A 72,089-nucleotide genomic window follows, 5' to 3' on the forward strand; every position below is an offset into this window, starting at 1 on the left:
GTCTGGGAATAAGTGCTGCTATACATGTTGACTCACAAAAATAAAACATGACACTGCGAGCTGGGCCACCAGACACCCAGGTGGAGCCCTGAGGACATAGTCGGCTCTGAAGGCAGCGTGTCCCTGAGCAGGAGATCTGAAATGGCCAGGATGGGTATGAAAGCATTCGCAGACCTGGGCTTCCTCTGAGGCAACCGGAAGCCAAATCTGAAAAAGCCCTTGGAAAGCTTCCCCAGGCAAGGAAGATCAGGAATAGGCTGCGCAGAATGGGCAGTGCCTCTGAAGTTGTCTGCGGGTAGATGCTGGGGGCTACCGCTTCTGCTCTAGCAGCCCAGCTCCACCTTCCTGACCCTCACGGAGTCTAAAGGGAAAGCACTGTCTCTCTTCTACCCTCTCCCATCCACTAAAGCAACGCTGTTAGTGTTCATCTGTTTGCCACACATTCTTGAGCTGTGTTCTACTTCCCTCCAGAGAATTTGCCAGTCTGGCCTGGCATCCCGAGCAGCTTTACGAGAGGTATATATAGCCTTTTAGGATGCAAACAAGTGCAAGAGGGAAAAACACAGATTGCTTTATGGAGTGATTGGCCAAGTGGATATAGTCAGCAGCTATCAAGCCCTTGAAATATGAGAATTAATTAAAGTCAGCTTGATGACTGAGAATGATCACTTCAACAGGCTAATGCGATAAATAACCCCTTACATAAGGAAAACAAACATTTCAGTGCTGCGGGTGCCATATTTTGAGAATTGCTGAAATGCACAAAAATCCAAGTTTTGAAGTGAGTGGCACTGATGAGAATGAAGTGAGCCCTGAAGGTCCCACCAGCAGTGGGAGTACTCTGATCCCCAGAGGTATGTAGTTCTCCCAGTATTCATTTCCTCTTGCTGCTGAAACAAATTACCATGAACCTAGTGGCTTCAAGTGATACACATCTTTGTTGTCTTTCAGGTCTGTAGATCAGGAGTCCGATATGGGTCTCATTGGGCTAAAATCAATGTGTTGACAGGGCGGTGTTCCTTTTGGAGATTCGAGCAGAGAATCCATTTCCTTGCCTTTTCCAGCTTCTAGAAGCCACCTACATTCCGTGGTGAATGGCCCCCTCCTCCATCTTCAGAGCCAGCATCGGAATAGCTTCAAATCTCTCTCTCCCTCTGACCCTTGCTTTCAGTTTAGCACACATGCATTTCTCTTACATACATTTGTCAAAACCCATAGAACGGGGCTTCCCTGGTGGCACAGTGGTTGAGAGTCCGCCTGCCAATGCAGGGGACACGGGTTCGTGCCCTGGTCTGGGAAGATCCCACATGCCGCGGAGCGGCTGGGCCCGTGAGCCATGGCCGCTGAGCCTGCACGTCCGGAGCCTGTGCTCTGCAACAGGAGAGGCCACAACAGAGAGAGGCCCGCGTACCGCAAAAAAACAAAAACAAAAACAAAAACAAAAAACCACCATAGAACGTGCAGCACCAAGATTGAACCCTCAGGTGAACGATGGACTTGGGATGGTAATGATGTGTTGATGTAGATTCATCGATTGTAACAAGTGTACCATCTGGTGGGAGGTGTTGATGGTGGGAAGGCCGTGGATATCTGGGGAAAGGGAGTATATAGGATATTTCTGTACTTTCTGCTCAGTATTGCTATGAACCCCACAGCAGCCAAAACAAAAATAAAATCTTGGGCATTCCCTGGTGGTCCAGTGGTTAGGACTCCGAGCCTTCCACTGCAGGGTGCATGGCCTCAATCCCTGATCAGGGAACTAAGATCCCGCAAGCCATGCGGCACGGCTAAATATACGCCTGTGTGTGTGTGTATATATATATATATATATATATATATATATATATATATATATATATAATTTTTTTAAAGTCTTTTAAGGGAAGAATGAGCTGTGAAATGTTTGTGAAAAGGTTAGGAACTACTGCATTAAACCTACCTTATTTCAACCTTACATCCTGAGAGCTGCCCCTGGTGGAAGGAGACCAGGGTGCGGTGACGTTTCATGCAGCTCAGGGTCACCTTCAGCATCAGCGTAGAACAGAAGTGGGCAACCAGAAACCAGCACTGTTTAGCCCTGTGCCAATTACTTCTGCACTGTGCCACTTCAAGCTCACAGTAACCCTACAAGAGAAATATTAACATTTCCATTTTTAAAGTGAGAAAAGTGGGACTCAGAAACGTTAAGTAATTTGCCAAGCTACAGGTTGAAGGGCCTGGATTCAAAACTAGGTTTGTGTGGGCTCAAAGCTCATGCCAGGCTTCCTCCTCAAGTCACAAGAGAGGAAAAGGTGGTTCTTTGTGTGTGTTCTGAGCTCTGGGTGTGGAAAACAGGCAGAAAAATGGACCTGCAAACCAGGAGTGGTCCCAAGAGCTGGTTCACTGGTGAAGGCAGCCTCTCATATTCATATAAAAGCCTGGTTGCCACTGGAGGAATTCCCAACCCTTGGAAGATGCCACTGGTCCCCGTGGGCTCTCACAGGAAAGAGGAACTTGGTCTAAGGCCACCAAACCTGACCAAGCCATGCTGGAGCGGAGAGGGGCCGGCAGAGGGCGCTGTGCAGACATGGTGGGCTCATGTCTTACCATAGGACTCTGCCTGGCGAAGACCGAGCAAGTGCCGAGGGTCAGGGATGGAGAGGTCATTTTGAACTAAATTTGTTTCTTTCCCTTGAGACAAAGTAACACAGCATACTTTTCAGAAAGCTCTGGAGAGTGAACTTTGCCTCTTGCAAAATCACTCATTGCTGTGGGTTTCTTTCTCTTACATAAGACTTCCTTTTGCCGCAATGGATGTCGAGGAGACACTGTAGAAAAGCGGGTAGAGCAAAGTGGGCATGTCCCATCCCAGATCTGCCTCTTGTTAGAGGTGTGGGTTTTCTCTGAAACTCGTTTGTCTTTTTGGATGCTGGAGATCAAAGGCTTTATCTTACAGGTCTGTTCTGAAGACTAAAAAAAAGGCACAGAAAGGGTAAGTACACAGTCTCACTCAGCTTGCAATCATTTTGGTCTTATGATCTCTTTACAGTCTTAAAAATTATTGAAGACTCAAAGAGCTTTTTTTTTTTTTTTTTTTTTTTTTTGCCCATGCAGCTTGCAGGGATCGTAGTTCCCTGACCAGGGGTTGAACTCAGGCCCACAGCAGTGAAAGTGCCGAGTCCTAACCACTGGACCACCAGGGAATTCCCTCAAAGAGCTTTTGTTTAAGTGGGTTCTATCATATTTACTACATTAAAAACTAAGATTTACTTTTCAATTAAATTTCTCATTAAAATATCTATTTCGTTAGGAAAAGAATATTAATTAGCAAGAAAAGTTGTAAAGCAACTATACTGCAATTTTAAAAAGAGTAACCAAAAATATGTATCATTTAGCCCATCACAGGCTAACTTAAAAACATGTCTTTATGAAAAATAACTGTATTTTCAAAATAAAAAAATATTTAGTTAGAAGAGTGACAGTGCTTTGCATTTTTGCAAACCTCTTTAATGTCTGACATTCGTGCATATGTTCTACATGCAGACTGTTGTGATATCACACATCAGTAGCCTCTAGAAAACTCTACTGTACACTCATGGAAGAATGGGAGTGAAAAATGCAAATAACATCCTTGCGTTCTATGGAAATAGTGTTTTTTGTTTTGGTTTGGTTTTGTTTTTTTTTTTTTTGCTGTACCCGGGCCTCTCACTGCTGTGGCCTCTCCCATTGCAGAGCACAGGCTCCGGATGCGCAGGCTCAGTGGCCATGGCTTACGGGCCTAGCCCCTCCGTGGCACGTGGGATCTTCCCGGACCGGGGCACAAACCCATGTCCCCTGCATCGGCAGGTGGACTCTCAACCACTGCGCCACCAGGGAAGCCCTATGGAAATAGTTTTGATCCAGGCATTCAATAAGTGATAGTGATTACACTGTTCCCCAAGAGAGTTCATGCCAGTTTTGGGGTGGCTACTCCAGCCCGTAACATAGGACGCTCTGTGTGCACAGGAGGTAAGCTGGTCCTTGGAGAAACCCATGAGGGTTATGAGAGGTTTTACTCAGCATGCAAAGAGTCCAATGAGAAGTCATTGGCGAGATGACTCAGGCCTTGCACAGTTAGAACAAGCCTGAGCTCATGGTTCTTCCAGTGAGTGCCGAGTTGATATCTATTTTCAACATACAAAATCCAGAAGTCATAAAAAAGAATGAAATTCTGCCATTTGCAGCAATGCGTTTGGACCTAGAGAATATTAAGTTTAGTGAAATAAGTCAGACAGAGAAAGACAAATACTAAAAATAGAACTACCATATGATACAGCAATTCTACTCCTGGGTATATATATGGGAAAGAATGAGAACACTAACTTCAAAAGATACACCTCGGGCCTCCCTGGTGGCGCAGTGGTTGAGAGTCCGCCTGCCGATGCAGGGGATACGGGTTCGTGCCCCGGTCTGGGAGGATCCCATATGCCGCGGAGCGGCTGGGCCCGTGAGCCATGGCCGCTGGGCCTGCGCGTCCGGAGCCTGTGCTCCGCAACGGGAGAGGCCACAACAGTGAGAGGCCCGCATACCGCAAAAAGAAAAAAAAAAAAAAAAAAAAAAAAAAAAAGATACACCTCAATGTTCATAGCAGCACTATTTACAATAACCAAGACATGGAAGCAGCACACGTGCCCATCAACAGACGATTGGATTAAGAAGATGTGTATATATACATATATGATGGAATATTACTCAGCCATTAAAAAAGAATGAAATACTACCATTTGCAGCAATGTGGATGGATCTACAGAATATTATACTTAGTGAAATAAGTCAGACAGTGTTTACTATATGATATCACTTACATGTGGAACCTAAAAAATATTACAAATGAATATATATATGCAAAACAGAAACAGACTCAGATATAGAAAACTAACTAGTGGTTACCAAAGGAGAGAGGAAGAGTGGAAGGGAAAAATTAGGGGTATGGAATTAAGAGATACAAAACTACTATGTATAAAGTAGATAAGCAACAAGGATACATTGTACAGCACAAGGAATTATACCCATTATCGTGTAATGATTTTTAATGGAACATAATCCGTAAAAATACTGAATCGTTATGCTGTATACCTGAAATTAATACAGTATTGTGAATCAACTCCACTTCAACTAAAAAAAAAAAGAAGTCATGGAAGCCACTCCGAGAGCAATTGGTTAACCAAACATTTTATTTCAAATGAACATAATATCTGCCTTTCAATGACTTCCAAAATGTTTCACTTCCTTCCTGCTTTGGATGATGAGATGCATTTACTGTGCTTCTCTCTCCTCCCCAGCAGGCATCTGAGCCTGATGAGTCCTGTGTTAATGAGCCTCTGCCTCCTGCTGAGACTTGTGTGACTTCCTTGGGCCCTAATTGCCCTGCGTCTGCCCAGGTGGGCATGAGCTCTCCCAGGCTGCCTTCAGCAGAGGGAGAACCAGAGCCAGTGCTTCAGCGGCTGTGCGGGTCTCGGTGTCCCTGGGTCTCTGTCAAAGTCCCTGGGTCTCTGTCAAAGTCTCGGTTACCTCAGTCACCAGATTCCTCTTCCTTCCCTCCTCCCCTTTCCCTGTTCCTCCTCACTCCTGTCCATCCCCTTACAAAGCTCCCTCTCCTTGATCCTTTGGACTCTCTTAGTCCTCTCTGCAACCCTCATTTCTGCCCCTAGGTTCCTCTGTCCACCCAGCCTGAATCCTCTACACAGACTCACGGCTCTCTCCCTGTCCTGTCCCACCTCTCCATTTAGGCCCTTCTTCCTCCCTCCTCTCTCTTCCGTGCCTTTGAGTAGAACTCCCTTCAAGTGCCAGGGCCATGCTGGGCTCTTGTACATAATTAAGATGCAATTGGGAATTCCCTGGCAGTCCAGTGGTTAGGACTTGTTTCTTTCACTGCCGTGGGCCTGGGTTCAACCCCTGGTCGGGGAACAAAGATCCCGCAAGCCCTGCGGAGCAGACAAAAAACAAACAAACAAACATGCAGTCTACAAAGTAAGTAGCATTTGTACCCATTTTCCGGACCAGAAAAATAAGGCACAAAGGAATTAAGTAACTTGCCCCTGAGACCAGGCTGTGACCCTTCCTCTCCAGACTCTCCATCTCATCACTGTTGCCTCTTTAAGTAGCTTCTTCATTTGGATACTGTCCATCTTCACTGTCTTTCCCATGTGCTACCTTTGATAGGTCTCACCACACACACACCTACCACGTGCCCTCTAAACGTATCTTCCAAAAGACTGCAAATTGATGGAGTCCCTGTGATGTGCCAGGAACTGCTCTAGGGCCCGGGAGAGAGCAGTGAGCAGGGCTTCTCTCACGGAGCTTCAAGTCTCTTCCTTTTTTGCACTGACATTCAGACTCATTCGGGCCCTTTTGCTTCATCGGCTGTCTTCTGCCTTTTTTCCAGAAACACTTTTATCTTGGGCAGATATGGACTGGACAGTGCTTTGCTTTGCGCTGTGTCTTTAGCAAACCCCTTCCAGCCTCTCCTCTCTCAAGGCTACTCTGCTGGCCATTCCCAGGTTGGTCTCCAACCTTTAAGGTGTCAGCTGGCTCTGAGCCCTCAGCTTTTCCTCATCCATATCCGCACCCCACCCCCATCCGGCCCTACCCTGTACCACTTCATGGGAAAGCCACCATTTCAGGGAAGCTGACCTTTCTGGAACCTCACACACACTCACGGCAGCCCATCCCCCATTGTCTGCTGAAAGCAGGAAGCTGACACGGCTGTAGAAGCTGCAGGGCGATGGCAGGTCAGGGCCTGCCTGAGACGGTAGAGCTTGGTGAGGCCAAGGGCAGGCCAGAGGCCCCCTGAGAGCTAGACCTAAGTGAGGAAGAGCCAGGTTAGAGAAGAGGAAACAGGTTAAGTGCTTCATTCATTCATTCATTCATTCAGAATATGTATTCAGTACCTTCTTTGTTTCAGGGACTATTCTAGGCCTGGGCTACAGCTATGAACAGAACCAACGAATCTGCCCTTGTGAAGTTTGCAATATATTGGGAAAGACAAACCATAAACAAATAAATATATACAATAGTGTCAGATAGTGGTAAATATTATAAGGAGAAATAAAGCAGTATCTGGGGACAGAGCTGATGGAAGTGGGGAAAGGGTGATCTCTTAGATAGTGTCGTCACAGAAGAGCTCTTCTGGGAGGGGTGGCATTTAAGTAAAGTAATAAAATGAAGTAAGAGAATGGTCCAAGTGAATGCCAGATAGAGAGTATTCCGGGCAGAGGAAATAGCTGTCGTAAAATCCCTGAGGTGGGAGTGTGCTTGTTGGCTTTGAGTGGAAGGAAGCAGGAGGACAGCATTGCTGGAGGGAATAAGAGAGAAGGCGGGTCAGGAGTGAGGGTGGGGAGGGGCAGGGGAGCCTGATCCCCAATCACTAGGGGGCTAGTTCCCCGATAGAGTGCTCTTTATACGGCACCATGCTGCCTCTTCAACGAGTTATCCTAAGAGGGAGTCTGGTTTTGAAGATCAGCAAAAATGATGCTTTGGGCTCTCTTGACATTTTCTTTCCTCAGTTCATTTGCAAACCAACCAACAATCAGAGCGAAGGTTATACACGAGATCAAGAATACAAAGAACAAAGCTTCCTAACACCTCCCTTATTCTTCGCAGAGGCGTACCCCAAGTTCTGAGTTCACATAGCCCATGTGGAGAGTGGAATCTGCCATCAAGAGGAGCCCAGAACCGTTGGGCTGAGGAGGGTCATGTTACCTTCGGGGGCTCTGCCGCTAATTTATTGGTGCATTCTCCTATAGACTGAACTGTGTCACCCCCAAAATTCATATGGTCAAGCCCTAACCCCAATGTGACTGTATTTGGAGATAGGACCTTAAGGAGGTAATTAAGATCATAAGGGTGGGGCCCTACTGTGATATGACTGGTGTCCTTATAAGAAGAGGAAGAGATACAAGAGGCTCTCTCTCTCTGTGTGCAAACAGAGAAAAGGCCATGTGAGGACATAGTGAGAAGGTAGTGGTCTACAAGTCAGAAGGTGAGGCCTCACCAGAGTGAAAGATGAAATAAAATGGGGTCGCTCATGTCAAGGGGTTTTCAGTGGAGCTGGGAGGACATATAGGAGGTGGGCCTTATGCACGTCCTCACTTGGGTGGAACTGTGAACTTTTGAACTGGGCCAAGTAGCAAATATTCCAAGAACTCTACAAGAACACCTGCAACTTGCTCCAGTAATGGGCTTCTGCCTAGTGACAGCCTTAACAACCAAAGCATGTGTAGCCAAGGCAAGCTTTCGGCTGTCAACACCAATCAAAATTCTTTGTAAACAGCTTATGCATTTCCTTTTGTCTTTAAAACCTCCTGACTTTCACTCCCTAAAGGGACACTATTTTGGTTGCTACTCAAATCTGTGTACCCTGAATTGCAGTTCTTTGATCCTGAATAAACACTTTGATTGATTGCCTCCTGAGAACTTAAAGTTGACACCGGGAACCAACCCTGATGGCACCTTGATCTTGGATTTCTAGCCTCCCAAACTGTAAGAAAATGTCTGTAATTTAAGCCACCTAGTCTGTGGAATTTTGTTATGGCAGCCTGAGCTCACTAAAACACGTTCCAATGAGTTACTTCTGTATTCTGTTTATTATGCATCACGGGACCTCTGGCAGGCCTGGCAATGGCCTACCTGACCATCAAATCAGAGAGGAAGGCTCCCTCTGACTTCTAGGAAGGGCAGAGTTGCTCACAGGAGGGGTGAGCAAGAGGTAATTTGGAATCTGAGATGCACTTGTTTATCCCTTTATTTCTTCACCTATAAAATGGGGAAGTTAATACCAGTGCTTTGAGGGAAGTTCTAAATATAAAATTCAGTTGAATAAACAGCTGTTGACATCATTTATGCATAAGGCGTTGTACTGGGAAGGATGTAAGGGTAAATATGTATGCTTCCCTTATGGGAAATTTTTCTCAATCATAAGGTATATGTGTTTAATAACTGTGAAAGTATTTTGTGACCTTTTTTTTTTTTTTTTTTTTTCCGGTATGTGGGCCTCTCACTGTTGTGGCCTCTCCCGTTGCGGAGCACAGGCTCCGGACGCACAGGCCAAGCGGCCATGGCTCACAGGCCCAGCCGCTCAGCGGCATGTGGGATCTTCCCAGACCAGGGCACGAACCCATTTCCCCTGCATCATCGGCAGGCGGACTCTCAACCACTGCGCCACCAGGGAAGCCCTATTTTGCGACCTTTTTAAATGAGGAGGGCTTTTTTTCATAATGCTAACAATCTTGTTACTTGTTTCATGTAAACGTACTGATTACGTAATCATTATAATAGTCTAAGTACTGTCTCTTAAGGTGTTAAAACATTTACAAGACTAATATATTTGTGAGTTGAATTTAACATTTAAAAGTATTGGATTATGTTTGCAATGTTTAAATATTTGGGACAATTCACTCTTAAATTTATATATTTTGATTTATTAGTTGTGTAAGTAGTCTGAGAGTATTTAGAGGATTGTTGATTAGTTAATGTTCAAAGAAATGCTAATCATTTAATAAAAGTGTGTGTAAGATTACTACATTATGTATCACCCCTAGGTAACAAAAAGTTGGGGAGAAGTGGAGGGTATTAAGAATGCAGCGTAAGGACTTGTCTGGTGGTCCATTGTTAAGACTCTGTGCTTCTACTGCAGGGGGCACGGGTTCGATCCCTGGTGGGGGAACTAAGGTCCCACATGCCGAGCTGCGCAGCCAAAAAAACCCACAAAAGAATGCATAGGGGGCTGTAGAGGGACTCTAGAGCAGCTGCCTGATGTTTGAGAGATAATGACAGAGAGGAGAGTGGAGGAAAACTGCTATACGCTAAGAAAACAAATCCTCTTGGGCATTTTCTGGAAGGGTTATAATAAAGATTCTAAGAGCTTAATTACTCTTTGGTTGCCAGGCTGTGTTTCTTTAAATACGACCCCATGCTATGATTGGACCAAAAAAAAATACCTGACTTTACACAAGTTACAGGAGTAAATGTGCAAGGTTAATGCACAGAATGATTTAAATGAAGCAGCTTTCTCTGCAGTATCATCCAAATTGACCCAAAGACTTTCCTTCAGGAAAGTACAAATGGACTAAACAAAATTCCTGCAAAATAACTGTGTCCAAGTTGGTGTATAAATAGAGGATGATGTTATTTAGATCAGAGTATCTCAGAAAACCCACAAGGCTGGAACTTACATCCAATGCTTGAAATGTTTCCCTTTTGACCTACAAATGACCTCACAGAGAGACAGGCGTGCGCGCGCGCACACACACACACACACGCACACTGAGCTGGGATTTTTTTTTTTTGGTTCTCTCTTTCATGACTATTTTGCATGACTGTAATAATTCAAATTTTCTGACCCTGTGGTTTGATGGCATTCAGGACACACCATCTCAAAATATGGCCCCTTGACGTATTGAATATTTGGGGCTGAGGGAATTTGAAAGAACAGCAGAAGCAGGAAGGTCACTCTGACCCTTCCCACCACCCCTCTTCCCTGAAGACAGGTCATAAAACCTTCATGTGAGGCGTGCCCTCCCTATACCCAGAGGAAAAGAGTATCCTTATCTCAGAAGACCAAGGGACTCCAAGTAGAATCTGAACAGGCCTTGCCAGGTTTTCCCCAGTTTACTCCACTCACCTTATATCCCTTAAGCTGTCAATTTCTACCTGACTGCCCACACTTCATCAAGCCTAGCATAAAAACACTCAGGTCTAAACTCTTTCTTCCAGGTCTTCATTTCCTTATTAGGGCTCCTGTGTCATGTAAAATTTATATTAAATAAATGTGTATGCACCTTTCTTGTAAATTTGTTCCAGTGTGTGTTTTTCCAACGCCACCAAGCAGTTAACTCAGTTCTGACACTATCTACCTGGAGAGAGCAACAGATTTCACAGGTTAAGTGTCCAGTCCCATAGACTGCCCACCCTTCCTTCATGTTAGATGCCAATTGCAAATCCAGGTTGTTACCTGTGCTTCTGACCAACTGGCTATACATTAGAAGGTGCCCTGACCTCCTCCTTGGGTGTGGTTAATTTGCTAGAGTGGCTCACAGGACTGAGAGAAACATTTACTTACGTTTACCAGTTTATTATAAAGGATATGAGGGAATTCCCTGGCGCTCCAGTGGTTAGGACTCCGTGCTCTCACTTCTGGGGCCCGGGTTTGGTCAGGGAACTAAGATCCCACAAGCCAAAAGGAGCAGACAAAAAAGAAAAAATAAAGGACAGATTTTTGATAATAAAAAAATATATTAAAGGCTATGATGAACAGCCAGATGAAGAGGTACATAAGGGGTCCAGAAGGGTCCCAGGTGCAGAGCTTCTGTCCCCTTGGAACTGTGTGCACTACCATCCCAGCATGTGGCTGCTTCATCAACCCAGAAGCTCAGCAACTCTTTTTTTTTTTTTTTGCTGTACGCGGGCCTTTCACTGTTGTAGCCTCTCCCGTTGCGGAGCACAGGCTCCGGACGCGCAGGCTCAGCGGCCGTGGCTCATGGGCCCACCCGCTCCGCGGCATGTGGGATCTTCCCGGACCGGGGCACAAACTCGTGTCCCCTGCATCGGCAGGCGGACTCTCAACCACTGCGCCACCAGGGAAGCCCGCTCATCAACTCTTGATGTTCAAGGGTTTTTACAGAGCTTCATCTGTAGCCCCCGCCTCCCCTTCCCAGAGTTCAGTGGATGGTGCTGAAAGTTCCAATCCTCTAATCACTTGATCTTTCTAATGACCCACCCCACCCTGAGGCTATTGAGGGGTCCCACCCTAAGGCACCTCATTAGATAAACTCAGTGTTCTTGAAGGGGAAATCTTGTGAGAAACGAGAGAGACATTCCTATCACTTAGGAAATGCCAACGGGTTTAGGAGCTCTAAGCTAGGATCCGGGGACAAAGCCCAAACAGATTTCGTATTTGACTACATCTATATTTGTCAGTTTAATTTTCAGATGCTGCCAGGGACCCTAAAAAAAAAAAAAAATCTCTTTCCTCCCCTACAGGTTCTCCCTACTAAAATAAGCAAGATTTATTGAGTGCCTACTCTGTACCCAGTACTTTCCTGGCTGCTGTTACATACTTTAGCCTGTATTATCTTCACAACACTGTGAGATAGATTTCACTATTTTCATCATTACAGATTAGAAAATCAAAGCTTCTAGAGATTGCCTTCCTTGCCTGAGAATCCAGAGCCAGAGTTCAGATGCAGGTCTCCCAGACTGTGAGTCCACGACCTCCCCACTGCGCTAAACTGCTTTCTAGAAACTTAGCCTAGAGTCTTGTATGTGACCTGTAGCCTAGTCCTCACTATTCTGTGGCTTTCTCTTTTTTGCAGCCTTGTGGCAAAATGGAAACAAACCAACACAAAATAAACCCCGTGACCTCTGGTTTAAGGCAGTGTATTTCAAGCTTCCCTAAAGAACAGATGGTCAGGACTGAACTCAACCATGTTTGGATTACTCTTGATTTCTAGCACACAGCTTTAAGAGTCTAACCTTTCTTGTTTGAGGTGATGGCTTTCTTCCTGTATTTCTGGAAGTGACTATGTTACCGAGTCCAAGCTCGCTCTGCTCGCCGCATGACAGACCAATGAATCAGAGACGAGGTGTTCTGGCAAGGAGCATGGCTTTCTTCGGAAAGCCTGCAGATAGAGAAGATGGCGGATTAGTGTCTCTGAAAAACCATCTTATTGGGGTTTGGATGCCAGTTTCTTTTAGAGGGGGAGGAGATGAGGAAGTTAAGTAAAAAGGCCATAAGTTTTGCAAACGTCCCCTGGAATGGCCAGCCTTGGGGAGGGGATGTGTTCATTTCTTCTTTCTTGCAGCCACGCTCAGGTGGACAGGGTCAGGATGTACAAAGGCACTTGGGTTTAACATTCCGGCAGAGGGGCGGGGTTCCCTGAGGCAAGCCCTTCTGTATGATTATAACAACAAAAGCACCGGGAAAAGCAAAGGTTAAAGTCAAAGAAACAGATCGATTGTGGAATCCGATTAGCTCTTCCCTGTTACAACTATATTTAGGAAAGAAGTTGTTTATAGACGTCAGCATTTGAGAGACAGTTAAGGAGACCCAGAGTGCCTTTGAGTCATAATAAATTAGGCTTCTGTGACATCACTTCTTATGTAAAGAAGACTGAAGTCATTTGTTCCGGGAGCCCTTGGGGGGCATGTGGAGGTGTTCCAGGAGGCTTGCTTCTCCCTCATCACATGAGCGAATGCCAGCATCTGAGCTCCCTCTGTCCAGCGCTGCATTCTGCTCAGCATAATCATTGCAATCTTCTAAGTAAGGACACAAGTACACCCTATTTTCAGAACACTCAAAATAGCAAAATTCAAATACAAAGAATGGACAAATAAGGGACCAACTCATCCCCAAATAATTATTTGCTTTAAGTAAACATTCACTGCATGATTTCATTTGCAGGGCAGACCCCCCAAAGGCATTTAACTCGTAAGGTGATTAATATGAACTCTATTTATGCAAAAACCTAGTAGCATAGAATAGCTGGCATTTCTGTGGGGTTTTATAGATTTCAAAAGGATTTGACATGTGTTTTCATATTTTATTTTGTCCTCAGGACCGTTTTGCAAGATGGGGTGAGTATTGTCATTCCCATGTTACAGATGAGAAAACTAAGGCAAAGAGAGCTAAGTCCTTGGCCGGAGGTCACATAGCTGGAAAGTATCTGAGCTGCGGCAAGATCCCAGCTCATGTGACTCTTTGTTAAAACACTCTCCTTTATTTGTTAAAACACTCTCCTTTATAAGCATACTTCTTTATTAGATTTATTTTTTCTTTTGAAGCAGGACTCAGATACTTAGGAGTTATTTTGGAGTGTATTCAAATTTGAAATGGAGAACTGTTTGTAAAAAATGACTTGTCTTCTTCCTAAGAGGGTAGCTGGATATCTGCACGATTCTGAAAAGAGGATCTAAAAATATACCTCATCAGGATCACCAGTGAAGCTTTAAAAAAAGCACAGATGATCACGCTGGACTACAAATATACTCAGTAAGAATTTCCAGGTGTGGGTTTCTTTGTTTTTCTTTAAAGCTAAAGAGTCGAGTCAGCCAAAACTAAAAAGCACAAGTTCAAATGTGGCCAGAGTGAGGCAATCTGAGGACTGCTAATGAGGGTCATAGATTTTCAGAGTGAATGGCTCCTATGCTCAAAGATTTATCCCATTTCCTTGCAGGCAAACCTAATAAAATTAATTCGTACTTAACTCCTCTAGCAGAGAAGAGAGAATGAATCATTTGTAATTGAAGATAATCAAGAATAAGTTGTTTAGCTTTAGAACGTGGTTCTGTATTTATGTTGAAGATCTAGCCTATAAGCTCTTTCTAGAGTAATGTTCTTCATACATGGATGATTCTAGTCATTATACTACTCCACTCAGAAGTCTTCCATGGTCTCCCATTGCCACCCCCCTGAATACCTGTAAGTCCACCAGTCCACATCAGAGTGCTTACAATTTTCAAAAAGCACTAGATTTTGTTTGGGTCTTTATCCATGTCCCTCAACTTGAAATTCCCTTTACTTTTCTCTTCCATAATGTCTGCCTGCTAAATTCTGCCCATGGGTTGACTGGGTTCAGCTAGGAAGCTCTCACTTGGGGAGTTTCCTGGGGTGGTAGCTAGAGGGAAGCTGGGGCTGGAGTCATCTGAAACCCTAGCTGTCCACCCAGGAGGGCTCACTCACATGGCTGGCAGTTGATGCTGGCTGTCGGCTAGGAACTTGGCTGTTAACCAAAACATCTTCACGTTATCTCTCCAGGTAGCTTGGTCTTCTCACAGAACAGCAGTCACATTCTTAGAGGGAGCATCTCAAGAGCAAAGGTCCAAAACACTCAGGCAGAAGCCTCAAGGCCTGTTGTACCTGAGTCTTGGAAGTCCCAGAATGTCCCTTCTGCTGTATCCTGTTGTCCAAACAGGTTATTAAGCCCAGCCCAGATTCAAGAGGAGGGGAATTACATTCTACTTTTTTTTTTTTTTGCGGTACGTAGGCCTCTCACTGTTGTGGCCTCTCCCGTCATGGAGCACAGGATCCAGACGCGCAGGCTTAGCGGCCATGGCTCACGGGCCCAGCTGCTCTGCGGCATGTGGGATCTTCCCAGACCGGGGCACGAACCCATGTCCCCTGCATTGGCAGGCGGACCCTCAACCACTGTGCCACCAGGGAAGCCCCCACATTCTACTTTTTGATATATTGAACATCATGCAATTATAGGTAGAGTAGGACTCAATGGTGACCTTTTTTGGAGAACATCTACATTACCTTTGAATAAAGCTAGAACACTGTAAGTGATGCCAAAACTTGGCCTCTGTACACCAGTGCCAAGTCGAATGAATCTTGGAGACGGAGTTTTAGGTGAAGTAGAAAAGAATACCTTTATTGCTTTGCCAGGCAAAGTGGAACACAGCTAATGCCCTCCAAACTGTGTGTCCCAACTTGGGGGATGTGGTGAGGAGTTGTATAGCAATGGTTCAGGGGCAGGGTTGCTTATAAGGATCAGGGTGTGTGCAGGGCCTGCATTCCTTTAATCTGGCCTCAGGTGGTCTCTTGATGAGCTTCTGTGGTTCTTGAGGTTATCAAACTGTGACCTCTTTGGAATGAAGAATGCTTCATCCATCAAGTAGTTAACATCTTCCATTTGTTGGGGGTTCTGCAGAAGAGCTCAAAGATATTGTTCTATTTATCCATTGAGGTGGAACCAGGATCCTGTCCCAAGGCTGCACTATTGTTTCTCGACTGCCCCTCCCTTGTCCCTGCATCTCCTCCATTCCCTGATTAGCAACTGTTTGAACCTGCCCTTTGGAACTCAGGGAAAGTCATGGAGGCTGAAGCCTATTCCCTACAAAAAAGAAATGAGGAACACAGAAAGGTTTTCATGCCCAGGAGCCCAACAGCATCCTCCTTGGTTTCATAGGCTCCATCCTCAGTGTAAGAGCAAATGAGAAACAAACATCAGAGAGAAGGAAAGAGAAAAGGACTTTGCCTTTCTGGGCCCCTCCTTCAGGTGCAGGTGGAAAATTTGAATCACAAGCTGATTCTTGGGGAATTATGGCCAGAATTTTCACTATCTGTGTGGTGTAAAAAAGAAAAAAGAAAAGAAATCATGTAATGAATTTAATCTAATATGGTCACAGGATTGTAATGCAGCCAAGATCCTGGCAGAAAATAAGTACAAAACCTCTCTGGAGGAAAGTCAACATGAGCCTCAAAATTTTTTCACTGATAAAAGTCTAAAGAATAGGGGCCCATAGTAATGATATCCCCTGGATTACCCTCTCCCCACTCCCATTCTCCGCCAACAGGGTCTCTATTTTCAACCTCTTTTCCAAGAAGAAAAATGAATTATCTGTAGAAAGCCATCTCCCTTACTGATCTCCCTCCTAACCCATTTTTGGCCAGTTTGATATCATCTCTACTCCAGAATAAATTACTAATCAGCTTAATTAAATCCAAAACAGAGAACTGGTCATTTAAAATAGTTACAAAATAGAATGGCATTTGCCTCTTAGGTCCCACTGAAAAAGCACAGTTCCAGTATCATAATTCTACAAAAGTAAATACTTGCTTGAGGGGATACTTAATCTCTCAGACAAAAAGAACTATATTTAAAACACCAGACGCTTTTGGCTTTCACTTTGGTAAACAAGAGTCCCTTTTGGTTTAACTCCTCAAGGGCAATTTCTTCTCCTTGTTCCCAAGGTTCTTCACCCAGCTGGGAAAAAGAAGTCTTGGAAGAAGGAAAAGTAAATCATGAAGTTCCTCTTTCTCATAGACCCACCCCCACACACATACACACCATAGACTTAAAGACACTGATAACTCACAACCCCTTCATTACTGCTCATCCCAAGGACCTTGGTTGCTCCCACCCAGAATTCCCAGCTTTATCTGGGCTCTCTGACCCTACGAAAGTTATTGAGATTTCTAATTGCCACTTGAAAATCTCTAGGACTCTATGCTACAAACACATATTTTATCTTTCACCCTTCTTTGAGTGCATCACTCCTCCTACCCTCTTCAGTTGCTGGGCCTGTTGAATGGGTCCAGGCCATGCCCATTATAGATGCCTGGCTAACTGGTGCTTCTCTTTCCACCTCACTTGCAATGCAGAATATGTGGCCTCTGCAAGCCCTATTTCACACCCCCTGCAGCTGAGATTTCAATGGGTTTAACTCCAACCTCCACTTTATTTATTTATCCATCCATCTATCTATCTATTTATTTTTATTGAAGTATAGTTGATTTATAATATTATATTAGTTTCAGTTGTACAGCATAGTCATTCAATATTTTTATCAATTATATGATTACACTCCGTTTAAATTTATTACAAAATAATGACTATATTTCCCTATGCTGTATAATATATCCTTGTTGATTATTTATTTTCTGCATAATAGTTTGTACTTCTTAATCCCCTACTTCTATCCTGCCCCTCCCCACTTCCCTCTCCCCACTGGTAACCACTAGTTTGTTCTCTATATCTGTGAGTCTGTTTCTGTTTCGTTAAATACATTTGTTTGATTTGTGGTTTTCATGTCGAGAAGACCCTATAACATTTCTTTTAGGGTAGGTTTAGTATTGATGAACTCTTTTAGTTTTTGCTTGTCTGAGAAGTTATTTACCTCTCCTTCTGTTGCTGGGTAGAGTATCCTAGGTTGCAGGATTTTCCCTTTCAGCATTTTAAATATATCATTCTACTCCCTTCTGGCCTGCAAAGTTTCTACAGAAAAATCAGCTGATAGCCTTCTGGGAGTTTCCTTGTACATGACTCTTTGTTTTTTTCTTGCTGCCTGTAGAACTCTCTTTATCTTTAACTTTTGCCGTTTTAATTATGATATGTCTTGATGTGGGTCTGTTTGGGACCATCTTGCTTGGGACCCTCTGTACTTCCTGTACCTGGATATCTGTTTCCTTCTTCAGTTTGGGGAATTTTTCAGCCATAATTTCATCTAATACATTTTCAACCCCTTTCTCTCATCTCCTTCTGTGACCCTTATAATGCGAATTTTGGTACATTTGGTGTTGTCCCAGAGATCACTTAAACTGTTCTCATTTTTTAAATTTGTTTTTCTTTTCTTTTTTTTTTTTTGTGGTACGCGGGCCTCTCACTGTTGTGGCCTCTCCCGTCGCAGAGCACAGGCTCCAGAGGCGCAGGCTCAGCGGCCATGGCTCACGGGCCCAGCCGCCCCGCAGCATGTGGGATCCTCCCGGACCGGGGCACGAACCCGTGTCCCCTGCATCGGCAGGTGGACTCCCAACCACTGTACCACCAGGGAAGCCCTGTTTTTCTTTTTGCTGTCCTGATTGGGTGATTTATATTATTCTATCTTCCAGCTGACCTATCCATTCCTTCTTCTGTATCACCTAGTCTGCTCTTAATTCCTTCTAGTGTGTTTTTCATTTCAATTATTGTATTCTTCAGTTCTGACTGGTTCTTTTTTATATTTCCTGTTTCCTTGTTAAAGTTCTCACTGGTTTCATCTATTCTCTTTGCTAATTTAGTTAGCATTCTTCTTACTAACGCTTTGAACTCTTTATCTGATAAATTGTTTATTTCTGTTTCATTAGTTGTTTTCTTCAGGGGGTTTCACTTGCTCTTTCAATTGAAACAAATTCCTCTCTCTTCTCATTTTGCTTAACTTTCTCTGTCTCTATGAAATTAGATGAAACAGTTACCTATTGTGGTCTTAAGGGGGTGTCCTTGTGTTGGAGCATCCCTGTACATACTGCATGTGCCAGTGGCTTTGGTGGGAGAGCTGGATCTGAACACAAGTCCCATCTTTCCTCAGGGTGTGCTGGCAGCTATCATCTTGGTAGGAGGTGGAGCTGGAGCTGGAGTGGGGAGAGCCGGAGCCGGGTGTGAGCAGGGGCTTCTTCTCTGCTCTGTGGCTGTCACTGCCCTATTGGGGGTGGGGGTGGGTCCCAAGTTGCTGGAGCAGAAGGCCTGAGGGTCGGATCCAAGCAGGCTCTCTTGCCTGTAAGGGTGTGCTCTCCCCACTCCCAGCAACAGCACCCCGCCCCAGCGGGAAGCAGTGCTGGAGCAAGAGGGCTGGTGAGAGCATTCAGAATGGCTTGCAACGTGGGCTGTGGCATCTGGCTAGGGTCAGAGACCCAGACTGCTTCTGATGTGCTGTCTGTGTAAGCCCCAGTAGTAGCTGCCTCCCCACCCTGCTCAGATACTGCTTGGAATCTCAGCCTCCTTTGTCCCTCACAGCTGAGCTCTCCCTTGGCCTTTGCCACCCTTACCCTGGTGTGGAGCTGTACTGCAGGTCAGGTGGGATCAGTGTGGGTGCTTTGCATGCGTCAGGGCATGGATTGTGGAGGTCTGGACCCAGACAGAGATCAGAACTGCTTCTGATATGCTGCCTGTATACGCACCAGTAATGATTGCCCCAGTCTTGCTCAGACACCGTTTTTGGGTTTGAGCTGCTTTTGTGTCTCATAGCTGAGCTTTCTCCTTGGCCACAGTAGCCCTTGCCCCAAAGTGGAGCTGCATCTTGAAGCAAGAGGGGCTGGAGCAGTTGCTTGGTTCAGGCTGGGACACGTGCTGGGGCAGTTGCGGAAAACCGGTCACCCTCTCCACCTTGTTTTGGAAGTAAGTAACCGTGTCCATGCTCCTCATGAGTGGAGTCCAGGCTTCCCATAGCCCTCCTTTTAGTCCCACTGGCCCTCCAACCAGCTGAGGGGACTCGTCTTCCTGGTGTCAAACCCCAGGTAAGGGTGCCCAATGTGTGGCTCTTACTGCTCACTCCCCAGGGAGGGTCTCTACCTATGTAATCTCCCTTCTCTGCTGAGTCCCTTCCCAGGAGCACAGGTCCTGACCCAATAGCTTCTCTTCCCTTCCTACCTGATTCCATGTGGATCTTTCTTACAGCCTTGGTCGTGCAGGAGTCTTCTTGCCAATCCACTTTGTTTTCAATAAGAATTGTTCCACATGTAGATGTATTTTTGATGTGTTTGTGGGGGGAAGTGAATTTTGCATCTTCCTACCCGCCATTTTGATCTTCTACCCACAACTCCGCTTTAGGTGTAGACTCTGATCATCCCCATTCAGTCAGAGTAATCTCTTCTTCCTTGGTCTATTAGGAGCTGGTGTGCAATCTGAGTAGGTCTGATCAAAAGGAACCCTGTGACTTTTGTTAGATGGCTTGGGCAGGAGATACTCTGTTTCTTCTCCTGGATACAAGTAAGGAAACATGTAGCCTCAGGCTGCTTGCAATCAGCTTGTTTCCATGAGGTGATTCAGCCATGGGACCAAGACAACACTTGGAGAGAAAGGCTCGCAGAAATCCTGGTTGAATAGGGCCTGAAGTCCAACTTCCCTTTGTATGGTTCAGTTATGCAGTATAGTGGTTGTTTAAGCCGCTTGGAGTTGGGTATTTTGTTACTTACAGCTAAAAAATCCTGACATACCAAATCACCCCTCACCTCAGAAAGTGACTCCCCTCACCCAAGAAGGGAGCTCCCTTTCCATGGCAGGGCTGGGTGGGCTTCCCTCAGGGTCCAAAATCCATATGTAGTCCTTTTCTACTTTCCTTTCTTCTCTCAGTGCACAATTTCCATTTCTGGTCACCTTTCTTTTCTTCCTCGTCTTTTTTTTTTTGAAGGCAGAATTAATTTGAATTTTAAAATTAATTTTCAACTTAATTTTTATTTTATTTCAGCAATACATATTCACAAGTTAGACAGTTAAATAATTATTAAGAGGAAAAGGGAAACCCCCACCTTATCTTCCCACACCCAACTTCTCTCCAAAGGCAATCCCTGTCAATGTTTTTCACTGTTTCTTCTGGGCTTTATCTTCTATTGTTAAATAACATTTTTATACAGATATTTGTCATTCTTTAGCTTTAGTTATTACAAATTTTCTGTGATAAAATATAGGAACATAGATTTATTATACCCCTTCCCCCTCATACACATCCTCTCCCCCTCATTTCCTGAAAAAAGTGATATCACGGTATTTTGCTATTTACATTCTCTATGTAAATATTGTTCACAGCTGAGCCATGTAGTGTACTATGGTTATATTTTCTTTCTTAAACAACAATTTCTTTTTTCTTAGCATTTAATAATTGCATTGTCTTTTCACTTGTTTATCTTCCTATGTATTTTTACTAGTTCATCCCACGCTATCCAAGAAAAATACAAATCCCTCCAACGTGTGCAGATCAATTAGTTTCTTGTTTTTCTGCTATGCACAAACGTGCTGGGAATTTTCTTCATCTTACTCCTTGTTTGTTAGATGTCATGTTTTCCTTTATCCTGGTTAATCTCTTATTTTAGAGAAGCAAATTCTCCAGTAGGTTTCTAATAAAATGTATGAGGGTGATAAAAATGTTGAGACCTTTCATACTGAAAATATCTCTATCTACCCTCTCATTTATTGTTGGTTTCTCATGTTCAGGCCCTTTCCTCTGATGTGTGGTTGTCATTGACTGTTCATAATAAGAGTGAGGCTCTAACAGGTTGATTAGATGCTCTCTATGAGTAGAAGCGATTAGTTGCAGTGTGGGCTGCCTGTAGGGTAAGTAATAGGGCCGGCACCAGCTTTTGTGTTGGGGGAATCCCCAAAAGTCTGTGTCTGTTGGTCTTTTTCCTTGAGTCGGGCAGTTTCCCCATAGGAGGAGCCTCCAGGCTTCTGTCTTGACAAGGTATGAGTCTGTCAGCATTCTTGCAGCTGAGTGAGGGAATGGCTCTGGGGCTCTTGTTCTCTATGAAGACTTTCCTTCAGTCCCTTGCTAGCTTCAGAACACCACTCTCCCACCCTTTACTCTATCTTGAGGTCAACAACACTCCAAAGAGAAAACTTCAGTCTTCTCATGAGAGTGAGAAGCAGTAGGTACCTGATGGGGGAAGAGAACTCTTACTCAGACTTTCAACTAATCCTTATGGAGGTTTGCAAGGGGAATGGAAGGGAAAGCACGCAGCCAACCTCTCTGCACAGAGGTTTTTAAAGCTCTTGCGAAGTTGTGTGAACTTGAACAAGTTCCTTGATTTCATCTGTAAAATGAAGATGAAGGGCTTTGGTGTGAGGGTTAAATGGAATTAATGGATGGGAAGTGCCTTGTGCAGTCTGCCCAGCACAGAGAGGGTACTCAGTTGTTGGCAGTACAGTGGTCATGGTGGTAGCAGTAGGTAGTCTCCTTAGCCTTGTTTCACTGGACAGAAAGGACCTCCCTCCCACAATCCAGTGCTTTGCTACACTCTCTCAAAAGAAAGCCACCCTACTCATGTTCTGCCAAAATGTTAATGGAATTTCAGGGGTACCACAATCTTTGCAACTTGCCTTCCAAGCCACCCTCTCTCTGAGTGCCCAGCCAAACCCTTAGCACCACCTCCTCTGTTCTGGCTCCCATCCAAATGGATTAACCTGCAGGATGGGAACTGCAGTGAACAGCCCGAGCCCAAATCTCAAGAGTAAAATGGATCCCCTCCTCTCCTATTCCACACATAATCTCTCCACCTGCTAGGGCAGTGCCCCAGTTCTTCCTCCTACTCTTCCTGTTTTCCTCACCCCCTGACAAGAGAGAGGCATGCCCTTTGCCTTCAGTGTGCTAGAGACCCTCTCTTAGTGCAAAATGAAATTCTTTTTTCCCCTTTCTCTCTTCTCCCTATTTTTGTCCCACTGTTCTTGTTGGGGACCTTGACTCTGCTTTGCTAGAGGACAGCCTTCCTCTTCACAGTCTAAGTCTTTCTCCTGAATTCTAAGGATGCTTTTCTTATCTGCTCTGGGGCCTCCAGTAGCTTTGTTAACTGGTTATGTCTCAGGGGATTGAAGAGGGAAGAGGAGCTGGAGAAGCTAGGAATGTTGGGGTGGTCTTAAAATTAAGAATTTAGAATGCCTAGTGGGCCAGAGTTCTGGTACAGGATCTGATGAGAAGCAGCAGTCACCATGCTCAGCATTTTTTCCCAGTCTGACATTTCAAGTTGCAAGACTCTAATAGGGATTTTTCCTGCTATCCTCTCTATTTAGACTCAAACACTGAAGATACACTTAATGAACATTTTGAAGTAGGTCTTATTAACAAAAGTCATGGTCAATTAAATCTTGGGAATCGACCTTTGTTGGAAATGGTATAAATACACAGTCATTTGGAGACTACGTGTGAATGAAGGTGGACCCAAGGACACAGGAACAGCCTCACCTAATAACCCCTTACACTCTTGTTTCCTTTTTTAACCACACACACACACAAGAAAGCTGCACTTTGTTTGCTGTGAATGATATTTCCTGAGTGTAGACTTTAGTCTGTCCTTAAAATTCTCGCCAGCAAAGTAATAGAGCACAGGGTTGAAGCAGCTGTTGGCCGCTGCCAAAGCCAGTGTGATGGCCACAGCTTTATGCAGACTCTCTTTGCATTTATCCACTTTCCACTCGACCAAGTGGAGGGTTCTCAGTATATGATAGGGCAGGAAGCACAGGAGGAAGATGATCAAGGCAATGACGATGGTGGTTAGTGCTTTCCTGTGAGAAGGACGCAGCCCTGATTCTGGGACCTCCGCCTTTAACAAAGCTCGAATGATCAGCAGGTAACAGATGCTGAGTGTGCAGAATGGCAGCAGAAAGCCCACCACCAAGGCAATGTGGTTCATGGTCTTCAGTTTAATAAATTTATTGGGATTCAGCTCCAAGCACAATGTGACATTGCCCTTCAGCTCAGAGCCATTTTTCAGAAGCACTGTTGAGGAAGCCATGATGAAGATCCATATGACCCCACATAAAATCCAGGCATTCTTGATGCTAGTGGCATGAAGGAGCCGGAAGGGGTGAACAGTTGCCAGGAAACGCACAACACTCAACACAGCCAGGAAGTAAATGCTGCTGTACATGTTGACATACATAGAAAAAGACATAATTCTGCAGGTTAGGTCCCCAAATATCCAATGGGAGCCTCTGAGATAATAGTCAACCCTGAAGGGCAGTGTGGTTGTGAACAAGAGATCGGAAATGGCCAGATTTAGCATGAAAACATTCACAGATGTGGACTTCTTATAAGGTTGCAGGAAAACATATATGGAAAAGCCATTCCCCAAGGCTCCCCAGATAAATATTACCAGGTACACGATGGGGTAAAATTCTCTCTTGAAGGTTTCAATTGTACAGTTCCTGTTGCCATTGTGATTGCTGAAGTTGCCGTTGGGCTCCATTTCTGATATGGAGGTGGACGGAGGTAAGGACACAGGTTTTCTCTCCATGCTGAATTAAAAAGAAACAGATACAGAAAGTTACTTCCTGCTTACATTTTTCTAGGTTTTAATGAAACAGAGAGAAATACTAGCTTTTCTTTGAAACGTGAGTCAAAACATATTGGCTATATTTTACTATATGCTTACACTTTTACTGTATGCTTATACTTTTACTATGTCTTTACTGTATGCTTCATTACATTTCATGATAAATTTCTGGAATGCAGAATAAACATTAATTTATTTGGTTGAAGCTGAATCCTCAAACTGGGGGGACTTTTGCCCAGTACCCAAATGAGGATCATCCAAAGCTTGTCTCTGACCCTGGAGAAAGTCATCAATTGCACAGCTTCTGCTCTGGAAGCTGACAAAGATTCTCTTCTTGATCAAACTCTAGCCAAGCTCTTCTGAGTCCTCTTCTCAACCAGGTGTCAACCTTGGCCTACACAGACTTGAATGACAGCTAACATAAAAGTGCTAATATGGTTTTTAACAGCTCAAGGCTGCATCTCTAGGATGACCATACCCTCCCCTTCTTACATAGCCTGAGAAAACTCAAGCCTGCTGAAAGAATTTTCTGTCTGTTCCAGCCCACACCTGGACACAGGGCCTCTGCCTCCAGCCTCCGTGGAAAGAGGTTACAGACTAACTTCTATAAGTGCCAGTTAGCAAACCCAGATGCTTTTCACTTGGATCAAGCTTCCCTTCCTACTTTCTGTAATTTTTTAAAATTTTTATTTATTTAATTTATTTCTTTTTGGCTGTGTTGGGTCTTGGTTGCTGTGTGCAGGCTTTCTCTAGCTGTGGGGAGCAGGGGCTACTCTTCATTGTGGTGCGCGGGTTTCTCAGTGCGGTGGCTTCTCTTGTTGCAGCGCATGGGCTCTAGAGCGCCGGCTCAGTAGTTGTGGCACATGGGCTTAGTTGCTCTGCAGCATGTGGGATTTTCCTGGACCCGGGCTCGAACCCATGCCCCTGCATTGGCAGACGGATTCTTAACCACTGTGCCACCAAGCCTTACTTTCCATAATTTTTTAATTCCCTGGCTCTACTGAGCCCCTGCTCACTCCCCTCTCCTTTCCTTCATTCTCTCCCTTTAAAACATCCAGTTACCTCTGAGTTCAGTTCATATTGGCCTCTTTTCCCTATTGCAATAGTATATTACTGAATAAAATCTGTCTTACCACTTTAAGTAGTGTGCAGCTTTGTTTATCTTTGACCAAGCCTTGGTTTAAATGTAAATTCATTAGGCAGAGTTGTCATGGATAATCACATGGCTCTTAATTTCTTCTTTGCTAGCCAAAGAGAAATTTATACTAGACATTTCTTGCCTCACCTAGATAAACGCTACAGAACAGCCCATGACTGCAGAGGTAGGGGGAACCTTCTGGATGTCTAGGAAAAAACAGGTAGATTGTGTGTGGGGGGGTATTTTCTTTGTTTGGGTATGATAGTCTGGATCCCTGTTTTTCAGAGTCTAAGAACTAATAACCATTTTCATTTCTTCAAAATCCTGCTTTTTTGAACCTAACCCCCAAATTACCCAAGCACGAATCCTATAATAATTCCTTCCTAACACTCTCTTTCTGAGATGTCCTAATTTCCCATGGTGTGCATTCTGCATTGATACCACAAATCAATAAACCCAACTGTGTTCAACTACAGGTTTGTTCCTATAGGCCTTTGACTAGAAGACACTGACTCTGAGAATCCACATAATGATCTAAAAACTAAAAGAAGTATGGTAAAACATTAGTTAAATTAACCTACCCAAATATATGGTTTGTAAATACACTTCTGATGCAGTAAATATGTTTTTCAATTCTCCTTCAGAGACCCGTGTGGAAGTGCAACTCAGAAAACACGGTTGGCATGTAAATAATGTAAAAAAAAAAGTTTTTTCTTTAATTCAGCACTTCCCAAATTATTTTCCATAAACTACAAATTCCACGAGATGCCTTCTGTAAGAAGAGGCTTCTGTGTTCAGATCAGCCTGAGAAACACAGCAAGCTTTAGTGTCCCTCTCTTGGGGATTCATGACTCATGTTAAAGGCTCTAAGAGGTCCTAGAAGAAAAAAAAAAGTCTTCTTAATATAGAGTATGCCTCCTCTTTTTGACTCTGAAAACTTTTTTGCACACTAACACAATCTAATATCCCACAAATGTTCTACAAAATCTTCCCTGTGAAATACTGATGTTATTATGTAATTTATCTAGAAAATGGTTTTGATAGAAAAGGAAGAGGATCCCTACTTAATGGGCCAGATCAGTCAACAAAGGTTCAAGTATCTGAAGTCAAGGGGTTCTAAGCATTTCCCACTGGGGAAATGAGCATTTCTGGGCATCCATTATGTTGTTTGTAAAAACGGAGATTGTATTCATTTTCTAGGGCTGCCTTAACGATGTACCACAAACTGGGGGGCATAAAACAACATAAATGTATTTTCTCAAGTTCTGGAGGCCAATAAGTCTGAAATCAAGGTGTCAGCAGGGCCAGGCTTCTTTTGAAGGCTCTAAGGAAGAATTCTTTGCCTCTTCCAGCCTCTGGTGGTTACCCCCAGTCCATGGTATTCCTTGGCTTGTAGATGCATACTCCATGTGACTCTGTCACATGGTATTTTCCTTCTGTATCTGTCCATCATCTTCCTACTGTGTGTCCGTGTCTGTATCTTCTCCTCTTCTTATAAGAACACTAGTCACACTGGGCCTAGGACCTACCTTAATCCAATATGACCTCATCTTAACTAATTACACCTGCAAAGATCCTATTTCCAAATAAGACCACAGTGCTTATTTGGAACCTGGGGTGAGAACTTGGACATATCTTTCAGGGGACATAATTCAACCCACAGTAGGGATATGTAACATATGTTTCATAGAGTTGTTGTCAGGATTACATGAGAGATAGAGAGAGTCTTACAGGGTACTTGGCACTGAGTAAGTGCTCCCTAGCTGCTCCACTCACATGAATCAGCACAGGAATGATCTAGCTTCAACGTTTGTTATCCCACTGACCACAGGGAAGAGTTGATGACCTCAATTCTCACATTCATATGAAAAGTAAAAAGTACACTCCTCTTGGTGTTTACTACAAAGGTATACTCTACAGAAACACTGATTACTCAGATTATTCTGACCTTTTTATTATGAAAATATCTCAAGCCTTCTCCACTCCTTTGCTCTCAGTCTACCAGAGAAACTTCTGATGACCCATCAGCTTAGTCAGGCCTGTCTGGAAGTGTGGACTGTGGATCGTGAATGGAAGATTCCAGTAAAGTGAAATCGCCCTTTGTAAATATACAAATCAGAATTCTGGGTAAAGGAATTCCCTGGTGGCACAGTGGTTAAGAATCCACCTGCCAATGCAGGGGACACAGGTTCGAGCCCTGGTCCAGGAAGATCCCATATGCCGTGGAGCAACTAAGCCCATGTGCCACTACTACTGAGCCTGTGCTCTACAGCCCACGAGCTACAACTATTGAGCCCGCATCCACAACTATTGAAGCCTACATGCCTAGAGTCTGTGCTCCACAACAAAAGAGAAGCCACCGCGCTGAGAAGCCTGCACACCACAACGAAGAATAGCCCCCGCTTACCGCAACTAGAGAAAGCCCACGTGCAGCAACGAAGACCCAACTCAGCCAAAAAGAAAGAAAGAAAGAAAGAAAGAATTGTGGGTGAAAATTTAGACCCCTGTGAGTCTGGTTTGTGTAAATTGATTTTTTGAGACCTAGGAGTAGACTGGCCAGATGAAATTTCTCCTATGCAAAGCTGATATGTCACATCCTATTTCTGAGATGACTCCAGGGCCTTAGTTCTGACTGCATGGATGATGGCTCTCCCTCCCCTTTTGATCTGTCTCACCAGCAAGTCTGAGGTTTCTAGCTTGGGTTGCAGGGAGAATGGTGAGGTCATTAGCTGGGCTTGGAGATACAGTTCAGAGAAATAATCACATGGAGGCTGGAAGTCTGTAGGCCTGACTTGGGAAAGGGAATACAGCAAAAAGAGAAGCTTGGAGATTTTGTCTTAGCTCAACTTTAGAGAGAATTAGAGATTCTATTGGTTGGTGGGCCAAGAAAGAGGGATCAAACCCCAAATCGGGTAGTACAGAGTTGAAATGCTAGAAATAGTACAGGCAGCATACACAAACCAAGTCCATGAAGCCAACGTGGAGTTGGATTAGGTGTCACAATTATGTGTCAGCTCTGGATCGGGAGAGCACTGGAACCAGGGTTAACACAGAGCTCAGAGGACAAAGAGACAGGCAAGGGAGCTAAGCCTGATACGTGACCAGCCAGAGGAATTCTCATGATGTGTTCCATTACAAACGGCCTTTTTGGAAATGGACAGAGTCTTGTCCACACAGCCCTGACTTCGGAGCCAGGATTCGGATATAATCTTAGGAAAAGCTTATATCAGGAAAGGGTCTGAAAAAGTAGAAATAGACTTGAAAGCAATCACGTCCTTAAACTTTCTGACCATGAAGACCTTAAAACCATTTCTCCCATCTCAAGACCAACAGAGCCTGTAAATTGCAACGAGAAGGGCAACCTGGGACCCCGCCCTGCACTCCTCCTTCACTGGGGGTGGCAAGCGTGCAAGGACAGCTACAGATGCTGGGGAAAGTCCTTATCCCAGGCAGAGCATGGGATCCAGCAGGTATGAGCACAGACAAGAGATCATGAAAAAGATGGTAACAGTTGCTCCACAAGGGAATTGAGGGATATGGGGGGACCAACAACAGACCCTAGCCACAGGGACTTCTTGAGCAACTGGGGAGGAAGGCAGAACTCACGAGGGAAGGTCGGTCTGCAAGCAGCAAGGCCCTTGTACTTCCAGGACATGATGGAAGAAGACGATTCTGGATCTGAGAGGAGGGTTGGCCATTGCAGGCAGGCCCTGAGCTCTGGAGAACCTCAGTGCTGGACAATACTTTGGGCACAGAGACACAGGCCAGGGACGCCAAGACAGAGGCCCTTTTCCCCTGTTGAGGTGGGGACCAAATCTCGGGAAAAAGAGAGATGCCCAATTTTAGAATCGAGGCACCAAATCAGGATCAGATCTACCTCAAGGGTAACACTGAGTCCCAGAGTTACTTCAATTCCTCTGCCTCAGATTGGGATTGGTTCTGGGCCCTGGAGGGGCTGGAGGGGGATGGGAGTGGGAGTGGTCCAAGGCTATCAAACAGCCCCACTTGTAGGAAGAGGATAACTACAGAAGCTGGGACTTGGATTCCAAGAGCATCTTAATCCTTGGAAAGCTAAAGAAAGAAAATACACAAACACCCTTCCTAGAAGGCTCATTTAGCTAACAGCCACAGGCTAAAAGCAGGGCCAGCTCAGATCCAAAATTCCATTAAGCTCGCCACTTTCTCTTGAGAAATCTTTAAAACACTTTGATTGTTCTTTTCCGCCCATAAAAAATACACTTGACTACACCACACTGCAAACTTTCACTAGACTGTTAAAAAAAAAAAAAAAAAGAAAAGAAAAAGAAATGGCCTGTTAGAAGTGTCTGTACAAATCAGCCAGACCAATTAAGTATGTGACAGGAAGCTGAGAAATATATGAAGAGGTAAATTCAAGGAAAATTAGAAAATAAATTGACAGCGTAATTTGCACTGCCTTAGAGGGAGAGCACAGCTTCCCGGACTGAAAGCGGTCTTGGAACAAAGAAAGAATTGAGGCTTTGTCTCCTGCAGCTTTACTGATAATAAAACAACAAAGAAGAAACAATGCAAAGCAGCAGCAGATGGAGATTCCAGATTTCAGTTATGAAGAAAACTAAAGATGCTGCGTGACCAAAGTCTAATGAGGCTGAAGAGCTCATGTGGATGATTAGAATGTTTTCATGGTCACTACAAAGCTGCAACTGTTCAAAACCTCACAGAAGTTATTTTTATTTATACTTAGAAAAATATATATATTTTGATGCCTTGCCAGGATAGACCTTGTCACACATCCTGCCCCCATCATCAGCACTGACCAGGACTGTAAGTCCACAGGTGTGCTTACCTTCGGTTCTCAGGTACAAGCCTGTGACCTGGCAGCAGAGCCTAAAGACTGAGGCCCTAAGACGCAGTGACACAGTTTGTGGAACTGCAAATATGATAGTCTAGGTGAGGCATGAAAGGAAGGACAAGGCAGGCAGAGGGTAGTTTGAGAATAACTTACATCCACACTGGGGAGTTTGGGTTTTATCTTGAGGGCAGTGAATTGTGGGGAGCAGATCTGCATTTTAAAGGTGTGATTCTGGCAGCGGATGGAGGACCTTTTGGAAGAAGGCAAGCCTAGGTCCTGAGAGACACGTGGGGATGCTCTTGTGATTGTCTAGGAAAGAGGGGGTGAACATATCTGGATGAGATTGAGAGTAGAAAGGAGTGAGAGTTGACTGGAGTTGGGGATGGACTAATTACGGGGCAGCTGGAGGTGGGGATGGTCAAGGACCCTCTCATGAATTTTGAGGGGGAGAATGGTACATTACATTGATAAAAAGAACAGAAGAGGAATAAGAGGAAGTTGCTGTTTGGGGTGGTAAAATGAGTTCAAGTTGGGGCATTTTGAATTTGAAGCATTTATGAAACTGTCAACTACAAATTGGCACTTGCCATCTACCTCTACAAGGATTAAATCAGGTGCCACTGCAGCTGCTGAACTTCAACACCCCCTGAAAGGAATTCAGCGTGGAGATCAGGAATGAGGTGCTCGGTGCTCTGAGAAAAATTGGCAGAACAGGTCTTCAGATAGTTAGATATTTTCAGGAGCTGATTTTATGAGCCCAATTCTTGCATCTCCTCGTATCCAGAAAAGCACTAAATTCCTTCATGGTGACATCTGCTCCTCGTGACTAGCAGAAACCCTGATGAGAACTTTTGCAAAAATACGCGCTTGATTGCGTGTATTCCCGCCACCTCTTTGGAGCAGTTTCTCAGAGCTATCTGAAATACTGTCTCCCGGGCTGCAGTCCTCATTTTGCCCCAACTAAAACTTAGCTTGCAACTCTTACATTGTACCTTTTTTTTTTTTTTAAGTCGACAAAACACATGCAAGAACTGTCCCATTGCAGTCTACAGCCTGATGAATTTAGGGGCCATCAGCACTTGGTACCTGAAGCCAGAAGAGTGGACGAGCTCCTGCAGGGGTTTAAGAGCAGAGAAGGAAAGAGGGTCAAGAACAGAACCTCGGGGAACATCAACAATTAAGGGACAGGCAGAGAGAATGGGAGGCTGGAAAGACGATTCAGAAAGACTGGCCGAATGATAAGACACGAATCAAGAAGGCAACTTCTGGTAATTCCCTGGTGGTCCAGTAGTTAGGGCTCCACGCTTCCACTGCTGAGGGCCCAGGTTAAAAAAAAAAAAAAGGGCTTCCCTGGTGGTGCAGTGGTTGAGAGTTCGCCTGCCGATGCAGGGGACACGGGTTTGTGCCCCGGTCTGGGAGGATCCCACGTGCCACGGAGCAGCTGGGCCCGTGAGCCACGGCCGCTGAGCCTGCGCGTCCGGAGCCTGTGCTCTGCAACGGGAGAGGCCACAACAGTGTGAGGCCCGCGTACCACAAAAAAAAAAAAAAAAAAAAAGAATGCAACTTCAAGGAGGGGGGAGTGGTCAGTGGGGATAAAAAGTGTCAAGTGTCAGGAGATTTAGCAGTAAGCTTATCAGTGTTCAGAGGGCGTGGGGCGGAACCCCAAGGCCAGGAAGCTGATAAAGGAGCAGGGGTTGAGAAGTGAGCACTTTCTTAGAGGAGAGAGAGAACATCTCAGCTCAGCTTCTGTGAAGGGTTTGTTTTTGGAGGAAGTCAGGGGGGGAAGATGCATTCTTTTCTCTTGAGACACCTCCTTACTTTCAGCCCATCTCCTACAAATGACTTCAATGTCTTCTGTTCATTTCTTGTCCTATCTTTTCAACATCAGACACCTGAACAGGGCTAGAGTAGAATGTACACCGAATCTGAAGTCCAGTAGACGTGATTTGACTCCCAACCGTCCCACTTTCTAGCTCTAAGACTTTGCACCCCTTGTCCCAGCAATACCTGTATTTTCATAAACGAGATTCAGCTAGTGGAGCCTGCCACAAAGTGACAGATGGTGGGAAAAGCACAGAAGTCTGGGTCCTGGTCTGCCAGTTTCTAGGTACACATGGCCTTGGCTAACACATCCCTTAGCTTCTTTGGGGAAGTGTGTCTGTAAAATGAGGGTAATGCTGCCCCTGGACTCCATATCAGAAAAGAGCTCTGAGAGGAGCAAATGCAATAATGGATGTAAAAGCACTTTGAAAACCGTAAAGCTGACATTAGTGCTATTATTTTGCTGCTTCTTAACGCCAGGCAGCAGAAACCTGGATTTGCACTTCTTCGGGCACGTACCTGTGCTGTTCACCCTGCTCTCTTTTATCTCTGCCTTTCCCCTCTTCTCTATCCCCCTCCTCCCCGATCTGCAGGGTGCCCAACTCTAGTCAAGCCAAATCCTCTTCTTCAACACCTGTATCACCTCCTGCATGTCACCTTACCCAACTGACACTTCTCACGGGTCTCTCTCTTTTTTATCACTCCTGCAGCACTTGTAAATCAACTACAGCGGCCTGAAATTAATTCTTCACGTGCTTTGATAGATACATCTTAGGCAGACATTACACTGGCCTCTCCAGAGTATGAGACTTGCAAGAGGAAGGGACTGTCCTCTACTGAGTTTGCATGTACCTTCCTACGCCAAACACATATTTGAGGGAACTTGGTCAACCCTTAATCACTAGACAAATGACTTACCATAGCAGGCTCATAAAGTGCATGTGTTAGACACAGATTACAGAATCTGATGGTCCAGGTGAATTCACAGCCCCATTAGTCTCCTTCTCCTCCTCACTTATGTCTACGTCCAACCACCATGTCCTTATGGGTTTGAAGTTCTCCATAGTGGGAAGCGTCTGTTTTAATAACCCAACCTGCAAATCACAACTCTCTCCACAATAATGCTCTGTATCTTCCCTAATAACTTTAGAGCATAACTCGGATTTTAGCTCCCAGAGCTACCGCATACTGTGCAATGGCAAATAGAACATTCTTTTTTTGTTGTTGTTTATTTTTGGCTGTGTTGGGTCTTGTTTCTGTGTGAGGGCTTTCTCCAGTTGCGGTGAGCAGGGGCCACTCTTCATCGCGCTGTGCGGGCCTCTCACTATCACGGCCCCTCCCATTGCAGAGCACAGGCTCCAGACGCGCGGGCTCAGTAGTTGTGGCTCACGGACCCAGTTGCTCCGCGGCATGTGGGATCCTCCCAGACCAGGGCTCGAACCCGTGTCCCCTGCACCGGCAGGCAGACTCCCAACCACCGCGCCACCAGGGAAGCCCAGAACATTCTTTTTGAAGTTCATAGAAATGTTGGTGTAAGGTCATAGAGCCAAATCTGCCCCTTTCAAGCTCGGGAATCTTGCACAAATAACTCATCTTCTCAGAGTCTCAGTTTCCTTATCTGTAAGCGGCATAATGAATGTGAAGTATTTTGCACAGGGTTAGCACACAATGACGTTTACTACTATGATTAAATCTCCAAGTGTGGGCTTAGGCATATGACTAAAGAGGCGCAAAGGATCTCAGAGCATTTGTAAAAATATAAAAGCAAAGGCTGAGAGATGATTTAATGATTAAAATGGGGAAAGGAATGACAAGCGTTCCTCTCTGCTGAAGGGAAGCAGTAGTAGAGAGTAGCAGGTAAGAAGACAAACTCTGGTTTGAATCCTGGTTCTTTCACTCACCAGCTCTCTGTGACGTTGGACAGCTGCTTTTATCTCCCTGCCTCCGTTCCTTATCAGTAAAATGGAGATAATGAAGACAATAGTCCTTACTTCTCTGAGTTGTTATGAGGATTAAGCAAGAAAACATGTGAGTGGCAGAGCCTGAACCAGAGGAGAAAGCAGCATATGTTAGTGAAACCTGGCACAGAAGCCTTTCTGTCCCCCTTTTCTTGTAGGGAACAGACTCCAACCTCTATGACCTTCCCTGAGATCCAAAGGGCAGATTCAAACAGTTGCTAATCCGGGAAGGCAAGGGATGCAAAGTCAAAGGAGGGGCAGCCAAGAAACAATAGTGCAGCCTTGGGACAGCATCCTGGTTCTGCCTCAAGGGATGCACATAACAATGTCTTTAAGCTCTTCATAGAATTAAAACCCAACAAATGGAAAATGTCAGCATTCTTCATACCAGAGAAGACCACCTGAGGCCAGATTAAAGAAACCAGAGAAGCTCATTGAGAAGATTACCTGAGGAACTTGCCTAGCAGTCCAGTGGTTAAGACTCTGTGCCCCCAGTGCAGGGGGCACAGTTTGATCCCTGGTCGGGGGACCTAAGATCCCACATGCCACATTGGTATGGCCAAAAAAAAAAAAAAAAAGAAGATCACCTGAGACCAGATTAGGAGTGTAGGTGCTGCACACAGGCTAATCTTGTTCAGCAGACGCATCCTTGAATCGTGTGCTCTAAAACTCATCAAATCCTCCTGGGTTGGGACACACAGTTTCAATTGCAGGAGTCCACTGTGCCCCCCGTTGCCTGGCAAAGCAATAAAGCTGTTCTTTTCTACTTCACCCAAAACTCCGTCTCCGAGATTTGATGCAGCACCAGTGCACAGAGGCTGAGCTTTCAGCATCATTAGCTGTGGTTATTGCAAAGGCTCACAGACTTAGCCCCCTGAAGTTGTGCAGAGAGGATTCCACCCTCTGGATTGGAAGATTCTAGAACCTCAAATCCCAGAGGCCCTGGAGTGCAAAACTAATATGCCCCACAAAACAGAGAAGTATCAGTGAGTGCCTCGTTTTTGAAATCCAACACTGCTGGCCCAGCCCTCAGTTGTAACAGGCTCCAAATGTCCTGGTGGAAGCGTAAAGCTTCGGAGACTTCTTTAGCCTCCCAGGAACAGTCTTGCACTTTTAGAATTTTTTCAAGGGATAAAGTGAATTAAATGCTTGGAGACCAAAACAGAAATACAAATGAAAAGATCTGAGATTACAACATCTTTTGAATGAGGAACTGAGCTGGTCTCCAGGCTTCCAGAATAAATAGGAAGCAGGGGTGTGAACAACATGGGGCCCTGTTTCCATGCAGTCAGTACCTCAGAGCATTCTGCTACTCTGATCTTCCACCCTGTCTCTCCCAAAATGCCTCAAAGTGCAAGTCACATCTCACACCACCAGCCTAATGCTCCTTTGCCTTCTGAATGCCTTTTACTTCCCCACACCTCATAGCTGTGAAGTCAGCCCATTGTTGAAAGGGGTGCTTGCAGATCTGCTGTAAACCAGTAGGTGTTAAATAGCATTTATGACTTTGGAAGTCCCCCAGGAGCAAATTCCCCAATTTACTTTCTCTGTGCTGCAAAGATCTCTTTAACAGCTCTGGGCCCCAGAGGGACTCCTCAGCCAGGGTCCTGGGCCTGATAATTCTCCCTGCAGGATGACCATGAAGTTTCCCCTCCAGGGCCTATGGCCTAAGTAGAGTTTCATTGTCTCATAACTGTCCTCTGGCTAGGAGTCCACATTTGGAAGTTGCAAAGCTCATAGGGCCCAACCTCTCCTCCCAGATCCCAACCTAACTGTGACAGACTTGCCCCAGAGCTCGGCAGACAGAAAAGTCAGTGTGTTCTTCCTAAGATTTCTGGGGGTTCCTGGGTAGCTTGAAGCCTTGAGGAACAGTCTTTGGGCCTGGTCTGTTTTCCATCAAGGGGAAGAGCTGAGTGAGTCCTTGCAGCCAGGGCGGGAATAGTCCCACCAGGCAGAGGATCCCTTGGGGGACTGAGTGCTCTGAGCAGTTTCCCGCTTGTAATCGCCTCCTCTCACTGGCTTCTTTCACAAGGAAACTGTCCAGCCCCCCTTCACCATTTCTCCCCAGATTCCTCAGGAACCCACCAGGATTGGGCCAGTAGGAGGGGGGATATTGGTGATTAATCAGTCTTTCAGCCCGGCTTCCTGACTAAATTCTAGAAATTTCAGATGAAGTTCAGAACCCTCCCAAATAACTTCTGAATTTCATGATCTTGGTTTTCTATTTTATTTCTAAAGACCAGACACACTCTATGGTATTAAGCTTCCTAATTAGAATCTTTTCTTGAAATCACAGTTATTGGGTTATCAGCTTCTTAGCGATTTCTAACTGCTGCCGAGCTACATGTGCCCTTTAGCTGGCACCTGCCTCTCTCTCCTTCTAGCACTTTCCCTGATGCCTGAGAACCCACCAAAGCTTCCTTGCCTGGACTCTGCCTCAGGCTGCTGGGCCCGCTTGAAATATTGCCTGTCAGGCCCCGTGTGGGGTGAGACTGGACATGCAGGCACAGTAGCTGTGGCCTTCTCCCACTAAAAGGAGAACTTTGCTCAGGCCACAGAGTGTGTGGTAAAATGACATCCACCACCCCAAATGCACATGGGCAGATGGAGGAAGAAGCACCTCAAGAAGAACTGTATTGCCAGAGCTGCCATCGGGACAAAAATCAGCATGGGTGGAAACTGATAATCTGGAGACTGTTGGTATGGTCAAAATATCAGATCTTTTTTTTTTTTTTTTTTTTTTTTTGCGGTACGCGGGCCTCTCACTGTTGTGGCCTCTCCCATTGTGGAGCACAGGCTCCGGACGCACAGGCTCAGCGGCCATGGCTCATGGGCCCAGCCGCTCCGCGGCATGTGGGATCTTCGCGGACCGGGGCACGAACCCACATCCCCTGCATTGGCAGGCGGACTCTCAACCACTGAGCCACCAGGGAAACCCCCATTTATTCTTAATGGAGCCCATGTACTGGGTTGCCTGTAAGGACTCCATCCTCAGGCATTCTTCATCCAGTAGAAGGAATGAGACTCACACATAAGTAATTCCAACACAAAGAAGGCAGTGGGAAGCTCCCTGAGAACAGCAGAGATATAGAGCTGGGGGTTCTGTTATGGATTTGATAAGCCTCTACAGCAGAGCTGATCAACCCAGGCCAATTCTTGCCTTTTTCTGCATTACCCAGCTTGGCTGCTGTGTTAACCAGAGCTCACTGGGTAATTTCACAATCCCTTGTTAGGCTTTCACCTTCCAGGCTTAGCCTTGGGGGATTAGCATGCCTCAGATGTCTGGTGTGCATGACAAACTAGAAAAGCAGGAGGAGTCCCTGAGTCTAGAGCACACGCAAGGTACTCAAATGCCCAAGGGGATCCTGACACATGGAAATGAATACACCGCAAAAATATATCACCTTTCTTCCAAAACGGGTGTTGCTTATGCGATGAGGGTACCCTTGATGACCCCAGGTGGATAGCCAGGAAAGATGGTATGGTGAATGAAAACATGTGTTTTAAGTTCGATGGGACCCAGGTTCAACCCTCGGCTCTGCCTCTTGGTCCCTCTTATTCCTGTACTTCAAGACCCTCATCTGTAGAGGGAGGACGGGAGTGAGTATTGCTGAGGAAAATAGCTGTAAAATGATTAACTTGGTGCGTGATACTTGGTAAGTTTTCAGTCGATGCGAGCTAACAATAACAGGAAGATTCATGACAAGTATGAACAAAACTCATCAAGAATTAAATGACTGGCTTCTTTATGGCCAAGGAAAGGAGCTGGGACCATTTCATCTGGAGAAGAGCCAACCAGAAAGACAAGAACGATTCTATTTAATTTACTTTACATTTTTATTACACAATCAGTGAATGTGGTTAAAACAAACAAAAACAAGGTAATACAAGCTGAAATAAACTTAAATTACAAGCTTCACCACCAACCAGACATATATAAATGTTTGTGCCTCTGCTTCCTTTCATCTTTCTTCAAATATACATATTTTTAAACAAAAATGAGTGCATATTTTAATGCAGTTTTGTACCTTGCTTTTTTCTTATCCCTAAATCATGATCATTTTTCTGTGCCAACTAGTAAGCATCAATGTCATGTAAATAGCTAAAAGAATATTCAATTATATAGACATAACAAAATTTGAACAAATTTTTTACAATAACCATTACTCAACCTGTAAGGAAAGGGCCATGTATGTGCCCTGAACTGAACCAGATTGGGCCAACTCTGGTTCTACCCTAGGAAAGATCCTGTGTTCTCTTGGTCTCACTTTCTTATTTTAACATAAGAATTACACACTCCAGCACTCAAGGCTATTCTGTGGATGAAATGAACTACTGTATGTAAAGGGGTTTTGTAAACAGTGAAGTACTCTGTGATGTTTATGTTCATCAAAGAAGGTGTTAAACAGATATTCTCCTCCATCAAGTCAAAACAAGAAGAGATTTCACTAACATGCTCTTGATCAAGTTAGGTTGAATCAAAAGAAGTACATCCCTTCTGTAGGCTAGGAAAGCAGCAGTGGAGGCTTCAACTTGGTTTAGCTGCCTTTGTTCTATTCTCAATTCCTGACTGGAGAAAGCAAAGCAACAGCTCTGGTTCGGAAATTCTGTCCACTTTTCTTCCAGGGATAGAGGGCAGAGGTGAGGAAGGAAAAAAGCAGTGGGGCCCGGGACAGGAGGAGTATCTCAGGCAGGGAAATGGAAAGCTTCCAGAAGAGCTTTCCAGAGGGTCCAGAGAAGGTAAGTGCCAGGTCTATGCTCCTGGAAAGGCAGGGTCATCCACCTGCTGCTCCCCAATTCAATCCCATCCATCTTTGCTTTTTAATATTAATGAAATTTATACCTATTAATAAAATTTAATGGCAGTGGCCAGCTATGAAATGCCCACCTTGTCATTCATTGATCCTTGAAGAGTTTGCAAATGAAAGGAAGGCTGACACCTTGGCGGAACACTAACAGACGCTGGGCTTAATTCTGATACTTTGAGAACATTCTGATACTTTGAGAACATTCTGGAGCTTCCACCTCTCTAACTTCTAACCACCAGTGCGCTGGAAACAGACCCATCTCTTTAAAGCATTAGTAGATTGGAACTCTCAAGTAGATTCTCGTCTCAAGGGTTTATGGGATTGAGGTGGGGAACAGAAATTGTTAGAAGTTTGACGTTTCACCCAAATTACTTTTGCATTATTTATACAGTATTGAAAGGAAGATTTGGGCAGCTTGCCTGATAGTGTATCTCCCTTTCCCTTACAATGTATTACTCTCAGGTATGGATCAGAGACAGGAAAATAGTTCAAATAACCTAGGTCGGCTGTTATCACGCTTGCCACCCATTAGAACCACCTGAGAAAGTTTTGAAGTTAAAAAAAACAAACAAGGGCTTCCCTGGTGGCGCAGTGGTTGAGAGTCCGCCTGCCGATGCAGGGGACATGGGTTCGTGCCCCGGTCTGGGAAGATCCCACATGCCGCGGAGCAGCTGGGCCCATGAGCCATGGCCGCTGAGCCTGCGCGTCCGGAGCCTGTGCTCCGCAACGGGAGAGGCCACAACAGTGAGAGGCCCGCATACCACAAAAAACAAACAAACAAACAAAACCAAAAGCAAACTAAACTAAAACAAAAAACCTACCGATGACTGGCTCATCACCAGAAGTTAATTTTCAATTATTCTAAAGGTAATTTTCTAATCTCCCCAGGTGATTAGAATCAGGTGATTCTGACAGAATGTACAGCCAGAGTTGAGAACCACTGATTGTGGTCCCAAAGGTTATAAGCAGATTATAAACACACGCTCCCACAAACCCTTTCCCTCTCATTGTGCCTCTCAGTAAAACTGCTGAAATCTACATTCTCAAATCTAACCTCCTCTCCTCAAAAAACAAGACTCTGAATGGAAAAAATATATATCTTATGTAATCAAATGACCCACTCTATAAAAATAGGAAAAATGCTTTATGGCCCCAAATAGGGGAATGCTTGGGTAAAGTACAGTAAATCTCCTCAATGCAATACTATGTAGCAATTTTATTTTATTTTATTTTATTTTATTTTTTTAAAGGATCCTTTGCCACAGACCTTGGTCTTTATTTATTTTTTATTTTTTTGCGCTACGCTGGCCTCTCACTGTTGTGTCCTCTCTCGTTGCGGAGCACAGGCTCCGGATGCGCAGGCTCAGCGGCCATGGCTCACGGGCCCAGCCGCTCTGCGGCATGTGGGATCTTCCCGGACCGGGGCATGAACCCGTGTCCCCTGCATCAGCAGGCGGACTCTCAACCGCTGTGCCACCAGGGAAGCCCAGCAATTTTAAATTATGATTATGAAGTATTTACAGCAATGTGGGAAAATGTATGCTCTAATGGATAAAAAAGGAATATAAATGTATCCATTGTGTATGAACACAACTATGAAAATCAACTAAAATCATAAGCAGACACTCAAAAAAGAATGGAAAGAAATACCCTGAAAATATCAATAGAAGCTGTGGTTTTTGCTTCCTTCTACTTCTTTGTAGTTTCCCAATATTTTAAAAAATATCATGTATCTGGTAGAAAAAAGTTTATAGTAGAACAAAATAAACTTACTTTTAAAAAATTATTCTTCTTACTATGAAGTAATAAGCAAAGCATAATTCTTAACAATGAGTTAACAAAGCAAAGAGTAAAATGCTCACCTGAGTTTTCTTTCTTTCAGCTGCGTTGGCTCTGTCTCTAGCTCTTTTGTCTTCCTCCTCCAAGTAATTCAGCTTGCTCATTTAAAAGAAAAGTGAAACAGCAAATTGTATTATGAACAGTGTCAGCCAATAGCAAGAGAATAAGGAGCTCTGGTCAGAAAGTCATCTGTGCTTTATAGAACTTTGGTGTGAGTGCTGATGCTGGCTTCCTTCTCAAGATGAAGAGGGTAAGATTTCCACTTAGGGACTACATCTAAAGGAAGAAACCTGCATTAGCCCTGCCCCTCTAACGACTGTTTTTATCAGCATGTTTCACAACATATCAAGGGGATGTGATGGGCTAGACTCCGGGGTTTTAAGTGGCTTTTAGTTCTCCTAAATGTTTTTGTTTCCACACAACAGTAACATCAGCACCACCTTATAAGTACAGCACTTCAGAGCTATTTAGAGCAATTTCCATCCCCCACTTGTTTTTTCAACTTACTTACACATGGGTGGAGGCCTTACCCATTCTGCGGAAAATGCTGGCAAAAGTTATCGATGGCATCCTCACTGCTCACATTAAAGGTCCTTCCTCAGTCCTCAACTTCCTTCCTCAATTTGTTTTGTGCAGTTAACCACTGCCAGTTCTCGCTTCTCTCTCTCGGTTCTTATTCTATCCCTTGGATTGCTGCCTCTTTGCTTCCCTTTCTTTCTTTCTCTCTTGCAAAAAAAATGCTTTGTCTTCAAAGAAATTCATGGAGAAGACCCTGACAAGTACTTCAGAATGCAGGTTTCTGATAACTTTAAGATCCTAACACTGAACTGAATAAGAATTTCTAAAACTCTGATGGAAAACTGATGAATTAATAAAACTGCTAACAAAAGATCAAGATAAACAAGAATTAATTACAGGATAATAAATGAACTGATGAGGATGATTATAATTTTTATGACTTCATTTAGCACACTGCTGCTTCTTTACTGTTTTCCTTTTGAGATTCAAAGAACCCCCATTTCTCCTCTTTAAAGCTATCTATCTATAACTAACAACAGTTTGGTAGAGTATATCTTGGCAGCAAAGGTTAAAACATGTATCTTTTTCTCTCTGCCTGATCCCTCCAGAATTTCTGAATTTCTTAGTAAATATTCTTATTTTTCATGACAATGTACGTATTTGTCTATGTTCAATAAAAATCTAATCTCTTTATAATAGGACACAGTTAGACAGGTCTTTGTCTTGGCTTCCTGTCCTTGAGAGGCTTTTGAAAGTTCAAGCTGAGATTCCTTATGAAAAGTTCCAGCAGAGATTTAAAATAGTCAATATAGTCAGTCACTAGACTTCCCTGGTGGTGTAGTGGTTAAGAATCTGCCTGCCAATGCAAGGTACACGGGTTCGAGCCCTGGTCCGGGAAGATCCCACATGCTGCAGAGCAACTAAGTATGTGTGCCACAACTACTGAGCCTGCGTTCTAGAGCCCACAACTACTGAGCCCACATGCCACAACTACTGAAGCCTGCCTGCCTAGAGCCCATGCTCTGCAAAAAGGGAAGCCACTGCAGTGAGAAGCCCATGCACCTCAACAAAGAGTAGCCCCTGCTCACTGCAACTAGAGAAAGCCCGTGCACAGCAACGAAGACCCAAAGGGGCCAAAAATAAATTAATTAATTAAAAAAAAAGACAGTTAAAAAAATATATATGTATATATAGTCAGTCACTATTCTTGCTGCACTTATATAAATAATCAGGCCAAGTTTATTGAAACTAGACTTAATTTTCAAACAAATTAATCTTGTGATTAGCTTTGATAAAAAAGGGGAATGATTATAGAGAAAAATTGTATTTTAGTAATACACCTTTGTGGATATCAGATTCTAGGGCTGTTAATTGTCTTTCAGGTTTTGTTTTCTACTTGTTAACTGGAATTGAAACTGAATTCTTCTAGTTTCCTCCAATATTTGGCTTGAACTTTCCAAACAAATATTTCTGATTTTTTCCCACTATTTTGGCTTGGACACTAAAACTGTCCTTTTCCAAAGCCATGCAAGCTAAAGCGGACGAGTTACAGTAAACAAGAGAAATCGTCACAACAGCTCATGTGGGGTCAATTTCGTGCCTGTTGCTATGTGACCACTCAGAAAAATCACCGGAGACTTTCACAGGAAAGTGAAACCAGGAAAATCTATCTGATTGCCACTGCTTGCCCTCCCTCCCCCTGAAGATGCTCAAACTTGACATCTGGAAATTTTCCCAACTGGCTGCTCTCCAAACTCAGAGACTGAATTTTTTTTTTTAACATCTTTATTGGAGTATAATTGCTTTACAATGGTGTGTTACGTTCTGCTTTATAACAAAGTGAATCAGCTATACATATACATATATCCCCATATCCCCTCCCTCTTGCATCTCCCTCCCACCCTCTCTATCTCACCCCTCAGAGACTGAATTTTTAATTTACTCAGAAACGGAATTTGTAATTTGCTATTAACCTCTGTTTTTCTTTTGTTTCCATGGAAATGCCTCTCATTAAATTACCTGATTGCTCACACCATATAGAAGCGTAACTTAGGTGGAAGCTCACCTGCAATAACATCTCCTGACTTAAAACATCCTCGTGTTCATCTTGTAACCATGAGGATATAAGGATATGTTTGCTAATACATCATGTTTTGTCTATGTAAATAATTTTTAAAAATTGAAACCCAATTACACATTATCCAAAAAAAGTGTAGATTGATTTAGAGGTAAAACCTGAATCTGATTATAACTCATTTGAGTTATTTAATTGTTTAAATCTTGTCTCCTGGGGATCTCTGCACCAGGGAATTTTCCAATCCTTGGGTTGGCCAAAAAGTTCATTTGGTTTTTTCCGTACAATCACACAGAAAACCCTGAACAAACTTTTTGGCCACCCCAAAATTTTCCTTATAGTCATCATATTAACCTCTCTAGGGCATTGCATACTCTCAAGGGTTTTTATTGCCTGTCAGCAGCCACTCTCATGCCAAGTGGTATCCATTGTGATCAGACTACTGGGTGAAATCAACAATAACTGCATAAACAATGAAGATGGTGACTACATGGCCTTCTGGCCTGATGACTCAACTAATGGACACAGTGAATATGCCATTCTTTTGCCTGATTATCCATCAGTGAGGGGTAAATGAGAATAACCTTATACTAGTTGGTGATACTCTCAGGCTGCTGAAAGAATGACCAAAAAGAGGAATTGGTAAAATCAAAAACAAATGGAGATCAGCCTTGAAAATTCCCTGGGCAGACAAAACCAGTTTAGTTACACAACTAAAGCTTAATTTAGTTTACTTGCAAGGCTAACACTACCTGGGTCATTTCTTGCTCATGTATCTGGAAATCATAAGCAAAACCCAAACTATTTCTGAAGGTTGATATGAGGTAATCACTGAAAATTCTAATATTATAACCAACTGCTGTGAAGAATAAACAGTCACTGCTTTCTCCCTATATAAGCTGCTTTATAACAATATACTTCTGAGCCTCATTCCATGTTTTGGTTTGAATACTCCCAGTTTACAAAGTGTCTTTTCAGTATGTGCACAATAAACTTTTACATCAGGGATTCACTGGTTTTGCTTCAGCTATTTCTGAACTTTTGACAATGTGGAATCTAAAGGGACCCCCAAATAGCCAAAACAATGTTGAAAGATAAGAACAAAACTGGAGGATGAACACTTCCTGATTTCAAAACTTACTACAAAATTACAGTAATAAAAAAAAGTTTAGGCTTAGCATAAAGACAGATATATAGCTTAATGATGAACAGTAGAGAGCTCAGAAACAAATCCTCACATATATGGTCCAATAATTTTTGACAAGAGTGCCAAGACCATTTATTGGCAAGGACAATCTTTTCAACAAACGGTGCTGGGAAAACTGGATATCCACACATAAAAAATTAAGTTGGACCCTTCCCTAACATCATATACAAAAATTATCTCAAAATGGATCAAAGACCTAAATATAAGAGCTACAACTATAAAACTTTTAGAAGAAAACAAGGGGAAATCTTCAGGGATTTTCAATGATTTCTTGGATATGACACCAAAGGCACAGGCTTTGGACTTCATTCAAATTTAAAACTTTTGTGCATCAAAGGACTCCCTCAACAGAGTAAAAGGGCAAATTACAGAATGGGAGAAAAATATTTGCAAATCACGCATCTGATAATGGATTAATATCCAGAATATATATAGAACTCCTTTAACTCAAAAGCAACAAAAAAAACCAATTCAATTTAAAAATGGGCATAGGACTTGAATAGACATTTCTCCCAAAAAGATATCCAAAGGTCAATAAGCACTTGAAAAGATGCTCAACATCACTAATCATTAGGGGAATGCAAATCAAAAGAAAAATGAGACACACTTCAAATCCATTAGGATGAACAAACAACCTAATCCAAAAATGGGCAGAAGACCTAAATAAATATTTCTGCAGAGAAGATATACAGATTGCCAACAAACACATGAAAGGATGCTCAACACCACTAATCATTAGAGAAATGCAAATCAAAACCACATTAAGGTATCACCTCACACCGGTCAGAATGGCCATCATCAAAAAATCTACCAACAATAAATGCTGGAGAGGGTGTGGAGAAAAGGGAACCCTCTTGCAGTGTTGGTGGGAATGCAAATTGATACGGACACTATGGAGAACTGTATGGAGGTTCCTTAAAAAACTAAAAATAGAACTACCATGTGACCCAGCAGTCCCACTACTGAGCATATACCCTGAGAAAACCATAATTCCAAAAGAGTCATGTACCACAATGTTCATTGCAGCACTATTTACAATAGTCAGGACATGGAAGCAACCTAAGTGTCCATCGACAGATGAAAGGATAAAGAATATGTGGCACATATATACAATGGAATATTACTCAGCTATAAAAAGAAACGAAATTGAATTATTTGTAGTGAGGTGGATGGACCTAGAGTCTGTCATACAGAGTGAAATAAGTCAGAAAGAGAAAAACAAATATCATATGCTGACACATATATATGGAATCTAAAAAAAAAATAGTTCTGAGGAACCTAGGGACAGGGCAGGAATAAAGACGCAGACATAGAGAAAGGACTTGAGGACATGGGGGTGGGGGAAGGGTAAGCTGGGACGAAGTGAGAGTAGCATGGACATATATACACTACCAAACGTAAAATAGATAGCTAGTGGGAAGCAGCTGCATAGCACAGGGAGATCAGCTCGGTGCTTTGTGACCACCGAGAGGGGTGGGATAGGGAGGGTGGGAGTGAGACACAAGAGGGTGGGGATATGGGGATATATGTATACATATAGCTGATTTGTTATACAGCAGAAACCAACACAATATTGTAAAGCAATTATACTCCAATAAAGATGTTAAAAAAAAAATCTATGGCTTCCCTGGTGACACAGTGGTTGAGAGTCCGCCTGCCGATGCAGGGGACACGGGTTCGTGCCCCGGTCCGGGAAGATCCCATATGCTGCAGAGCGACTGGGCTCGTGAGCCATGGCCGCTGAGCCTGCGCGTCTGGAGCCTGTGCTCCGCAACGGGAGAGGCCACAACAGTGAGAGGCCCGGGTACCGCAAAAAAAAAAAAAAAAAAAAAAAAAAAAAAAAAAAAAATCCATTAGGATGGCTATTATAAAAGCAAAAACAAAAACAAAAAAACAAGTGTTGGCAAGGATGTGGAGAAATTGAACCCTTGTGCACTGCTGACCAGAATGTAAAATGGTACAGCCACTATGAAAAACAATATGGCAGTTTCTCGGCAATTAAAAATAGAATTATCAGGAACTTCCCTGGTGGCGCAGTGGTTGAGAACCCACCTGCCAATGCTGGGTACCCGGGTTCGATCCCTGGTCTGGGAAGGTCCCACAAGCCGCAGAGCAACTGAGCCCATGCACCGGAACTACTGAAGCCTGCACGCCTAGAGTCCGTGCTCCACAATAAGAGAAGCCACTGCAGTGAGGAGCCCTTGCACCGCAACGAAGAGTAACCCCCTCTCGCCGCAACTAGAGAAAGCCTGCGAGCAGCAACAAAGACCCAAAGCAGCCAAAAATAAATAAATAAATACATTTATTTTTAAAAAGTAGAATTATCATATGATCCAGCAATCCTACTTCTAAGTATATACACCAGAGAATTGAAAGCAGGGTCTTGAAGAGATATTTCCATACTAGTGTTCACAGTAGCCAAAAGGTGGAAGCAACCCAAGTGTCCATTGATGGATGAATGGATAAACAAAATGTGATATATACATTCAGTGTAATATTATTCAGCCTTTAGAAGGAAGGAAATTCTGACACATGCTACAACACAGATGAACTTTGAGGACATTATGCTATGTGAAATATACCAGTCATAAGAAGATAGGTACTGTATGATTCCACTTACATGTAATATCTAAAGAGACAAAGTAGAATGGTGGTTGCCTGGGGCTGAAGGAAGGCAGAAATGAGGAGTTGTTATTTAATGGGTACAGAGTTTCAGTCTTGTAAGACGGAAAAAGTTCTAGAGACAGTGGTGATGGGTGCACAATAATATGAATATACTTAATGCCACTGAGCTGCACTCTCAAAAATGGTTAAGATGGTAAAGTTTGTGTTATGTATATGTTACCACAATTTTTTAAAGTAAAAATATTTTTGTAAAAAATTGGAAGTATAAAAAAAATGAGGGCTTCCCTGGTGGCGCAGTGGTTGAGAGTCTGCCTGCCGATGCAGGGGACATGGGTTCGTGCCCCAGTCCGGGAAGATCCCACATGCCGCCGAGTGGCTGGGCCCGTGAGCCATGGCCGCTGAGCCTGCGCGTCCGGAGCCTGTGCTCCACAACGGGAGAGGACACAGCAGTGAGAGGCCCGTGTACCGCAAAAAAAAAAAAAAAAGAATGCTGTAGTAGCAGCCTATCTAGCTGTCTACATGTTTCCACTCTTGCTGTTCTACAATCGAGTTTTTTTTTTTTTTTTTGCGGTACACGGGCCTCTCACCGCCGTGGCCTCTCCCGTGGCGGAGCACAGGCTCCGGACGCGCAGGCCCAGCGGCCATGGCCCACGGGCCCAGCCGCCCCGTGGCACGCGGCACGTGGGATCCTCCCGGACCGGGGCATGAACCTGCGTCCCCTGCATCGGCAGGCGGACTCCCAACCACTGCGCCACCAGGGAAGCCCGCCGAGGGACTTTTGACAGAGCCCCACAGAGAAGGCTGCCTTAGGTGGACAGAGTGGGGTAGCCATAAGCCAAGGAGTACCTGAAGCCACTAGAAGCTGGAAAAAGCAAGGAAGGGCTCCCCTAGAGCCTCCAGATGGTAGTCTCTCAACACCTTGATTTCAGAAATCTGGCTTCCAGAACTGTGAGAGAAGGAATTTCTGTTGTTTTAAGCCATCAAGTTTATGGCAACTTGTACGGCAGTCCTAGGGAACTCATACACCTACCTTCTCCAACCGTGAGGACCTAAAATTTAAGGAGAAAGTGATTCGGTTGCCATGAACCATCCAGTGGGTTTAAACCACAGAGGACTTATTTTATTTTTATTAAAATAAAAACTCTTTTGTTTTAATATTTTGATTTTTAATCTCCCATGTTTAATTCTTCCTCCAGAGGAACAACGTAGCTTTCCAAGCACTGTCAGTTCCCTGGAGAGATGCTGAGGCTGGAGTGAGCATTAATGGCCACCCTAGTCCAGTCCAATCAGAAGGCAGGAGGAAATGGAGGAGAACTGTACTGTATGTTGGTCATGTGACACATACACCTCCTCAACACATACACACTTACCCCTTTATGAAGTGCTTTTTAATTTAATTTAATTTATTTATTTTATCTATTTATTTGGGTGTGTTGGGTCTTTGTTGCTGCGGGCAGGCTTTCTCAAGTTGTGGCAAGCGGGGGTTACTCTTCGTTGCGGTGCGTGGGCTTCTCATTGCAGTGGCTTCTCCTGTTGCGGAGCACGGGCTCTAAGAATGTGGGCTTCAGTAGTTGTGGCACATGGGCTCAGCAATTGTGGCTTGCAGGCTCTAGAGCACAGGTTCAGTAGTTGTGGTGCATGGGCTTAGTTGCTCCGCAGCATGTGGGATCTTCCCGGACCAGGGCTCGAACCCGTGTCCCCTGCATTGGCAGGCGAATTCTTAACCACTGTGCCACCAGGGAAGTCCCAGAGGTGCTTTTTTAATACGTTGAGCAAATTGGTGATGGGTTGCCAAGTTGAGAATTCTAACAGGCAGTGAATTTCTCTTGCAGAATATTGCTTGAGAATGAGAGTCAGGAGACTCCAGGTCTAGACCTTAAGGGGACCAGCTGACAGCCTTGGGGAAGGAGCAGGTCCATTTCCCTTTGTAGGATTTGTACAGTGGAGTTACCCAGAGCTTTCTCTGTGGAGGGTGTAACCATGGAGAAGCCCTCCCACTCTTCACTCCCTTATCAGAACCCTTCCCCTCCTCTGCTTCAGACTCTGAAAATCTCTTCCTGCCCATCCTAGGCCTTTTAGGGGAAACAAATAGTCAAGTCACTTAGGATAAATTAGTGCCTTAGAACAGGGGTCCCCAACGCCCCTGGCCACGGACCAGCACCAGGCCTCGCCCTCTTGGGTACTGGGTGGCACAGCAGGAGGTGAGTGGCAGGCAAGGGAGTGAAGCTTCATCTGCCGCTCCCCATCGCTCCCCACCGCTCCCCACCGCTCCCCACCGCTCCCCACCGCTCCCCACCGCTCCCCATCGCTCCCCACTGCTCCCCACCGCTCCCCACCGCTCCCCATCGCTCCCCACCGCTCCCCATCGCTCCCCATCGCTCCCCATCGCTCCCCACCGCTCCCCATCGCTCGCGTTACCCCCTGAACCATCCCCCACCCCCACCCCAGTCCATGGAAAAACTGTCTTCCACAAAACCAGTCCCTTGTGCCAAAAAGGTTGGGGACCGCTGCCTTAGAACATAGTATTCTGGAAAGGGTCCACAGAATTAGAGCCTGAACAAAATGCTGGTACGTAAGAGAATCTGAACTTGCTTGTTTAGTTTTAAATCTGTAATTGCTCATCATTCCCTTCTGGTTTCTTCCAAATCCCAACGATGTTGTCAAGAGCCCAGCTTGCAGCTCTCAAGACTCTCTCCCTGTCCTCTGCAGCTTCAGTCCCCAGCAGCTGAGTGCCTTCTTCATTCTCATCTTTGCCTGAGGTGGCAGGTGGCCAGGCAGGAACCTCCAACAGAGTCAAGAGATAGACTGGCCTGATGCCTGCAGGCTGGTTGTGTGGTCTTAGAAACACACTGGGACCCCTCCATGGGGGAAGGGGGAGGAAGGAGGATACAAAGATAAGTACAAACAGTTACTGAACACAACGAATTTCTAAACTAAACTTAGTTTCTTTCCACAAAAGTCAATCACACTACCAATTGCCAAACCACAGCATTTTAGTGCACTCCCTTCTAGACGTTTTTCTATGCTGTTTGCTCATTTGTTGCTTCGTTTGCCATAAAATTTGCATCCTGATTTTTCCCACATACACTTTAACAGATTTTCCCACGTCAGCATAAACATTTTATTTTATTTTACTTTATATTTATCTATTTATTTTGGTTGCACCAGGTCTTAGTTGTGGCATGTGGGATCTTTAGTTGAGGCATGCGAACTCTTAGTTGTGGCATGCGAACTCTTATTTGCAGCATGCATGTGGGATCTAGTTCCCTGACAAGGGATTGAACCCCTGGTCCTCTGCATTGGGAGCTCGGAATCTTAGCCACTGGGCCGCCAGGGAAGTCCCAGCATAAACCTTTTAATGATTGAATTCTAATCCATCAACAGGATGCACTGTAGTTGGGAGAATAAACTGCATTCATTGTGATTTTTTTTCCCCTGATGCATGAAGCTTTTCCCAAATTTGGGGAGACAGACCGCTGTGGATGGCTCTGGGTTAGTTTCAATAATAGAATGTAAGGAGACAGCTTGTAAACATGAAGTTCAACATGGCAGATAATGGGCGGGCTCTCGAGATAAATGACAAATGAGCCACCAGAAAATCCTAAAGAATGTTCTGTTCTCCAACTTCCCTGGCTTGAGTCTGAGTTTGAGGCCAGGGCCTTAAGAACTAATATAGGTGTCTCCCCTGATATCACACCCTAAGACCAGGCTCAGGGCCAGAGCACCTGGGGATCCGAAAGAGCCCACTTCCTCCCAGCTCTGGGCAGAGTGCATGAGCAGAAGGGGCACAGGGTTGCCCGACCTCCCTCTGTGCTTGGCTGGCTCAGAGGCTGCACGTGCAGGCATTTAAACAGCAGGTGTTGACCTGATGGTGCCATGGCCTTGCTGTCTTTCCTCCTTTCCCATCTGTAGACAGAAGAATGACCCAGCTTGAGCAGAACACCTCAGGGACATTTGGGAAATAGAGCTATGGGAAAGACTGGGGACAAGGACAAGAGAGGAAGAGATAGGTTGGAAACAAACTGTCACCCCAGATGAAGACCTAGGAGCCAGACCATTTCACTTGGTCTCTCTATCATGGAGGGTCCAGAGCCCACTGGGCAGCCCTGGGTCTGGGCACGTTTACCCCCAGCTCTGTTCCTGCCTCTCCCCTGTTCTTGCTCTCAGTGGTGTGGGTGGGGAGGGCTCTCCGTTAAAAGCTGCACAGCTCAGACTCCCAGGTCCACCAAGCTTCTGGCTTGATTTGGCACTAATGGAAGAAAGGGAGAATTTCTTCCCGTCTGATCCTCGGGTGGCATTTCCGATGGCATCTGTGTCTCCTCTGTGGCTCCAGCTCCTGCCCCCAACCTGCCATGAGCCCAAATTCTGCTAAGTGAACCCCGAGTTTGGGGAAGGCCATGTTCTCCCTCTGTCCATGAAGCGCATGGTGGCCATAGACTCTCGCTGTACTAATCTCTGTTACCTTAGTCCCTCTTTTGGTCTCTCAGCTCTTCCATCACCTGTGCAAACCTTCCCTGTTTCTTTTTTTCTCATGTAGTGATTGCAGTGACGCTCTGATACGGTCCCATCTGATAATACCTAAATGATGAGGATGCTACATTTCAGAGATGTTGAGTAATTATGCATCCTCCTACCATTAGCAAATGCCAGGGATACCAACCATAGTTCCTTTGGCTAATATAAACCCCTCCTGCCCATATTAGGGAATTCCTACTTACTAACAGAACAAATAGCTCCCCATAACCTTGCCAAGCATTTATGTGACACTCATATTCATTTGGCACCAGTGTTTCCTCAGTTTATCAGGCTTCTCTCCATCTTAACAGCTTGAGGATGGGGGCAGCAAGGGCCTCTTGGGTATGCCAAACTAAAAGGAAACTGGGCATGCTCAACAGAATAGATGGCCCAAGAAAATAAAAACACAAAATGCATCAGGCATTTAAGTACCGAAACGGTACTTTGCAGTTGCTCTAATAGCTGGAGACTTCAGAATTCTGAAGAGCCCAGGAAATTGTATTATTTCATCCAAGTCATTAGGGAGGTCCAAGTACCAAGCCCTTGGAACTGCCCAGACGAGCCAATTCACTTCGCTTCTTGTAGATGAGCCATAAGGCTCCTGTTGATGAGAGCCCAGGGTACAATTAGCACTACCCTCTGCACTGATGGGGAGGGGGCAATTCTGTGGAAGGAAAGGAGCCTGGGCTCCATCCTGGTGGCATGGAGAGAGGCAGGTTTGGTAAAGGAGTGGGTCCGCAGATAAACAGATGAGAAATGTGCAGTGGAGAAGGCATTCTGAAATCTGAATTTCTCACGCTCCAGGAATGTCAGTGTTTATAAATTCCTTCCTCTGGTGCTTATAGAAAGACTCTTCTGTTTTGACTCTTCTGTTAAATAATTAGGAACCTGGAAAGATGAGACCCCAGGAACCTAGTAGGGTGCATTAAGGAACTTGATGTAAGGCTACCGTTTTTCCTTGTCCTCACGGGGCAGACCCAAGAGCTCCAAGGAAGCCTCAGGACCAGACTCCTGTGGGTGGACCACACACAGAGGTGGGGATAAAACCAAAGGTGAACCCCAGGCATGGGGTGACTAAGGAACAAGATCGAAAATCTTTCCATCATCTGTACAAGCTGCAGATTATATCCCCATGATCAGCTAGGCAGACCCTGCATCTATGGAATATCTGAGCAGACAATGAGTGTTCCCACAAACGAAAATGGTCTAGCTCTGGCAGCTGTGGACTTTGGGGGCAGCACACGCAGGAATTGGGCTAGATCAGAGTCTGAGTGGTCCCCCAGCCCACAGCAGGTCCAGAGACCAGCCCAGAGGCAGAGGAGAGCCTCTTGGGGAGGTGGAGGTGGGCTGTGGCTCACAGCGTGTGCAAGGACACTTACAGCAGAGACCCCAGGGAAACATAATTATTACTACTAATTTTATTATGTTTTGATTCATTCTATTGTTTGTTCTAGCTTTTTTTTTGGTTTCTTCTTTTGTTTATTGTTGTCGTTTTAGGTTTTTTATTTTTAATTTAGTCTTTTGGGATCTCTGTGTTTTATACATATTTTCATTTTTTATTTTTTTATACTTTCTATTTTTACTGTTTTTCTGTTGTTCTCTGTTCTTTTCCCTTTTTTGTCCTCTTTTTCTTTTATATATACATTTATATATATTTATATTTTCATTTCTACTTTGTTTTTCTGTTGTCCTGTTTTTTCCCTTTTTATTTTATTTTATTTTTATTTTTTAAATCATTTTTATCAGTTTGTTCTGTTTCCTTGCTTTATTCTTCAGTTGGCACACTGCTTTGGTTTTGTTTTTAGGTTATGTGTTTTTGTTAGTTTTAATCCTAATTGTTTGATTTCATTTTTGAGTTCTTCTATTTGTCTGGTTATTGTCTTATTTTTTGTTTTATTTGGCTCTATTTTTGTTTCTTTTACATGTGTGTGTGTTTCCTTGTTTCTGTTTTTGTTTGTTTGATTTTACCATTTTTCCTGAGTTTTGTTTGCCTTTATTAAAAATATATTTTCTATTTTATTTTTTTAATATTTCTGTTTCTACATTGCTTTTCTGTTTTTCTGTCTTCTTTCCCCTTTCTCTTTCTTTTTCTTTTTTTAAAAATGATTTTTGTCAGTTTGTTTTGTTTCTTTGCTTCATTCTTCAATTGGCATTCTGCTTTGGTTTTGTTTTTCGGTTCTGAGTTTTTGTCAGCTTTCTGCTTAATTGTTTGATTTCGTTCTTGGGTTCTTTTGTTTGTCTGGCTGTTCTATTGCTATTTGATTAATTTTGTTCTGTTTTTGTTTCTTTTGTGTGTGTGCGTGTTTCCTTGTTTCTGTTTCTGTTTGTTTGATTTTACTTTTTATCATTTGTCTGGGGTTTTGTTAGTCTTTTTTTTTTTTTAAATCCCCTTTATTGCCAGGACGAGAGACTTGTGGGGTCTTGGTGCCTTGACCAGAAGTCGGGCCTGAGGCTCTGGAGTGGGAGCACCAAGTCCAGGATGCTGGACCACTAGAGAATTCCTGGCCCCAGGGAAGATTAATCACTGAGAGCTCTCACGGAGGCCTCTATCTGAATCCAAGACCCAGCTCCACCCAACTGCCAGCAGCTCCTAGCACTGAACGCCTCACACCAAACAACAAACAAGACAGGAACACAAACCCACCCATCAGCACACAGACTACCTAAAGTCATACTAAGCTTGCAGACACCCCAAAACACACCACCTGACACGGCCCTACTCATCAGAGGGAAAAGACTCAGTTCCACCCACCAGAATGCAGTCACCATTCCCTCCCATCAGGAAGCCTTCACAAGATGCTGGACCAACCCCACCACCGGGGGCAGAGAACAGAAGCAAGAGGAACTACGACCCTGCAGCCTAGGGAAAGGAGACCACAGATACTGTAAATAAGACAAAATGAGAAGACAGAGAAATATCTTACAGGTAAAGGAGAAAGATAAAAACCCACAAGACCAAATAAATGAAGAGGAAATAGGCAAACTACCTGAAAAAGAATTCAGAGTACTAATAGTAAAGATGATCCAATATCTTGGAAATAGAATAGAGAAAATACAAGAAACGCTTAACAAGGACCTAGAAGAACTAAAGAGCAAACAAACAGTAATGAACAACACATAGCTAAGAAACTAAAAATTAAACTAAGAAATTAAAAATACTCTAGAAGGAATAAATAGCAGAATAACTGAGGCAGAAGAACGGATAAGTGAGCTGGAAGATAGAATGGTGGAAGTAAGTGCCACAGAGCAGAATAAAGAAAAAAGAATGAAAAGAATAGAGGACAGTCTCAGAGACCTCTGGAACAACATTAAATGCACCAACATTCAAATCACAGGCATCCCAGAAGAAGAAGAAAAAAAGAAAAGGTCTGAGAAAATATTTGAAGAGATCATAGTTGAAGACTTCCCCAACATGGGAAAGGAAATAGTCAATCAACTCCAGGAAGCACAGAGTATCCCATATAGGATAAACCCAAGGAGAAACATGGCAAGACACATAATAATCAAACTAACAAAAGTTAAACACAAAGAAAAAATATTAAAAACAGCAAGTGAAAAGGAGCGAATAACATAGAAGGGAATCCCCATAAGGTTAACAGCTGATCTTTCAGCAGAAACTCTACAGGCCAGAAGGGAGTGGCAAGATATTAAAAGTGATGAAAGGGAGAAAACCTACAACCAAGATTACTCTACCCAGCAAGGATCTCATTCAGATTTGACAGAGAAATCAAAAGCTTTACAGACAAGCAAAAGTTAAGAGAATTCAGCACCACCAAACCAGCTTTACAACAAATGCTAAAGGAACTTCTCTAGGCAGGAAACACAAGAGAAGGAAAAGACTTACGAAAACAAACCCAAAACAATTAAGAAAATGGTAATAGGAACATACTTATCAATGATTACCTTAAATGTAAATGGATTAAATGCCCCAACCAAAAGACACAGACTGGCTGAATGGATATAAAAACAAGAGCCAAATATATGCTGTCTACAAGAGACCCACTTCAGACCTAGGGACATATACAGACTAAAGGGGGAGGATGGAAAAAGATATTCCATGCAAATTGAAATCAAAAGAAAGCTAGAGTAGCAATACTCATATCAGACAAAATATACTTTAAAATAAAGATTGTTACAAGAGACAAGGAAGGACACTATAATGATCAAGGGATCAATCCAAGAAGAAGATACAACAATGGTAAATATATATGCATCCAACATAGGAGCACCTCAATACATAAGGCAAATGCTAACAGCCATAAAAGGGGAAATCAACAGTAACACAATAATAGTAGGGGACTTTAACACCCCACTTACACCAATGGACAGATCATTCAAACAGAAAATAAATAAGGAAACACAAGCTTTAAATGATACATTAGAACAGATGGACTTAATTGATATTTATAGGACATTCCATCCAAAAAGAACAAAATACACTTTCTTCTCAAGTGCACACAGAACATTCTCCATGATAGATAATATCTTGGGTGACAAATCAAGCCTCAGTAAATTTAAGAAAATTGAAATCATATCAAGCATCTTTTCTGACCTCAACCTTATGAGACTAGATATCAATTACAGGAAAAAAACTGTAAAAAATACAAACACATGGAGGCTAAACAATACGCTACAAAACACCAAGCGATCACTGAAGAAATCAAAGAGGATCTCAAAAAATACCTGGAAACAAATGACAATGAAAACACGATGACCCAAAACATATGGGCTGCAGCAAAAGCAGTTCTAAGAGGGAATTTTATAGCAATACAATCCTACCTCAAGAAACAAGAAAAATATCAAATAAACAACCTAACCTTACACCTAAAGCAATTAGAGAAAGAAGAACAAAAAAAAAATCCCCAAAGTTAGCAGAAGGAAAGAAATCATAAAGATCAGATCAGAAATAAATGAAAAAGAAATGAAGGAAACAATAGCAAAGATCAATAAAACTAAAAGCTGATTCTTTGAGAAGATAAACGAAATTGATAAACCATTAGCCAGACTTATCAGGAAAAAAAAGGGAGAAGACTCAAATCAATAGAATTAGAAATGAAAAAGGAGAAGTAACAACTGACACCGCAGAAATGCAAAGGATCATGAGAGACTACTACAAGCAACTATATGCCAATAAAATGGACAACCTGGAAGAAATGGACAAATTCTGAGAGAGTACAACCTTCCAAGACTAAACCAGGAAGAAATAGAAAACATGAACAGACCAATCACAAGCAATGAAATTGAAACTGGGTGGGATAGGGAGGGTGGGAGTGAGACGCAAGAGGGAGGGGATATGGGGATATATGTATACGTATAGCTGATTCACCTTGTTGTACAGCAGCAACTAACACAACAATGTAAAGCAATTATACTCCAATAAGGATATTAAGGAAAAAAACCTGTTCTCTCTGAGGAATACAGATTCAGAGCATTTTTGAAGGGGGCAGTGTGGACAATTACCAAGCAAACGATCCAACTCTCTCAGTTTGAAAGTTTCTGATTTGTGGCCCCTTCAACCTCCGTCCCACACTGCATTAAAGCAGGCCTTCCAGAGACTCTACAATTTCAAACAAACCTCTCAAGGAATTTACTTCACTGTCTAGAGTAGGTAAGGCTATTTATTTACAGTTTGGCACTTACCAGAAGCTGCCTGACATTTTAATGCATGGTTCATGCCCTCTCTCCAACTAGAGTATAAGCTTCCCTAGGTATTCTCAGTGTAGAGCCTGCCATTCTAAACACAGTAAGTGCCTAGTAAAGTTGGTCACATTGAATTGAGTTAAATATGTCTTCCCGTGGACCTCAGATTGCTCCATTAGAGGCTATTAAACTCCCACAAATGGTAGCACTCTAGACAGAGCCAAGGGGACAGGAGATGATTTAGAAACTGCTCTTCTGTCTATTGCTTCACTTCTCTACACCCCTCCACACTCATTACTAAACCCATCCTTGCTCCCACTTCCCCTCTATACCTGGCCTCTGGCCCAATATTTAGTCAACAATTCCCAAGGTCTGATGGGATGTAGAGCCATCTGCTTGATGCCTGGTGGGAGAGGAAAGGACCAGAACTCCAGCCTCTTGGCTTCTTGGCTCCAGCGGTCACTTTCTCCAGCCCATCGCAGCCATCCCCAGGGCGCAGCCTCAGCTCCGTCTACACCATTAACCACACATTCTCCAAATCCTGTATTTCAACCAACCTGCTCATGCTTGGCCACCACCTCCTCACCTCCTGACTCACTCACTCGAGTTCTCCCTTTCCAGCTACACTTCAAAATCACAAGGCACTCTGACACCCAGTACACAGGTGGACACACACACGCACACACGTATGCACACATCATACAAAGAGCTACCCTCTCCGTTCCCTCTTTCCCCAGCTCAGAGTCCAGCATTCTAGTCCCTCTCCTACAAACGCCCTTGGTCTCCTATCTCTCTCTTGCCGCTGAAGTCACCTGGCAAACCTCTAGCCCTAGTGCAGCTCAGCTGTCTGCCTACTTCATGCCTGCACTCCAGCAGCCAAAATTAAATAAAGGAAATCAAACACCCTACTGCTTTTTTTTTAAATTGATGACAGCTCTTAACCGGACCCTACATTTCCCTGGTAAATCCAGTCCGCTCTCTTGGAGCATATTATTTGGCATCTTCTCCTCCCTCTTCAAACCTCCAAGAAACTTTTCCCCTCACTTTCAGCTTGCATACTCTACTGAGTAAATATGTACAATTAGATGAGAACTACCTCATCTTCCCACGACCAAACCCACACCTGTGTTGGGACCCACACATTTTGCTTTCTCGACTGATACAAAGGAGTGAAGATTACTACTCCTCTCCAAAGCCAGCCTCTCTCCTGTGCTCTCCATCCAGCCATCTCTCCCTACTCAAGCTCTTTCTCCTACAGCATCAATTTCTTCATCGTTCCAATCACCATAGTGATAGGTCTTAATACGACCTCTTAAACGAATTCCGTGACCCCACGCCTTTCTGGCTATTCCTTCATTTCTCTGTTCTCCTTTAGAGCAAAGTCATTGTCTATCTTTTTATTATTCTACTCCTTCATCCTCCATTCTCTTGCACAACCCCCCTTCCAGCCAGGCTGTTGTGCTCATCCATCCACTGAATCACTCTTAACAAGATCAGCAGTGACAGCTGTCTTATCAGCTCTCTGTCTGCATCTTCCTTGCCCTCAGCAGCACTGCCCATTGACCACTGCCACCTTCACGGACACATTCTCACTAGGTTTCAAGACACCACAATATTTTTAAATTTTATTTATTTATTTTTGGCTGTGTTGGGTCTTCGTTCCTGCACGCGGGCTTTCTCTAGTTGCGGCAAGCGGGGGCTATTCTTTTTTTTTTTCTTTTCTTTTTCTTTTTTTTTTTGCGGTATGCAGGCCTCTCACTGTTGTGGCCTCTCCCGTTGCGGAGCACAGGCTCCGGACGCGCAGGCCCAGCGGCCATGGCTCACGGGCCCAGCCGCTCCGCGGCATGTGGAATCCTCCTGGACCGGGGCACGAACCTGCATCCCCTGCATTGGCAGGCGGACTCTCAACCACTGCGCCACCAGGGAAGCTCTACGAGCGGGGGCTATTCTTCATCGCGGTGCGCGGGCTTCTCATTGCGAAGACACCACAATATTCTTATCATGGTTGTCATCTTACTTGTGTGGTTACTTCCCACCCACCCCCTTTTTAATTTTTTTTTTACTTTTTTATTATAGAAAGTTTTAAATATGTACAAAAGTAGACAGAAGAGTGTAATGAACTCCCGTGGTCTTACTGCTCAGCTTCTATTCATGACCAGTTTTGTTTCACCTATCTCCTACCCCCTTCCTCCTCCCAAATTATTTGCAAGTCCTAGACATATTATGTCATTCATAAATATTTCAGTATGTTTCTCTAAATAAGGACTTTTGGTAAGAAACATAACCACACCATCATTATCACACCTAAAAAAAGAATGAACAACACTTAATATCATCAAATATCAATGGCTACTCCCTCTTAGCTGCCTTTGCTGTCTCCCCTTCTCTACCAAGCCTCTAAATGTTGGAGCATCTGGCTGTGTACTCTATTCACATCTCCTTTTATACTCATTCCCTAGGCGATCCCATCCAATCGTAGAGCTTTAAATGCCATCTATATGCTAAGACTCCCCTGAGTTCCAGCTTTTTGTGGTCAATGACTTAAATTTTTAAAGAGAATATTAATTTTGACATGGCAAAACAGGATCTTTGATTCTTTCTCCATCCATCCCTACCCCAAAACCTGCTGGACTCCCAGTCTTACCCATCCTTATAAATGGCACCACCATCTATATTTTTTGCTCAGGCAAAAATCAGGCAATTAGCCTTGATTCCTTGATTTCACTTCTAACTCATGTAGTAGGGACTGCTGTTTGTCTCCAGCATTCAATTTCACTTTCTTCCATAGGAATGGAATTTTTTATGGGCACCTGTTCAACCACGATAAAAACTACATTTCTCAGTTTCCCTTGCAGCTAACTGTGGCCTTGTGACTTAGTTCTGGCCAATCAGATGTGAATAGAAGTGTCAAGGGACCACTTTTTGTCTCTTCTTTATCATTTCCTCTGTTTTGATGTCTTGAATGGAGATGCTGCCTTGGACCACAAGGATGAGGGTCACATCCTATGATGTCCTAACAGTGAGCTATTAGGATGTGTATCATTCAGTGTCCAGTCTGGAGATAGAATTTGAACAGGCAAAGTTTAATATAAAGAATTACTATTTAAGGGAGGAGGGGAGCTCAGAGCCTCTTATGTTACCATCCTGGACAACTCTGATTTCCCTTAAAGGCTTTCTGTGACTTTTCAGTAAAGTAGGAGGCTAGGTATCTTGTTTGCTGATGAAGATGGATGAGCAAAATCTTCACTTTAATTTTTTAAATTGAATTATGTATTGAGGAACAAGACAAGAAAATGTATTGGATGGGGCTAAGAATAAAGAAATAATCTCTGCCCACTTCCACCAGGCTCTGAAATTAATTGGAGTTCTACATCTTGGCAAACGGTCTTGAACCTGCCCCTTCCAATCTCCTTTTCCTTCCCAACCCTCCTTACTCCAATACTGCTGTCAAATATCCTGGATATTTTATCAACAGTGGGCAGTGCACATAGATTTCTCTTCTAGGAGCCTTAACATCTTAAACCACAGATTTGGCTCAATTTGACGACCAAAGCCTTGTGTATGTTTGTACAGAGGGGTTTATCTAAACAGGAAGGCAACAAAAAATTACCATGATTATAGAAAGTTGAGATTGAAGGAAAATTACAGGTTGAAAGTGACAGGTTATCTCACCTTTTTCAGCAGCACTATTTCTTTTAATACACCCTCATGTTTGTTGATCAATCTAGTGGTAAATGCTTCACATGTGGCATTTCAATCTTTCCCAGGAGTCCGAGAATAGCACTTATAGCCCAAAAATATTTTTCCAACATTCAATGTCATTTCCTTTTCTCAACCCTGTGTTTCTAACCCAGACGTTTTTAGGCCTTTTTATTTATCCTAACGTCTCCTAAGGCCTCATGGGGTCTTTGGCTATAACCACCAAGCAAACAAATAAATCTTTTCAGAAGTTACTTGGCCAGGCTAGCTGCCCATCACACGTGGGTTTGGCGTTCCCCAGGAGTCACTGGTTGGCTGCAGCACAGGACATGGGGGACGATGCTTTACCCCACTGACATCCTTCATGATCTCTGACCTGAATGACCTTCTCCCCCAGGAGTCCATTAAGGTAGAAACAAGAGTCCTAGAGCCAAGCCTGTCCTACCAGGTTTCCAAATATGCTCAACATTTTCTGACCCCTAGTGGTGAATGGAACTTAGGATCCTGCTAAATTCAAATCACCCTGTAAAGTTGGTCTCATTACTCTCCTCTCATAGATAATGAAACAGGCTTTGGGGAGATTAAGAGATTTGTTCAAAGTTCTATAGCAATGTCTTGATTAATTTTAAAAATAAATCAGTTAATTAATTAATATTGTTTTGTAGTAGAAGTTCTGATTTCAAAACTGGTGACTAAGGGGCATTGGAGTAGGAGGTGGGATTTAACGAGAGATCTGGCTTTTGGGACTTCCCTGGTGGTCCAGTGGTTGGGACTTCGCCTTCCAGTGCAGGGAATGAGGGTTCGATCCCTGGTTGGGGAGCTGGGATCCCAATTGCCTGGCAGCCAGGAAACCAAAGCATGAAACAGGGGCAATGTTGTAGCGAATTCAATAAAGACTTTAGAAATGGTCGACATGAAAAAAAAATTCTTGGGCTTTCCTGGTGGCACGGTGGTTGAGAGTCCTCCTGCTGATGCAGGGGACACGGGTTCGTGCCCCGGTCCGGGAAGATCCCACATGCCGTGGAGTGGCTGGGCCCGTGAGCCATGGCCGCTGAGCTTGCACGTCCAGAGCCTGTGCTCCACAACGGGAGAGGCCACAACAGTGAGAGGCCCGCGTACCGCAAAAAAAAAAAAAAAAAATTCTTAAAAAAAAAAAGAGAGATCCTCCTCAAAGGGAGATACTACCTCCACCCGAACAGATTCCAAGCTGCCATTGCATGTTCGCACACCTCACGCCACAATGGGTCAAACTTGGGCCATGTACCACCCCCGCCCCAGTAGCTGCTGAAGAAGCAGGAGAAGCACCCACCTGTCTTTTCAGCTTGCTTACTGGGAGGTGGAACCCTGATTCCCAGCAGCTAATTCCTCTGACACGGGAGGGGAGTTCAGATAATTGGTACCCACTGTACTTGTTTCCTAGGGTTGCTATAACAGAATACCACAGACGATGGCTTAAATGACAAAAATTTATTTTCTCATAGTTTTGGAGGCTGGAAGTCCAAGATCAAGGTGTTGACTAGCTTGGTTTGTCCTGAGGCCTCTCTACTTCTCACTGTGGACTCACGTGGTCCTTCCTCTATGTGAGTGCCACTGTGCTGTCTCTCTGGGCATCCAAATTTCCTCTTCTGATAGGGACATCAGTCAGATGGGATTAGGGCCCATCCTAATGACCTCATTTTTTTTTTTTTTTTTTTGCGGTACATAGGCCTCTCACTGTTGTGGCCTCTCCCGTTGCGGAGCACAGGCTCTGGACGCGCAGGCTCAGCGGCCATGGCTCATGGGCCCAGCCGCTCCACGGCATGTGGGATCTTCCCGGACCGGGGCACAAACCCGTGTCCCCTGCATCGGCAGGCGGACTCTCAACCACTGTGCCACCAGGGAAGCCCTAATGACCTCATTTTAACTTAATCACAGCTTTAATGACCCTATCTCCAAATATAGTCATATTCAGAGGCACTGGGTGTTAGGGCTTCAACAGGTGACTTTGGAGGTAGACACAATTCAACCAACACTCTCCCAAACCAAAAAATTGTCTACCCCTGTGAGTAAAAACAGAGACAATAAGTAGGAACTAGGTTGAATATGGGTTCAAATGCAGAAAGACTAATCTAGTAGAAAATTTCTCTTAGCTGAAATCCTGCAGTTGACAAGCATAATCAAGAAGCAGCTCCCCTGGGTCCTGGCTTCTCAGTCTGGTGGGCTAGCAGCAGCTTCACCAGCTGGGAGCTTGTGAGGACGACAGGACCCAGGCTCCCCTCTGCTCTGCTGAGTGAGCGCCTGCATGATCTCTGCATCCCAGAGGACCCTTCTGCACATTATAGCTGGAGACACTCTGCTCCAGGCACTACTTCCGTTACCAGAAAACTGAGTTGCCTCTTGGTGGGTGTAGAACCAAAGGCCACAACCAAGCCAAAGAGCAGGAGAAGGAAGCCTTTCTTACTTGCAGCAAGGAAGGAGAACACAGGGGATCTTTCCCAAAGCAGTCGTTCCCAACAGCAAAATTGAGGAAGTTTTAAGCTAAGCGTCCACGCATATTCATGAAGGGGCTTGGGCCATCGACAGAGCCCAAGCTTTAGTTGATTGAAGTCATGAGGGTCGGAGAGGGTCAACATCAACCTCCCTTAGGGTCCACTTGATCTGATGGCTGAGAGCTGCAGGCTAATCTTTACCATTGAAGCAGAACTGGGAGTCTTCACAACAGATATGTTATCTTTGCTAGTGTTACTTCCATTGCCTTATAACAGTCATTTGTTTCTGCATCCTTTTGTTCCCTTAGGGTCATTCATTACTAAGACCCATTCAAGCATAAGAACTGTGGCCAGGTTTGGATCACAAAACGGCTTAGGCCCAAAATGGCTTTTCTTCTGTCAAGAAAGCCATGCCTGGTTCTCTTTCTCTGGGGACCTCTTAACCTATCTGCTGACACTTTAAGTAAGGTTTGCTTGCTGCAGATGAGATGATGCTACATGTCTTAGTAGCTCTTCCCGAAACCAGATGCAGAAAAGGGACCAAGGCCTCCCACCTTAGGACCTGGCAGGTTCAGAAAGCCTTCATTTGGGGCCACCATGACAAGGGTGGGAGGCACCCTCTCAAGTCTATTTCCTGGCGCAGGAGGGCAAACTTTATAATATTTTGATACTTATTTTAAAATTTTCTGCAGCCGTCCCCGAACAACTCCCTGGGTTTTCACCATTTCCTTTGGGCAAGTTTCTTAATCTCCTCCTGGATAATTGTTTCTACCTCCTGAGGCTATGTGAGGATTGAGTGGGTTAATCTTTGCAGAATCTGAGAACAGTGACTGACACACAGTAAGTGCTGCATAGGTTAGCAGTTATTACTTTTATTTCAGGAAAGGTAAAAGAGATCTCATGACCTCCTTTGGGGTTTTATTTTATCCTTAGAAAGAGTTAACATTCAAGGAAAGAATTAATTCCCCATGACCCATCCACATACCTAAACTTTTTGCCAGAATTTATTTACTTTATAATTTATTAATCAATTAATTTATTTTTGGCTGCGTTGGGTCTTCGTTGCTGCACACTGGCTTTCTCTAGTTGTGGTGAGCGGGGGCTACTCTTCGTTGCAGTGTGCAGGCTTCTCATTGGCGGTGGCTTCTCTTGTTGCAGAGCACAGGGCTCTAGGTGCGTGGGCTTCAGTAGTTGTGGCACGTGGGCTTCAGTAGTTGTGGTTTGCAGGCTCTAGAGCACAGGCTCAGTAGCTGTGGCGCACGGGCTTAGTTGCTCCACGGCATGTGGGACCTTCCCGGACCAGGGCTCGAACCTGTGTCCCCTGCATTGGCAGGCGGAATCTTAACCACTGCGCCACCAGAGAAGTCCCTTTGCCAGAATTTAAATTATTCACACAAGTATTTTCAAACTGTACAAGCTCCTCTGGCTTTAGGGCCAGTTTTTGAAAGAGTTATAGTCTGGGTGGTGAATAAATTTACTTGTGAAAGTTGAGTTACTTGCTCAGATAGTCAACCCCTAGCCTGAAAGCAGGAGAGGGCAGAGCCTTGATAGGAAGAGAGAGAGAGAGAGAAAGAGAGAGAGAGAGAGAGAGAGACTCTTAGAGAAGGAACCAAAGGAAAAAGACACACATTTTTGCTCTATAGATATACCTGAAATGCAAAAAATTACTCATCTTTAGTTAGCATGGACGCTGCCCAGCCGCCCCTCGCTCGAGGGCGTGAAGGAAACCTGGAAACTTCAGACTACAAAGTTGGTCAAGGAGAAACCAGCCTGTCCTGCCTGAAGCCTGATGGTTGGCCGAGAAGAACCCAGCATGTCCAGGCACGCTGTTCTCCACTGCAGGGCGAGGTCTGTGCATGGTCAAATCTGAGCTGCACGGAAGATGGGAAACGTTTTTGGTAGGGTTTTGTTTCGTTTTGTTTTCCTTGAGCTCTGAAACCTCAGGAGAATGGAGAAAGGCAAATTCAGAGTCAGGTGCATCCTAAACCAGAGGCTCAGGAGCCGTGAAGGAGGCACCAAAGGCAGCGGGGTCGGGGGTAGGGGGGACGGAGGGGTGCCACCCTCTCTCATTCGGATGGTCTGGATCTGGGGATGCCTCACTGTGAGGACAGCCTCTGCCTTTTTTAGAAATGGGTTGGATCCTGTCCATTAACTATACTCTCTAATTTTAGACATTTTCCAAGGAAATGACTAAGTCGAGTCATCAAAGTCTCAATCATCTTCTCTAGAACTTTTGAGCTTTGTCTTTTTTCCCACTGTTTTCCTTAGAAACCTGCCTTGGTGTCCAGCTTGGGAAGTGGACAAAAGTCTTTGCTTTGGAACCCAGCTGATTAGCTTTGGGACAGAAAAGGGATTGATCCCGTGTCACTTGATGCCACAACCCTGGTTCCACTGAAGGACCAGCTGATATTCCCCTTCTGTTATTTACTGACCTTGATGGCAGGTGAAAGAAGGAAGAAAAATACAACTTGAGGGAAGGTGACACTAAGGCCAGTTTCCTCTGCCTGGAATGTCCCTTTCCCTGCTTGATTTCTCCTCATCCTTTAGAGCTCAGTTTAAATTTCACCTGCCCAGAGTAGACTGCCCAATCGCCTGTCTACTGTGGATATAGCCCCTGTGACAGGTGATGGTGGGCCACGGTCCTCAGGTGTGGTCAAGCACTATTTTGGATGTGTTCTGTGAGGGTGTTTTTGGAGGAGCCATACATTTAGATCAGTGGACTTTGACTAGAGCAGACTGCCTTCCCTAATGTGGGTGGGCCTCAACCAATCAGTTAAAGGCCTGAATAGAGCCAAAGGCTGACCTCCCAGGAGCAAGAGGGAATTCTGCCAGCAGATGGCCTTGGGATTTCATCTGCAACATCAGCTCCTCCTGGCTCTACTGCAGACGGCCCGTGGACTCAGAACGCAGCTGTTTCCTGAGTCTTCAGTCTGTTGGCCCCCCATCAGATTCTGGACTCACCAAGCCTTCACAGTTGATTAGTCAATTCCTTAAATAAATCTCTCTATATATACACACATCCTATTGGTTCAGTTTCTCTGGAGAACCCTAGTACACCCCGCACCCACACACATGCTTATTCTTTTCCTCATTCCTTGTTCACATCCTTCAGAAGCCTACACCAACATGCAGCCATTTTGCGCATTGTTTCATCTGTTTCTTCAGTGTCTTTACCGAACATAAGTTCCCCCAGAGCTGGGCAGGTTTGCCTGTTCTCCCTGCTTTGTGTTCTCAGAAGTGCTGGGTGCATAGCAGTTGGAGTAAACCTTGGCTGAATGAGTAAATGGTGAAGCTTATCTGATAGACTATGGGCTAGGGGAACTCCTAGATGCAAATCATGGTCCTAAGGTGTCTGAGAATATTGTTTTAAAAATGCTCACGGGCTTCCCTGGTGGTGCAGTGGTTGAGAGTCCGCCTGCCGATGCAGGGGACACGAGTTCGTGCCCTGGTCCGGGAAGATCCCACATGCCGCGGAGCAGCTGGGCCCGTGAGCCATGGCTGCTGAGCCTGTGCGTCCGGAGTCTGTGCTCCGCAACGGGAGAGGCCACAACAGTGAGAGGCCCACATACAGCAAAAAAAAAAAAAAAAAAAAAAAAAAATGCTCACAACCGTAGTGAGATGCCACTTCACACTGGAGTCACACACACACATACAAACACATACACACACACACAATAATAACTGTTGGTCAGGAGATCAGAACTCTCAGATATTGTTGATGGTGCAGCTATTGTGAAAAACAATTTCCTTATTAAATGAAATATAGAATTATCCTATGACCAGCAATTCCACTTCTTGACTATACCCAAGAGAGATGAAACTCGTGCACAAATGTTCATAGCAGCATTAGTCATAATGGCTAAAACTACAAACAACTCAGTGTCCATCAGCTGTTGAATGGATAAACAAAATGTGGTATATACATATTTGGATACATCTGTGATGGTTGTACAGCCTTGTAAGCTTACTAAGTGCCACTGAATTGCATACTTTTAAATGGTGAGTGTTATGGTATGTGAAATGTCTCAATTTTAAAAAATAATAAAATGCAAAAAAAAAATGCTCTCAAGAGATGAGGTCTGTGAGCTCCACGTGCAGAATGGAGCCTCAAGCTAAGTGGAACGTACAGTATCCCAACCCCTCCCTTAAGACCCTCCACTGTGGGGATTCCCTGGTAGTCCAGTGGTTAGGACTCTGTGCCTCCACTGCAGGGAGCATGGGTTTGATCCCTGGTTGGGGAACTAAGATCCCACAAGCCCGTGGCATGGCCAAAAAAAAAAAAAAAGACCCTCCACCATGTAAGCGAGGGCATCTCTAAGCGAGGGTTATCCTTATTAGCATAAGGATAGTCATATTAATACTATTCTCTATTTTTCTTTTTGGCCTATGAATATGCTTAGAGGTGAATTTATCATTCTTAAAACTCACTTAGCCATTATTTAAGAAACTATAGCTGTAGCCCCTTTGAAAACCATGAGGCAAAACCCACTATTCCCTTTTTTTTTTTTTTTTTTTTTTGCGTTACGTGGGCCTCTCACTGCTGTGGCCTCTCCCGTTGCGGAGCACAGGCTCTGGATGCGCAGGCTCAGCGGCTATGGCTCACGGGCCCAGCCGGCCGCTCCGTGGCATGTGGGATCTTCCCGGACCAGGGCACGAACCCGTGTCCCCTGCCTCAGCCGGCGGACTCTCAACCACTGCGCCACAAGGGAAGCCCAAAACCCACTATTGAATATAGCAGTATCAAGTGTGACTAGTAGGAAATGACACTTTTGGCTGCCAAGAAAAATAAAATGAAACTCCCCACTTTGTCACCTTCCTGGAGGGGCACTGGAGACATTTATCATGGGTCCAATCTCAACCACAAAAGCCAGATTCCCTTCTTATCCCCACCTTCTCGGCTGTGTGAGCTGGCTAGAGCACTTCCTATCGCTGACGTCTGCTCCACGGTACCTTGTCTGTAAAGGCAACCGAGGACACACTGAGTAGGAGGGACTCTCCTGGGCACCGCGGCAACCCACAGATGAAGCCATCAGCACCTCACAACCCAGTGTCACCCCTCCACTCTTGGGGAGACCCTGGTGCAGAGAGAGAGAGATTACTCTGCAGAGGATGTGCTAGACCACATCCTACACAGAAGGTGTGAAGCCACTTGGGGTGTCTGTTTCTTTTATTGAGATTTTCAGAAGAAAGAAAAGGAAACATTATGACTGGCTCTCATCGCCCAGAACTCTGTGTGAGTTCAGTAGAGCACCTCAGAGCCCCTTCCTCACCTAGGAAAGCCAAGTGCACAGAAGCTGGTGTTGGGAAAATTCCTTCTCAAGAGGAGCAAGGGTTAGTCTCGGAAGACTGTAGCTGACTTCCGAGCACATGCACATAAAGTCCATTTCTGGCAGATCTAGATAAAGGTACCTGATCAGAAGGACAGTGTGTGCTTTAGAAATGAAAAAATCAGCCAATCAACTCTGACTGTGACTTTTCGCTTCCTAAAAATGAAAGATGGGCACTAAAATCCTGTTTTGAACATTATTCGGGAACAATCCCCAGAAGCCTGAGTTTAGCAGGTGAACTACTCTTGGGTCATCTTCTGAACTCTGAGCAGGGCTGTGGGACACCAGGAATAGTGAGTGGGAGGTGGGAGGACTGTCCATATTTGCAGAAACTTCTCCCCAAAATTAAATGAGTAGAAATAGATCTGGTTTTATTAACTGAGTCTTGAGCATCTGCCCTCCATTCCACGCTGATGACCAGCTTGCTGAGTTAGGGGGTGGGGAGGAGAGAAATGACCTTCAAGGTAGTCAGCACAGAGGCACGACTCTGGCAAATCCTGAGTGTGGTCACAAAGCAGCAGAAGCAAGGGGCTGTGAGTCAGTCAAGCTCATGTTAGAAATTGAATTCTCTGCCAGGAATCGGCCTCGGCCTCAGGTGTGTCCTGATGGGAAGTGCTGAGCAGTGTGAAGCTGAACCTGACCACCAGGGAACATCAGCCAGACTCAGATCGAGGGACTGTCTGCAAACTCCCTGCCCTGTTATCCTTAAGAAACGTTGATGTCGGGACTTCCCTGGCAGCCCAGTGGTTAAGACTTCCACTGCAGGGGACACAGGTTCGACCCCTGGTCAGGGAACTAAGATCCCACATGCCGTGGGGTGCAGCCAAAAAAGGAAAAAGAAAAAGAAAAAAAAAGAAACGTCGATGTCATGAAATCCAAAGACAAACTAAAGAGATGTGGCAACAGAATGCAGCATGGGATCTTGGATTTTATTTTACCGTAAAGTATACTATTGGGCCAACTGACAAAATATGTATAACGTTTGTAGATGAGAGAATAATATTTTATCAATGTCCATTTCTGGGTTTTGATGATTATACTGTGGTTATGTAAGGAAATCCCTTGTGTTTAGAAAATACACAATGAAATATAAGGAGTACAGGGCTACCATGTCTGTGTCTTATTCTTAAAAGATCCAGAGGGGCTTCCCTGGTGGCGCAGTGGTTGAGAGTCCGCCTGCTGATGCAGGGGAAACGGGTTCGTGCCCCGGTCTGGGAAGATCCCACATGCCGCAGAGCGGCTGGGCCCGTGAGCCATGGCCGCTGAGCCTGCGCATCTGGAGCCTGTGCTCCGCAACGGGAGAGGCCACAACGGTGAGAGGCCTGCGTACCGCAAAAAACAAACAAACAAAAAATAAAAACAAAAAAAATCCAGAAAAATAATGGAGGGAGAGAGAGAGAGAAGAAAGAGGAGGACTTCTTCGTGAATAAAATCCCAGTTCTGCTGGCAGGGAGGAAGGGAAGAATGGATGCTGGACTTTATAACAAGCACATGGATTGTAATAAGGTTGTCCTTTATTGCTGAAAAATAACTTGGGTAAATTCCACACTAAACTATTTAAATGTGCAATTACATGTAATAGGACATCAAGTGAGATTTTTCCTGTGGTCCTGGAATTAGCCAGAAACATTAAACACCCCACATTCAGGGAGCAGCCCTCAGTTGACGTTAGTTCTTTACCAAGGGCGAGAGGCCCCAGTTCAGAGCTAATCCTACTTTCCCTCCCTCACCCCATCCCATACCCACGGACTCTAAAAAGAAGCCTGGGAAGTAAAGGAATCCTTGGCTTTTTGACTAATATAGTGTTCATGAGAAAAAGATATTTCCTCCCATTCTCCAAAGGCAGGTAGAAGACTCCAAAGATTCGCAGGGGGGAACTACAAAAAGGGGAGAGCTGCATTTCATTCCCTGGTTGAACATCAGCTTATCTATTAGAGATGCTAATTTGCCCCTGTCCTGCAGCTCTGACGGCTGCCCTGGGGTTGTGGAAACACCTTGGGCACAGGCAGTGTGACCAGGCTGGAGGCTATTCTTCTCTGGCCGTTTGGGTCCAAGCAGCCATAGTTATCTCCTCCAGCTGGAGGCTGACAGGCCCTGATGTCACAGCTTGGTTAGCATTCCTTCCTGAACAGAAAATGGTTTAAACTCACCTATGGGAAATGCAGACACACTGTCAGAAATGAGGGGTTGAGGGTAATCATTAGTTAAGTATAATAACCAGAGTTGTGATGGCTGGGCCTGATGTAAAACTAGAAGAAGTTGGAGGTAGTTTGAGAAATGTACTCCAAATGAGAGGTCCTTTCCTTGGACAGTGCTACAAAATGAATACAGACACCTGTGAGGTTAAATAACACAGCCCCCAGCTTCTCAAACCTCATCCTCAGACAAACGTGGCTTTGAATCTCCACCGTGCCACTTGGAAGCTGGATGTCTCTGGGTGAGTTACCTAATCACACTAAAATTAGGATTTCTCCTCTGTAATTTGGGGCCAAAAATAGTACCAATCTCAGAAGGTTATTATAAGTGTTAAATGAAAGAACTGATGAAATAAATCTGGCAGATAGTAGGAGCTCAATAAATTTTACCTACTGTCTTAAGTGACCACATTTCTTTGGCATATTCATTTCCTATGAAAGGGTAAGTGACTTTGAGGGTTATGCTAAGAAGCCTAACAAATCCTTTTTCAACATCAGAATGACTCCCAGATATCCAGTTATAGCATCCATGTAAATATTTTTCTGATATAGTGTCTATAGAATGGCCAAGATGAGTTCACCATTGATATGCCCATGACTCCCAATTACATCTCTAGCTCAGACCTCTCCCTGAATTACCATAGATTTGTATATTCAATTTTCTACTCAACATCTTCAGTTGGATGTCTGAAAGACAACTTAAACATGTTCAAAATCAAACATCTAGCCTTCATATCCCAATCTGCTATGCCCACAGCCTCCCCATTTCAATTAGTGACTACACTAACCTTCCAGGTTTTCAGGTCAAGCACCTTGAGACCTCCTTGATGCCTCTCTTTTTGACTCCCAATATGTCAGGAAGTACTTTTACTCAGATTTCAAAATGCGTCTGGGGTCGGGCCACTTCTCACTACTCTTCTATTACAACTCAGGTCTAAGCCACTAACATCTCTCACCTGAATTGCTGCCACTGCTGCTTTTTTTTTTTTAACATCTTTATTGGAGTATAATTGCTTTACAGTATTGTGTTATTTGCTTCTGTATAACAAAGTGAATCAGCTATATGTATATGTATATCCCCATATCCCCTCCCTCTTGCACCTCCCTCCCACCCTCCCTATCCCACCCGTCTAGGTGGTCACAAAGCACCAAGTTGATCTCCCTGTGCTATGCGG

The 72,089-nt window shown here is 44.4% G+C and overlaps 1 protein-coding gene across 1 annotated transcript; it reads right to left on the reverse strand.

The window, feature by feature from the left end:
• Positions 1-20,967: 20,967 nt before the first annotated feature.
• On the reverse strand, positions 20,968-40,720 carry CYSLTR2 (cysteinyl leukotriene receptor 2). The gene is made up of 2 exons (XM_082602157.1): positions 40,669-40,720; positions 20,968-24,212 (listed from the first exon to the last, which is right to left on the reverse strand). Exon 2 carries the CDS (start codon positions 24,209-24,211, stop codon positions 23,192-23,194), a length of 1,020 nt encoding a protein of 339 aa, XP_082458283.1. The 5' UTR covers position 24,212; positions 40,669-40,720; the 3' UTR covers positions 20,968-23,191.
• Positions 40,721-72,089: the final 31,369 nt, after the last annotated feature.

Source organism: Mesoplodon mirus, assembly GCF_964341445.2.
Source record: "Mesoplodon mirus genome assembly, chromosome: 17".
Lineage (NCBI taxonomy): Eukaryota > Metazoa > Chordata > Mammalia > Artiodactyla > Ziphiidae > Mesoplodon > Mesoplodon mirus.

Excerpts from the sequence above, each read along its gene's own strand:
- CYSLTR2 (XM_082602157.1), bottom strand. The coding sequence starts at position 24,211 with ATGGAGAGAAAACCTGTGTCCTTACCTCCGTCCACCTCCATATCAGAA.